Source organism: Anoplopoma fimbria, chromosome 4, assembly GCF_027596085.1.
Source record: "Anoplopoma fimbria isolate UVic2021 breed Golden Eagle Sablefish chromosome 4, Afim_UVic_2022, whole genome shotgun sequence".
NCBI classification, from domain to species: Eukaryota; Metazoa; Chordata; class Actinopteri; order Perciformes; family Anoplopomatidae; genus Anoplopoma; species Anoplopoma fimbria.
This window is the reverse complement of record NC_072452.1, coordinates 5,288,445-5,359,887: the sequence shown is the minus strand read 5'-3', so window position 1 is coordinate 5,359,887 and position 71,443 is coordinate 5,288,445. Positions and strand designations below refer to the sequence as shown.

The 71,443-nt window shown below is 41.7% G+C and overlaps 4 protein-coding genes and 1 long non-coding RNA gene across 7 annotated transcripts in view; 2 read left to right on the top strand and 3 right to left on the bottom strand.

The window, feature by feature from the left end:
• abhd18 (abhydrolase domain containing 18) overlaps positions 1–10,953 on the bottom strand; it is a 19,103-nt gene extending 8,150 nt beyond the window's left edge. The window contains exons 1-11 of the mRNA XM_054597842.1: positions 10,873–10,953; positions 8,014–8,124; positions 7,394–7,478; positions 7,086–7,186; positions 6,141–6,216; positions 5,510–5,594; positions 4,739–4,766; positions 2,953–3,091; positions 2,678–2,767; positions 1,045–1,146; positions 378–463 (exon numbers count right to left, since the gene is read on the bottom strand). Of these exons, the coding sequence (XP_054453817.1) occupies positions 378–463; positions 1,045–1,146; positions 2,678–2,767; positions 2,953–3,091; positions 4,739–4,766; positions 5,510–5,594; positions 6,141–6,216; positions 7,086–7,186; positions 7,394–7,478; positions 8,014–8,105 (884 nt within the window). The 5' untranslated portion in view covers positions 8,106–8,124; positions 10,873–10,953. The remainder of the gene's footprint in view (positions 1–377; positions 464–1,044; positions 1,147–2,677; positions 2,768–2,952; positions 3,092–4,738; positions 4,767–5,509; positions 5,595–6,140; positions 6,217–7,085; positions 7,187–7,393; positions 7,479–8,013; positions 8,125–10,872) is intronic.
• A 3,557-nt stretch (positions 10,954–14,510) lies between these two features.
• Positions 14,511–21,846, bottom strand: igbp1 (immunoglobulin (CD79A) binding protein 1). The gene is made up of 3 exons (XM_054597491.1): positions 21,329–21,846; positions 15,851–16,183; positions 14,511–15,333 (listed from the first exon to the last, which is right to left on the bottom strand). Exons 1-3 carry the CDS (start codon positions 21,839–21,841, stop codon positions 15,061–15,063), a joined length of 1,119 nt encoding a protein of 372 aa, XP_054453466.1. The 5' UTR covers positions 21,842–21,846; the 3' UTR covers positions 14,511–15,060.
• Positions 21,847–22,730: 884 nt separating this feature from the next.
• On the bottom strand, positions 22,731–31,649 carry magt1 (magnesium transporter 1). Of its 3 annotated transcripts, XR_008531180.1 has the most exons (11): positions 31,440–31,588; positions 27,954–28,123; positions 27,759–27,876; positions 27,497–27,637; positions 27,255–27,395; positions 26,364–26,453; positions 26,203–26,266; positions 25,905–25,979; positions 25,343–25,433; positions 24,975–25,245; positions 22,731–24,885 (listed from the first exon to the last, which is right to left on the bottom strand). XR_008531180.1 is itself a non-coding variant. In XM_054597629.1 (10 exons), the coding sequence occupies exons 2-10, from the start codon at positions 28,115–28,117 to the stop codon at positions 25,230–25,232; spliced, it is 900 nt and encodes a 299-aa protein (XP_054453604.1). In that variant the 5' UTR covers positions 28,118–28,123; positions 31,616–31,649; the 3' UTR covers positions 22,731–25,229. The 3 variants fall into 3 exon arrangements, 2 of the variants coding, with proteins under 2 accessions (XP_054453604.1, XP_054453603.1); XM_054597629.1 differs by lacking the exon at positions 31,440–31,588 and adding an exon at positions 31,616–31,649 and having other exon boundaries at positions 22,731–25,245; XM_054597628.1 differs by having other exon boundaries at positions 22,731–25,245.
• Positions 31,650–33,581: 1,932 nt separating this feature from the next.
• fbxo38 (F-box protein 38) lies at positions 33,582–51,553 on the top strand. Its single transcript, XM_054597699.1, has 20 exons — positions 33,582–33,684; positions 35,051–35,285; positions 35,801–35,934; positions 37,478–37,641; positions 38,484–38,649; positions 38,813–39,088; positions 40,179–40,272; positions 40,714–40,844; positions 41,095–41,265; positions 41,395–41,537; positions 42,003–42,222; positions 42,556–42,756; positions 42,908–43,063; positions 43,252–43,986; positions 45,277–45,480; positions 46,831–46,997; positions 47,870–48,015; positions 48,276–48,379; positions 49,198–49,311; positions 49,457–51,553. The coding sequence occupies exons 2-20, from the start codon at positions 35,152–35,154 to the stop codon at positions 49,633–49,635; spliced, it is 3,639 nt and encodes a 1,212-aa protein (XP_054453674.1). The 5' UTR covers positions 33,582–33,684; positions 35,051–35,151; the 3' UTR covers positions 49,636–51,553.
• A 6,818-nt stretch (positions 51,554–58,371) lies between these two features.
• On the top strand, positions 58,372–66,433 carry LOC129090402 (uncharacterized). Its single transcript, XR_008531192.1, has 3 exons — positions 58,372–58,615; positions 60,260–60,315; positions 65,407–66,433. It is a non-coding gene; the product is annotated as an uncharacterized LOC129090402 (long non-coding RNA).
• Positions 66,434–71,443: the final 5,010 nt, after the last annotated feature.

Below are 71,443 nucleotides of genomic sequence, written 5' to 3'. Positions count from 1 at the left end.
ATTGTGATAGCACAACCATTTATGAGTAAAAAATCATCTCTGCAACACATTATGACAAATGAGCAAAGATTTGGAAACCTGTAAGAAAAAAAAATATTGAGATATTTCTGGTTCAGTCCAGACACACCCTTTTTACCAGGAAGGTTTTTTTAGAAGTTATTTGTAATTAAATAACTGCAAAGACCACATTCAGCAGCTTTCAATTTACAATAACTCAAATTGATTACGGTGGTATAGTCCCCAAGCTCCTCCCACCGCTGTTCCCTGATGATAAAAATTGGTCTACTCTCGCCCCGCCCACTTCTGGGCCTCCACCAATCAACAGGCCTCGTCCAGCCTCAGCTTCCCCTCTGACTTCGGCGTTCTGACCCACTGACCCTCTGTAATCTCCGGACAGGCCCAACAGATGCTCCAAAGAGTCCACGTTCTTGGAAAAGTCTGGACCCATCTTAAAGGAATCAGCCTGATAAATGTGGACAGATACAAAGTACTTATTAATGCTCACGTGTGTTTATGCATGTGTTTGGTAAGTTCTCCAACTGAATCCTCTTTGCTGCTCTGCTTCTTGGAGAGCTTCCTCAAAGAGACAGTTGTAATTGAAGAAGCATTTATTATATCTGAAAAATCTGACAAATTTGTTTCAAATAATGACTTCAAACGTCCAATGACTCAACGGAGCTTAAAGATTTCTAACGTGGTCTGATTATTTGACCAAAAAAACCCAGTGTCATTTCACGGTGACATGAAACAAAGAAAAGCATAATAATGTGAGCATGTTATGAAGCTACAGCAAACAATTCATTTCCTTTATTTGATATTGTAAGTTTTCTAATCATAACCAATACATTTTCTGTATTTGGTGCATATAGTTTCCTAATTTATTCTAACTCATTACCATTTTTAATATCCTAATCAAACCAAAGCTGTAACCTTTTAGCCAATTGTACCACCCTGGTTGTGAAATCCAAACATTATAAACACTTAAGATATTTTCAACAGCTACGAGAGTATGAGTAAGTAATAAAAAAGTAGTAGGATACATACACCACAGTAGTCCAACAGCTTGATGATCTCTTCTTCGTACACTGAGTTAATGGCATACTGCTTCTCCAGCTCTTTCCAGTTCACTGCTTTGCTCAGCACTCCCTACGCACACACACACACACACACACACACACACACACACACACACACACACACACACACACACACACACACACACACACACACACACACACACACACACACACACACACACACACAGGTACTTAGGGCCACACTTTTGTGTTGGAGTTTTACCTTTTCTTCAGGATTCATGTTGCAGGGTGGCATTTGAACATTAGCCATTAGAGGCTGGGTTTTCTCAGGGCTCATAGTTAAGTGTGCTTACAGCTCTAGCAGTGCAAACTACTGCTAACGTGCGGACAGAGCTAACCTGATGGGGAACTGGAGGGTAGGTGCTAAGCTTCCGCAAAGACGTTGTAGATAGGGGCGGCATTATCAGCTGTAACCACCTTATATTGGAGCAGAGCAGCGGCCGTGAGCTAACCAGTGGGGCACGCTCACATGGACCAATATGCACCCAAAGCATGCTGGGCCGGTCCGGCATGTACAACGAAGATCTGACAACAGCGCACACACACACACAGAGGGAGAGACTTCATTCTCTGCTCAGGTACATATCACCACTCTAGATCTTTACATAGATAATAGTCGTTTGCTCCTATTTTAATGCTTTGAATGCCTGTACATTTAAATATTCATTGGTCTCTATAATTGTCTCCTGGCCATTAAGAGCTTCCTTCCTAAAGTGATTTCAACGTAAATGCCAATATGTATGTAAGACATATTATGGGTCTTAAGCTATGTGATCCAGTAGAGATGATGCTCAGAGTAACGCTCTTCTGAGGCAGCAATGGACCATGAATCATAACCCTCATCGCTTCATTGCTTTAGTTCCTGCCTGAGTTTATTTGTTAATGTAGATGAACTGAAGCCATGTTGAGCTCCGTCTACAGCAGCTGACTTGAGAAGATCAGGTAAGGCCAGAATTCTTCTCTTGTTGATTGACAACTGAAGACATTTATCTTTTAGCTTGTGGTACAGTCAGAGAGCTTTGTGCTTATTAAATCCACTGGACCTAAATCAAATCATTTACCAGTACGGTGCTGTAATATTACAGAGGCCAATAAATCCTCTTTTTTTGTTTTTGTTTGTTTAACTATGAATGAGATTGAACCATTCTGCATAGGTTTTTAATTAAAGCAAGTTTGATACCAAAAAATCTATTAATAGCACAAACAGCAGAATTATAATATCTCTGCATACTTTTATGTTCATGGGAATGCAGTTTTAGTAAGAATGAAAGTAGCCTCTTGGCTAAATGTTTTGTTCCTGGTCCAGTCGCACCAGAATGACATCATTGCACGTGTTATAGCCAATCTGTAGCGTAATATAGATATCATTAGAGCTGATAATATTAGACCCATTATCATTGATTAGACTGAAGTTTCTTGTTTGTACTGGTTGATTGAAGTTTAATAACACACTGGCACAGCTCATATCAACGGGTAAGGTGAGAAAAGCACTACAATGTTTGGTCATGATGTCATCTTTAGTGCGGCTCTAAAAACTCAATGCCTCCTCATTGATCTATGTCAGGTAGAAAGAGCGTTACCGTGGTGAAGACACTGGAGGCAGTGGACCAGGACAAACAGGGAATCAGAGGGATGGGCTTGGGCCAGTTGGTCACTGCCAGGGACGCCATCTGGACACAGAGACACACAAGGCTTCATGAAAAACATAATTTTGGGTTGGACTAGATATTATATTGGACCCACTTGTATTTGTATGCAGGCTTGATGTAAAATATGTCATTTAAAATGTACTTCAGAAGTGCTTCAATACAGAAAATGGCAGAAATACAGAATGTGTGCTGTTTTGGTGACTCACATATCCTCCCATGGAGATACCAGTCATTCCTAGTGGCCAGTAACCCTCTCTCTCCAGCCACCGGAGAAGCACCGTTGACTCCAGGATCAAAGCCCCTCCCATCACAAGCAGGTCGGACACATTCTTCAGACAGGAGCGCCTAGAATATTCACAAATATTCCCTGTTTTCTTTACACTGAATTCATCCCTCTGTAAAGGACAAGTCCAGTCAAAATCCATCCTAGTATCTATCTTTCATGCCCTGTAGTCTTGCCAAGTGGCTCTGAGCAGTTTGTAGTTTGATCCTTTACAGAGGGCAGAAGCTGTCCTTAGCCTGAATTCACAGCAGTTCGAACAGATTCCAACAGTCATGAGAAATAGAAAATACGTCTCAAATCATTCCTGTAGCATTATCCACTTCTCCACTTTTTCAGTTTTCCTCATCTAAATCGAGGGTTTTAGGACAGAAGGTGTCCTATGCTGTACAGATTAAGACAATTGAGGCAAAGGAGTGAGTGTGATACTGGACTTTATAAATCACACTGACTTGACCTGACTTCAATAAACTAGTTCCATTACAGCTTTAGAGCTATGAGACTAAGAGCCAATAGCAAAACACGGATGTAGTGTATTGAGCTTTGGGGGGGAGGAGATGCCAGTTTGGAACATAATGTTGAGATCAACAGTGGAGAGGTCAGTCATGCTTCAGGTGTTGTTGTATCTCTGGGATGCATTGTAACTGCTGCCAATCCAAGCGGACAACAGCTGCTGTCCTCTGAAGGAGCAGGCTACAAACTATTTAAAGCCTTCGGGGATACTCAATGGATTTTCAGTGGAGTACACCTTTAAAGTGTTGCATTGGGTCCTCAGTCCACTGTTTGACTCATTGTCTCCAAGACCATCCACATAACCCGACTAAAAGCAGGGGATCTCATTGTGTTTGTAGTTTTTACATGTGTCAGTATTACAGAGTATCCTACAACTGAAGTACTAAAAGCTGACATCAGTTTTACATTCACATTTATCATTTACATCTCTGCAGCTTTCATCACCAGCATAGACACATATACACACAATACTCAGCCCAACCTGCTACTTTCACAACAAGCCTTCAGCTCCAGTCACAGATTGAGATGAATGTGTGCTTGAGCAACACAGTGTAGTGGTGAACCCCTTTAATCAATCAGAGATCCAATATCTTTATATGTTATACTATATTCCTGCTAATCAACAAATCTTTGAACCAACAAAAAACTTAAAATAAGGTTCTTCTTCACCTGAATTTAGCACATATATTCATTCTGCCCATAAAAATCAAGTGTAATACTCTGTAGGCTTTGCGGACCGCTCACTAAACAAAACATCTGGATCGCCCCCTGCTGGCCGGCTGCTCATTTAGGAAGCACTTCATTTGATATGCAGCAGATTCATATCCTTCAATTTCTCAGACAATCATTTAATTGTCAGAGACCAAAATCATGATTATGATTTATATCATATTATATATATATATATATATATATATCTATATACAAATACTATATCTCAGTATAATTATGCAGCTCTAGTATGTAGCCATCAAATTCAAACGTAATATCATTTCTCATTTTGCTGCTCATTTTTAAAACTGAAAGCTCGCTTTTATCTACTTCACTGTGAAATTAAAACCCCAGCCAATTGCCAAATTGCTTATCAATCAATCAATCAATCAATCAATCAATCAATCAATCAATCAATCAATCAATCAATCAATCAATCAATCAATCAATCAACCAAGTGACTAATGCGTGAATGGGAGTTAACTTACAGTTGGTCTTTGGGTTTACGATAGCCATGTAAAAGGTCAGTCAAGGAATAAAACAATGTTGAAAGACAGCATACATCAGATGAAGATGTGTACAAAAGAGTATGCAGGCAACAACATATCTGTTGAACACATGGGTTCATGTGCTTTTTGTCATCATTACACATCCGTATTGTCTTCATCATTATTGTGTTTCCAAAGCATGAGCCTACCAGGTAATCAAGTTATTGGGTAAACACTGAATACACACACTTAAAGGACCGCTCCACAGACTTTACACATGAAGATCAGTTTACATGAGGAGTACTACTGTACTCAGTCTGGGGGGAAAAGTAGATTCATCTTCCCACTGTGGCTCTGTAGGAGCTTTGTCAGGTCTGAGAAATAACCCTGATGTGATTGTGATGTCATCAGGGCTATCTCAGCTTGGAATTTAACAGAAAGCCTGCGTTACAAACTGAAAGTGTGAAGGACAAGGGGCATTCAGTAGACAGGGAGGGTCTAGGGAAACGGAGGATTTAGGGACTTATTCAGTGCTGGCAGTGCTCTGACCTCTGGTCATTTCCTGACCTTGGAGCTGGCTTTGCCTGTCTGTGTGGTATGTTGGTGCCCAGCACAGAGTGCGTGGTGCACAGATGGGGGGAGGGAGTTTCACTCAAGTGGGGCCGTGCAAAGAGCGTTGTTGGTGTTTTGCTGGAAATGTTACTTTGCTGCCAGTCTGGTGTTTGTATCAACAGGAGGGAAGCAGGAGTGAAAAAGACAATAGAAGGATATAATAAGGGTTCTCCAGAAGCAGTGAAGCCATTCCGGCCTCTTTGATCATGGGCCTGGCCATCAGGGTCCTCCGCCGCCAGAAAAACTACACACACACACACACACACACACACACACACACACACACACACACACACACACACACACACACACACACACACACACACACACACACACACACACACACACACACACACACACACACACACACACACACACACACATTAGTGCTTAAGGGTCAGACAGTACAGATAAAGTGGAGCAAGTTCACATCACAACAATCTGCCCAGGGTTCTACTGCTACAAGGTAGCAGCTGATGGAGCTCTGAAACGTTTCCCATAGAAAAACAAGGATGAAGGTCACTTAGTGAACATGCACCCAGAAACAAGCTTGTTGTTAAACACTTTCTTGGTGTGGCTGTAAAAAAGCTTCACTGTTATTTAGTTTTAGATTTTAATAACGAAGTCATCATTCATATAAAAACACTTGTGAATAGAGAAGGACATCAGCAAGAGGCACAAGGACAATATCAGGAAGTCAACTGCACCACTATTGGTGGTATGGTGTCTTCTGTAGGTGGACTTTGTACATTTCGAGGTTTTGTTGAGGTTAAAAGGTTCAGAGTCTTACATGGTCTCCTGTCCCTGCCAGGTGGATGCATACCGGCCTGTTCTTCTGCCACCGCTTAGGGACTATGAACTGGAACCTGAAAACACACAAACACACACACACACACACACACACACACACACACACACACACACACACACACACACACACACACACACACACACACACACACACACACACACACACACACACACACACACACACACACACACACACACACACACACACACACACTTTGAAATCAAGTCTTGGCTTTGATAGTTTTCATTATGTCTTAGAAGATGCTTAGAGCTAGCGTTGGGAGCTTAAACCTTTCCCTCTCTAATATTTATTTTATATTGCTGTAAAAACATCTCCTTCAAACAACTGTCTTTATTCAAAGTTCCTTGCCTAACACTACATTTCCCAGGATTACTTTTGAACAAATCATGATAATGTTATAATTTAGCTTGAACACATCATAATGCAAGACAATACAACCTCCATTAACATTACCTGTCAGATTCATTATAAGCAGGACTGTGCTGGAGAGCACAATGGGAATGACTAACAATATAACAAGTGTCTGATTAAGTTAGTGTTCCAAATGTTTTTAAGGTTGTTCCTCCACGGCCTATTTTGGACTTGCAGTTTTGACAAATTGTGACTCGCACTGAAGATCTTCCACAGCGTCAACATGTGTGTGTGTGGCCGTAACGTTACTGTCTGTGCTGCTATGTTCTGATGTATAACTCTCATCTGGCAAGTGCATCAGTGAAACCAGCACCAAAATCAGAAATATGAGACTGATTGGTAGAAGCATTTCTAATAGAGAACCTTTGAAATATGCCGCTGATGTGACAGCTGAGAACTCAAAGTGGCGGGGGTCTCTCTGAATCTAAGTGGAGGACTCCTGCTCTATGCTGCACCAGCCTTAGAAGCAGAGGACCACAACGTGTTCTGTACCTGGCTTTGACAGCCTCTGGTGGCAGGATTCCAGGAACAAAGTGTTCCAGAGGAGAGATGAAGAACCCATTGTGGATGTGACAGTCAATGTGCTCCTCTGTCTGGACACAAAAAGACACACACACACACACACACAACACACACACACACACACACACACACACACACACACACACACACACACACACACACACACACACACACACACACACACACACACACACACACACACACACACACACATATCTGTGAGAATATAAAAAAACTAGTTATACTAGTGAGCAATGAAGAGAGAACGCATGGAGTACCTTGTTTATGTGCACTGGATAGTCTTTAGGAACCAGGGACCTGCACCTCTCTCTGTCTCCAATGATCTTACGGAACTCAAAGATTCTGTACAACACAAAGATGGCAGGAACATATCAGTGTAACACCAGTACAGTCTGTTCCATCACTGATTCCACAACAGCGTCAGAACTGGCTGGACTGTGTGACCTCAAATCTACATCAAGATAAATTGTGACAAAATGAAATAATTCTGCATGCAGTTTGAACTTTGCTATAGCTGCAAGGGAAATGAAATAGTCTCTTGGAAATGATATCTGACATTTATTTATGTAGAAGCAAACAGAATTTATAAAAGCATGTCATTTGGCGTTTTCACAGTCATTCCCTTGAGCTGAGACGGATTCTATACTCTGTGTGTTGACCCCTGGCCACTTGTAATGTATTAACGTATTTCCGTAGTGATACCTTTATTTTGTTTGTATCAGCCTTTTGGTTTATTTGCAATAAAGTAACTTTTTTCCCCCCCATTCTGTTTGGACTACATCTCCCAGCTGCCCAAACAACACAGACCCTCCAGGACTACTCTAATCTCCTGATATTTCTAGCGGTATAGTGTGCTCTTGTTTTTTTTCCTCCATACCTCTTGAGGTCTTCAGGCTTCCCCCATCCCCCAATGAAGAGTTTGGAGAGGAGCAGCCTTCTGTAGAATACATCCAGTCGACTCACACCCATGGACCATAACCTGCACCTACTGAGAGACAGACAGAGTGTGTTATCTTGCATAATGTAAGGAGCTGAAAGTGAGAGTGAAACACAATGACACTCCTCACGTCACCTTCAGACGCTGAGAGTGAAGTACAATGACACTCCATACGTCAACTTCAGACGCTGAGAGTGAAACACAATGACACTCCATGACACGTCACCTTCAGACGCTGAGAGTGAAACACAATGACACTCCTCACGTCACCTTCAGACGCTGAGAGTGAAACACAATGACACTCCATACGTCACCTTCAGACGCTGAGAGTGAAACACAATGACACTCCTCACGTCACCTTCAGACGCTGAGAGTGAAACACAATGACACTCCACACCTTCAGACGCTGAGAGTGAAACACAATGACACTCCACGTCACCTTCAGACGCTGAGAGTGAAACACAATGACACTCCATACGTCACCTTCAGACGCTGAGAGTGATACACAATGACACTCCACACCTTCAGACGCTGAGAGTGAAACACAATGACACTCCTCACGTCACCTTCAGACGCTGAGAGTGAAACACAATGACACTCCTCACGTCACCTTCAGACGCTGAGAGTGAAACACAATGACACTCCACGTCACCTTCAGACGCTGAGAGTGAAACACAATGACACTCCTCACGTCACCTTCAGACGCTGAGAGTGAAACACAATGACACTCCTCACGTCACCTTCAGACGCTGAGAGTGAAGTACAATGACACTCCATACGTCACCTTCAGACGCTGAGAGTGAAGTACAATGACACTCCACATCACCTTCAGACGCTGAGAGTGAAACACAATGACACTCCACACCTTCAGACGCTGAGAGTGAAACACAATGACACTCCTCACGTCACCTTCAGACGCTGAGAGTGAAACACAATGACACTCCACACCTTCAGACGCTGAGAGTGAAACACAATGACGCTCCACGTCATCTTCAGACGCTGAGAGTGAAACACAATGACACTCCATACGTCACCTTCAGACGCTGAGAGTGAAACACAATGACACTCCACACCTTCAGACGCTGAGAGTGAAACACAATGACACTCCTCACGTCACCTTCAGACGCTGAGAGTGAAACACAATGACACTCCACGTCACCTTCAGACGCTGAGAGTGAAACACAATGACACTCCATACGTCACCTTCAGACGCTGAGAGTGAAACACAATGACACTCCTCACGTCACCTTCAGACGCTGGGGGGCAGACACACTCACCACTTTCAAGAGCAGGCTTAAGACCTTCCTTTTTGATAGCGCTTATAGTTAGGGCTGGTTCAGGTTCGCCTTGGTCCAGCCCCTAGATATGCTGCTATATGCCTAGACAGCCGGGGGACTACCTAGGATACGCTGAGCTCCTCTCTCCTCTTCTCTCCCTCCTTCTTTATGTATTAATCTCCTATTTATGCACATTACTGATTTTGCTTCTTCCCCGGAGTTCTTGTGCTTTCTCGCCTCGCAGGTTCCCAGGAATCGGGGTTATATTTGGACTGTCATCGTGCCACCTACTGAGGCCCTGCTGACACCCACTACTACTACCACTATCATTATTAGTCACATTACTATTATTATTGCCTGTACTATTACGCTTATTGACTTGCTTCTACCCTGGAGTCTTTGTGCTTTCTCGCTTCGCAGGCTTCTATAAATCGTGGCTGTACCTGGACCGTGGATGTGCATCCTGCTACGGCCCTGCTGACACCGACTGCTACCACCATTATTATTATTACTAGTCACATTACTATTACTATTACCTGTACCATTAAGCATTTTAGCTTTACTTCCACCCTGAAGCCCTTTTGCTTTCTCGTTCTGCAGGTTTCCATGAATCGTTGTGGTACCTGGACCGTAGTCGTGCCTCCTGCTGTGAGCCGACTGACACCCACTGCTACTTCGATTATTATTATTAGTCACATTACTATCCCTATTTTCATGGCTATAATTCTACTGTAATAATTGCTGCTGTTATTATAAGTAGTCTTATGATATGAATCATTTATGTCATATACATTGAATGTGTTATATCTAAGAACTGTTATGCTGCTCATTCTGTACACATGACATCTATTGCATTCTGTCCATCCTGGGAGAAGGATCCCTCCTCTGTCGTTCTCCCATAGGTTTCTTCCTTTTTTCTCCCTGTTAAAGGGGTTTTTTAGGGGAGTTTTTCCTGTGCCGATGTGAGGGAAGGACAGAGGATGTCGCATGTGCACAGATTGTAAAGCCCTCTGAGGCAAATTTGTAATTTGTGATTCTGGGCTATACAAAATAAACTGAATTGAATTGAATTGAGAGTGAAGTACAATGACACTCCATACGTCACCTTCAGACGCTGAGAGTGAAACACAATGACACTCCTCACGTCACCTTCAGACGCTGAGAGTGAAGTACAATGACACTCCACGTCACCTTCAGACGCTGAGAGTGATACACAATGACACTCCATACGTCACCTTCAGACGCTGAGAGTGAAACACAATGACACTCCATACGTCACCTTCAGACGCTGAGAGTGAAACACAATGACACTCCATACGTCACCTTCAGTGTCCGGTGTCCGAAGTTGAACTTAGCTCAAAGAGCTAACGTGACTAGCCGTGTTCATTCGTGGTCACAGGCGGGATACGACAGACAGACAGACAACAGACAGACAGACAACAGACAACAGACAGACAGACAACAGACAGACAGACAACAGACAACAGACAGACAGACAACAGACCCGTCCCGGTGTTACTACCTCAGTACGGACGTGTTTTCCTCGTGTCTCTCCTCGTTCCGCTGACTGACGGAGGCCGAGAGAGTGAAGAGAAGACCTTCCGGTTACAATGCGAAACGAAACCGAGTCAAACAAACACAGAGGTTATGTATGCATCAGTTATATGTCCTTTAAACACAGAGGTTATGTATGCATCAGTTATATGTCCTTTAAACACAGAGGTTATGTATGCATCAGTTATATGTCCTTTAAACACAGAGGTTATGTATGCATCAGTTATATGTCCTTTAAACTTTAAACACAGAGGTTATGTATGCATCAGTTATATGTCCTTTAAACACAGAGGCTATGTATGCATCAGTTATATGTCCTTTAAACACAGAGGCTATGTATGCATCAGTTATATGTCCTTTAAACACAGAGGTTATGTATGCATCAGTTATATGTCCTTTAAACACAGAGGTTATGTATGCATCAGTTATATGTCCTTTAAACACAGAGGTTATGTATGCATCAGTTATATGTCCTTTAAACACAGAGGTTATGTATGCATCAGTTATATGTCCTTTAAACACAGAGGTTATGTATGCATCAGTTATATGTCCTTTAAACACAGAGGTTATGTATGCATCAGTTATATGTCCTTTAAACTTTAAACACAGAGGTTATGTATGCATCAGTTATATGTCCTTTAAACACAGAGGCTATGTATGCATCAGTTATATGTCCTTTAAACACAGAGGTTATGTATGCATCAGTTATATGTCCTTTAAACACAGAGGTTATGTATGCATCAGTTATATGTCCTTTAAACACAGAGGTTATGTATGCATCAGTTATATGTCCTTTAAACACAGAGGTTATGTATGCATCAGTTATATGTCCTTTAAACTTTAAACACAGAGGTTATGTATGCATCAGTTATATGTCCTTTAAACACAGAGGTTAATGCATCTTTAAACACAGAGGTTATGTATGCATCAGTTATATGTATATAATAATGTTTAAACACAGAGGTTATGTATGCATCAGAAATATGAACATGAAGCAGAAGGTTATGTATGCATCAGTTTACTTTCTCCTCTTCACGTTAGAATGACTCACATGAATACAGTGCATCAGTTATATATTCACATGTATATGTATATGTTATATGTATATAATAATGTGTAAATAGAAATGTGGCTGAAATATGAACATGAAGCAGAAGGGTCTGGTTACTCTCCTCTTCCGTTAGAATGACTCACATGAATACAGTGCACAGCTTCACCGTTATATGTGTATATATATATATATATTACACCGTTATAACCATGTAATACAAACAGCGGGTAAAATAAGTATTGAACACGTCACCATTTTTCTCTGTAAATATATTTCTAAAGGTGATATTGACATGAAATTTTCACCAGATGCGGTAACAACCAAAACCAAACAAATAAGTTCAGAAATTAAATTATGTGTAATAAAATGGAATGACACAGGGAAAAAGTATTGAACACTAACCCTAACCCTAACCCAGAAGTGGGCGGGGAGAGAGTAGAGTAGTATTTTTATCATCAGGGAACAGCGGTGGGAGGAGTTTGGGAACTATACCACCGTAATCAATTTGAGTTATTGTAAATTGAAAGCTGCTGAATGTGGTCTTTGCAGTTATTTAATTACAAATAACTTCTAAAAAACCCTTCCTGGTAAAAAAAGGGTGTGTCTGGACTGAACCAGAAATATCTTGATATTTTATTTCTTACAGGTTTCCAAATTTTTGCTCATTTGTCATAATGTGTTGCAGAGATGATTTTTTACTCATAAATGGTTGTGCTATCACAATCAAATCTAATTAGCATACTGTGCTGGAAGTAAACCTGCATTGTTTAGTTAAGTTTAGTTTTATATTTGTTTGTTAAACTGATTCTTTTTTAATTATTCTTAGAAGCCTTCATGATAACAACACACTGCAAGGGAAGAAAACGGATTTAGCCAAATGTTGTCGGCCATCGCTGCATAGAGAGTCCATAAGCTTCATGAAGGCAGTGATGGACGAATGCACACACATGGCCAACTTCTCTGGTAAGTTTGAATACAGACGGACGAATATGGAAATGTTTCTGATTAGTACCATGACATAAATAGGACAGACGTAAGCAAATATTAAAATACTGTTCAATGTCCTGTATGAAAAAACAGACCTTCAAATATCTCGGAACAAATTAACCAAAGAAATGTATCAATCCCCGTGGCTGTTGCCTAGCAACATCAATGTGCTGTTTTTGACTTGACCGCATGGTTTACAGTGCTTTCATTCCAGGTCTTTCTGAAGATCTGCACAAGTGGTCCTTGGCTCTTGGACAACTCTTCTGATAATTCTTTTCACTCCTCTGTCGGAAATCTTGCGAGGAGCACCTGGTCGTGGCCGGTTTATGGTGAAATTATGTTCTTTCCACTTCCGGATTATGGCCCCAACAGAGCTCACTGGAACATTCAGAAGTTTAGAAATCCTTCTGTAACCAATGCCATCAGTATGTTTTGCAACAATAAGGTTGTGAAGGTCTTGAGAGAGCTCTTTGCTTTTACCCATCATGAGATGTTTCTTGTGTGACACCTTGGTAATGAGACACCTTTTTATAGGCCATCAGTTGGGACTGAACCAGCTGATATTAAATAACACTGACAAGAGGCAGGATTGCTTTCTAATTACTGATAGATTTGAAATGGTGTCTTGGCTTTCCATGCCTTTTTCCCCGGTGTCATTCCATTTTATTACACATAACTTAATTTCTGTTTGGTTTGTATGGATGGATTACTTGGGTTGTTACCGACATCTGGTGAAAATTTCATGTCAATAGCACCTTTAGAAATATATTTATTGAGAAAAATGGTGACGTGTTCAATACTTATTTTACCCGCTGTATATATATATATATATATATATACACCGTTATATGGATATATATATATATATATATATATATTACACCGTTATATGGATATATATATATATATATATATATATTACATCATTATATGGAGTAACACTAACTGAAATATGAACATGAAGCAGAAGGGCTGGTTACTCTCCTCTTCCCTTAGAATGACTCACATGAATACAGTGCACAGCTTCACCGTTATATGGAGATAACGGTGTAATATATATATATATATATATATGTAATATATATTACACCGTTATCTGGAGTAACACTCAAACCCACGTCTGAACTAAAACCTGGGATCTACCGGCTCTGTGTCAACAGTTTGTGTCCCTTTCATTTTAGAACATATCCATATTTTCTATGTACAAAGCCAGTTCCTTAAATAAATGGTTAGATGCAAGAGAACTTGACTGGCCCACAACCCACTGCAGGTTGAAGGCAGAAGCGAAGCCAGATCTGGGTCTTTCTGGGACGGGCTGGTTGCTGTGGAGTATTTAGAAGAACTATATAAGATGGCTAATCTTCTCTCTGATGGTCTCGTTAAGTGATGTCCTATAAAGTCATCTGGACTGAATTGAGAGTTCTAAGTTCCTCTCAATAACTTTAACTAAAACAGATGGTCTTTTAGAACCACTGTTGATCTTCAGGTCATTGATTACTTAAATAGAGGAATGTTTCTGAGATCTGAAACCTGATGTGAACACATTACTACAGATGGAAAGAAACCAATTGTTTAAAAACATTTTTATTTCTTGGAGTTTTCCTTTCCTGTAAAAATATTAAATATTTTTGATGACTCTTCTTTGTTAAAATGTATCCAATCAAATAAACTTTTGGGGCAACCAGCTAATCTCACCCACCATAAAAAACCACACGTTACTGTTAGCTAGTGGCTAGTTAGAAAAGCTGTAGATACGCCACACACACAGATTTCCTTACTACATGGTTTGTTGAGTCTCTTTATTTCCCGATGACAGTTTTAGGGGAAAACACACTACAGAGCAGAAACAATGGCGTCATGGCTGGCCTCCTTCATCCAGCCATATTGAAGATTTCTATTAAGACTCACTGAAAAACATGATACCAACCCAACCTTGTAAATGACTAACAGTAACATCAGTAAATCCGCTGTAGTGTTGATGAACTCATCAGGGTTGGTTTGGCAACGCTGTGGTGTGTTTCTTGGTTTTTGGTGACCTTCTCATACCAACAGTCTTGAGGATCAGAATTGCGAGGAACGTCCGTCCACTTCCCGGACTGATCGGAATAGAAATGAAAACTAGCCCATGTTGTGGCGGTTTCCATAACCTCTGCGATGAGTGTCTTTCCAGACATCCCAGTTTCTGGCTCTCAGCAGAGACTCCTCATCATCGTTTTCGGCCTTCTTCTCTTTATCCTCTTCTTCCCTCTCCTTTGCATCAACGTCCTCATCCACGACGACCCTGCTGGGAATCCCCTGGTCAGGCATAGCTCCGCGCTTCCTGTGCTGCTCATACCAGTCGTCTACTGTCATGGTGGCGAGGCTGGGGTAACCGGCCCCGAACACTTTAGCCTGTGGATTGAACCAACACATTCTGTCAAACATTGGTGGACGGCCTGTTAAGGAAACTACAACCGGTGGAAATGTACTGTTATAATGAAACTATCCACAGAGGTCCCACTTTAGTGCTCTCTGCCCTTTAATCATCATTTCAGCTCCCTCACCTGTTTACCACCTCACCTGCTTCACCTTCCAGGTTCCTGCTTTTCTGTGATGCTGAGGAGTTGTTCTCACTTATTCAGTTTCTTTGAATAGGGTAATTGTACTCATAGTTAGATGCTTTAGGCACAATTAACTTGGCTGACTGTCAGTGATTCTTCCATCACGTCTATTGCTGCAGAGATATTTTGATTTATCAACATGACGGTATCGGTTTATACATATTTGACTGGCTGTATGATAAGTCTAGCTCTACTCTATATATTCTACTTCTGCAATCCCCATCAGCTCTTCTTGATAGTTTTGTCAGTGTTCTGCTTCACATGGCTGGTTCAGTACCGGCTGGCCCGTCTCCCATCCAAAGTCTCACCTGTACGGCGTCCTTGGTGAGAATGAAGGGCTTCATGGGAGGCCTGGCTGGCTGAGCTGGCTGATTGGCGGCGTGCTGCTTCAGACCATCCATCTTCTCCAGTATCTCCACCTCCTGGTCAATGCTCTCTATTTCCTCCAGGCACACAGTGACCCATCTCCGGACATTCAGAAGGTAGAAATCTCTGCTGACCTCGTCGTCAGCCTGTCCGCTTTCCACAGCTTCCCGTACATCTGACAGTCTGGCCTCCAGCTCCTTCCTCTGGCGGTACCGCTCGATCTTAGCTTGTCTTTGAGCTGCCATGGAAACCAGGTCTGGTGCGCAGGGTTTAGGCTGAAACAAGAGGCACCCATCACAAGTTATGGATCACATTTGTAAGGCACTGTTTTGTTAATATTTCCTTGTCACTCAAACAGCCATATCCCTTTACTTTAGTTCTGCTCTGCTCATAGTCAGCTGGGGTTTAGCTGTAAGGCTACTGTTATATGAACTGAACACTTCCTGCATGACCTTCACAATAAAAGTGTTTTAATAAGCAGACAGTGACAAAGATGAATGAAAACAAAGTCAGCACATATTCTCAAAGGTCACTTGAAGGGGGTTAAGCAAGGGTATTATGGGAAGGGGGGCTTGAGCTCAATTAAGTAGTTGTTTTTAATTTCATAATTAATGTTTAATGTATAATGTATCATTTTTAACTATTTTGCCTCTAGATTTCACCTTGGTGCCCATTACCTTTAATTATTTCAAGAATGCACAAGTAAATTGTATGTAAAATATGACTGCTGAATAAAAATATTTGAAACAAAAGATCACTTTCAAAGATGATCCAATGAAAGATTGACGTTTTGATAGGAGTTGAACAACGCAAGGGTATAATAGATTTGAATACATCTCTGACATACCGCTTTAGCAGTATCCCCGTTGACGTTTCTTTGAGTTTTTCTTTATACGATGTGAGGTAAAGCCCTCTGAGCCAAATTTGTGTTTTGTGATATTGGACTATACAAAAAAAGAGACTGATGAAGCACAGTAACGTGAGAGTGGAGAACTGGGACATATTGTTTGTCCACTTAGTTCGTTTCAGCCAACCTTCAGTCACCTGCTTAACACAGTTGCTTTCCATTACTCACATCTCAGTATACACAGAGTTGGTCATTTATGAGGTACACATGGCTAAAACTTTCATGGCCAAAATTTTTGTCAATTTGAAAGACACATTTTTAAATGAAATCTTAAATGAAATATAGATCTGGAACTTTGAAAAAGAATCTAGCAATAATCCGAGACAAACTAAGATTCAGTTTATCAGCTAACATTAAAATAAATAACTTGTTCTATGCATGAGTTGAATGTTACTTCTTCATAACATTAGCTCACATAGCATTATGTTAGCAATCCTTTTTGTTGTTATTTGCTGATATATACAAGTTATATGTGGTCCACTTAGCAAGTTGTATGTTACATATGCATGTTGAACATGTGTGTACGGCTGGTTGATTCACTTGCTTTTTACCACTCTCGTTCATTTACGACTACATACACAAGAGAGCCTCAGTGCTATGTTTTGCTTTGCTGAAAGAAGTGGCGGTGCAGTATCAAATGCACTTACGTGCATCGATGGAAATGCTGCACAAACCAGAGATGTTTTTGCCCGACCTCTTTGATGTCCACCATAGGTAGGCCAGGAGTTCAAGACTTACCCACCCAGCTTTTCTCGGGCCCTTAGAGTGCCCATCAAGAAACGTAGCATCAGCAGACTTCTCAAGCGATCAGGCCATTGACACTTTTGGCCCAATGCTGAAGCATTCAAAGATGCTGGAGGAAACCAGTATTCTCAGGCATTAGCAACAGGTGCCATCAGACCGCTCATTCTGCCAATATAGAATGTTCCTGTTTAGAGAGAATTTTCCCAGGTGACGCTGCTGCAAGACGACACAAGAAATCCCACGGGACAACGGTTCCTCTCCAGCCTCGTGGATGTGCGCTTTGGCCTTAGCAGGTATGGATGGACGTCCACTACTCTTAAACTTCCCCGGTGGTTGTTGGCTAGGTTTGATTCCTCCATGTATTAGCCAGCTGACCTGGCTTGCAGTGACCGTACATAGTTCTTCAAGTTAAGACATTCTGGAACTTCAAGAGAAGGTTAAGGTAAGGGAATATTTATGTACTGTAGCTTTGTTTGTGCATGTATGTGTGTGAGAGGTGGAGGATATGTATGGAAGACTGAAAAAAATAAGAAAAAGGACTCAACAAATAAATTAATTGGGCATTAAATGCAACAAAAAAGTATTACAACCAAATGTAGGCATTAAGTTATTTAAATGTGCCATAAGTTGATATTTCTTGTTCAGTTTGCTTCTTTATGTATTTACCTTTGTATTAATGATCCTACTTAATTATTTTTCCATTGAACTGATTAATCTTTAAATCTATTTATTTCTGTATTCTTTTTGCTTTAAATTTTTCTCTCATTATTTTCTTTTACATTTCTTAAAATATAAGTATATGTATCATTTTCTCAATGAATTAATGCCTCTGTTTAAGGTTTAATATGCTTCTTGGTTCATTTAATTCCATATTCATTTATTATGGTTCATTCTAACACACAACCTTACGCTGTGTGATAGAATGAACCATAGAAGAAGAAGAAGCAGTAGCTGTGACTCAAAGTGTAGAATCCACAACCTTACGCTGTGTGGATTCTACACTTTGAGTCACAGCTACTGCTTCTTCTTCTGTGGTTCATTCTTGTTCTATGGTTCATTCTTCTTCTTCTGTGGTTCATTCTTCTTCTGTGGTTCATTCTTCTTCCATGGTTCATCTTCTGTGGTTCATTCTTCTTCTTCTGTGGTTCATTCTTCTTCTGTGGTTCATTCTAACACACAAATAGCGACAGGGGGTTCATCCCAAGTCTCTTAAATTGCCTCCTCGATTCCCTCACTTGCGTCGTTTCCTTGCGTCTTAGTCCCGCCCACCAGGGATGCATGGAGAGATGCAAGGAAACCAATCGAGGAGAGAGGAGACGAGGAAATGTGTTTTAAGAGACATGAGACGTCCTTTCCTCTGAAGCGTCACGTGAAGTGACGTCTGTTCCTGATGACGACACCACTGAACACATGATCACTGTACTAATATTAATAAAGACACAAAGTAATCATCACTGTACTAATAATAATAATGACACAAAGTAATCATCACTGTACTAATATTAATAAAGACACAAAGTAATCATCACTGTACTAATATTAATAATGACACAAAGTAATCATCACTGTACTAATATTAATAATGACACAAAGTAATCATCACTGTATTAATATTAATAATGAAACACAGTAATCATCACTGTACTAATATTAATAATGAAACACAGTCATCATCACTGTACTAATATTAATAATGACACAAAGTAATCATCACTGTACTAATATTAATAATGACACAAAGTCATCATCACTGTACTAATATTAATAATGAAACACAGTCATCATCACTGTACTAATATTAATAATGAAACACAGTAATCATCACTGTACTAATATTAATAATGACACACAGTAATCATCACTGTACTAATATTAATAATGAAACACAGTAATCATCACTGTACTAATATTAATAATGAAACAAAGTCATCATCACTGTACTAATATTAATAATGAAACACAGTCATCATCACTGTACTAATATTAATAATGACACAAAGTCATCATCACTGTACTAATATTAATAATGAAACACAGTCATCATCACTGTACTAATATTAATAATGAAACAGTCATCATCACTGTACTAATATTAATAATGAAACACACTAATCATCACTGTACTAATATTAATAATGAAACAAAGTAATCATCACTGTACTAATATTAATAATGAAACACTAATATTAATAATGAAACACAGTTATCATCACTGTACTAATATTAATAATGAAACAAAGTCATCATCACTGCCAGAGTAGAAATGTATTTCTATCTGCAGCCCGTTACCTGTTTAACAAACTGCACTGAGTATTTATACTGTGTTCTCAGTATTTATACTGTGTTCTCAGTATTTATACTATGTTCTTAGTATTTTTTACTGTGTTTGTGTCCTGCTCATAAGGACCGATTTCTACCAGCGGAATGCGTTTGTCTTATTTATGAATTATTAACGTCTGTATGTTTTGAAATTGGGATTGTGATGTCATTATTAAATAATCCAGAATATGATTATGGTTTCTCCTAAACACTTGAATTAATTGATTAGGCTCAATGTTTCGGGGTAAATTGGAATTACATAACTCATCAACCGACACTCAGGAATTATCAGCCTCATATGAATGAATGGAAATGAAGATAAATGATGTAAAAGTGTTTCTACTGACAGACAGACAGACTCGCCAACTCTCTAACTCTCTCCAACTCTATAACTCTCTTTAACTCTCTCTAACTCTCTCTAACTCTCTTTAACTTTAATCCATTCAGTGTGTGATCTGTCTTCACTCTGGTATTAATCTCCAGTGATGATGAGTTATAATCAGATCAGAACGATCGGCTGCAGCGTCCAATCAGATAACAGATGAACGATGAGGGGGCGTGTCGGCCCTCACAACACTTCCTGGAAGGAAGCTCTCGTGCATCCTGGCTCCACAGTGATGATTACTTTGTGTCATTATTAATATCAGTACAGTGATGATGACTTTGTTTCATTATTAATATTAGTAGTGATGATTACTTTGTCATTATTAATATTAGTACAGTGATGATTACTGTGTTTCATTATTAATATTAGTACAGTGATGATTACTTTGTTTCATTATTAATATTAGTAGTGATGATTACTTTGTCATTATTAATATTAGTACAGTGATGATTACTGTGTTTCATTATTAATATCAGTACAGTGATGATTACTGTTTCATTATTAATATCAGTACAGTGATGATTACTTTGTTTCATTATTAATATTAGTACAGTGATGGTTACTGTGTTTCATTATTAATATTAGTACAGTGATGATTACTTTGTTTCATTATTAATATTAGTACAGTGATGATTACTGTGTTTCATTATTAATATCAGTACAGTGATGATTACTGTTTCATTATTAATATCAGTACAGTGATGATTACTGTTTCATTATTAATATCAGTACAGTGATCATGTGATCAGTGGTGTCGTCATCAGGAACAGCCCTCTGAGGCAAATTTGTAATTTGTGATTCTGGGCTATACAAAATAAACTGAATTGAATTGAACTTCATCACGTGACTCTTCAGAGTAAAGGACGTCTCGTCTCTTAAAACACGTCTCCTCGTGTCCTCTCTCCTCGCCTGGTTTCCTTGGTCTCTCCCTGGTGGGCGGGACTAGGACGCAAGTGAAGCAATGGAGGAGGCCATTTAAGAGACCTACATGCACCCCATTCACCTGCCAGCGACGGACTGGTTAGTCACATGACATGTGCTGACGTCACGTGTGTGGTCACTGACCTGGGCAGCGGACGCTTCCTCGGGACTTCCGGTGTCGGCCCTGTCTCGCGGCAGGTTAAAGGGTGAGACGTCGTAGTCTTTGCAGCGCTTCAGGAAGCCCATGAAGTGAGCCCGGGCCGCCCGCACCACCTGCAGCCGCCGCTCCCTGCCGGTCTGCTTCAGGCCCAGGGCCCCGAGCAGCGCGGGCAGCAGCAGGTACTTCAGGTCGGCCGTGGCCAGCTCCTCCAGGCCCTCGTTACGGCTGAACAGGTCCAGCAGGGCCAGCCGGGAGGACGCCTCCTCCAGCAGCCCGAGGCCTCGCTTCACCCGGGCCTGCAGGCCGGTGGAGGCCAGCGGCTCGTCCGTCCGCTCCACCTCCTCCAGCGTGCTCCAGCCCCGCTGCAGCAGCTCCGGCAGCCTGCACGGCTCCAGGGAGCCGCCGTCCTCTCTGTTTTCATGCTCCGCCATCTTGTCGTGGCTTCCGGGGTCCGTCTTCTTCGTGTGTTTATCGAGTAGTTCTGGCTCCAGGACCATCACTGCCCCCACAGGCCAAGCACAGAAACAACACCCACACGCCATAACTACTTACCTATGTCTAAAACCAGATCTCATCCCCACTGAGAGCACGTTAAGGCCCTTTATTATGTGAAATCATCTCAGATCACATCCCCACTGAGAGCACGTTAAGGCCCTTTATTATGAGAAATCATCATCTCAGATCACATACCCACTGAGAGCACGTTAAGGCCCTTTAATATGTGAAATCACATCCCCACTGAGAGCACGTTAAGGCCCTTTATTATGTGAAATCATCTCAGATCACATCCCCACTGAGAGCACGTTAAGGCACTTTAATATGTGAAATCATCTCAGATCACATCAAGGCCCTTCATTATGTGAAATCATCTCAGATCACATCCCCACTGAGAGCACGTTAAGGCCCTTCATTATGTGAAATCATCTCAGATCACATCCCCACTGAGAGCACGTTAAGGCCCTTTATTATGTGAAATCATCTCAGATCACATCCCCACTGAGAGCACGTTAAGGCACTTTAATATGTGAAATCATCTCAGATCACATCCCCACTGAGAGCACGTTAAGGCACTTTAATATGTGAAATCATCATCTCAGATCACATATTCTCTCCAGATACAACCCTATAAAGCAACCAGACATTCAGAGCACTTGTTTTTTTACACAACCGATTAGTATACTAATGAATGAGTTTGCACATTTCGCATGATGTATACATCCTCTGGGCTTAAGGCCATTTTTACTTCTTAATAAGGGACAACAATCATCTTTTCACAACAGGAAGTGTGAATAGTTAATGTTCCATCTGCTCCAATTCCATTTTAACACAACAGTTACAGGTGAGAAGAAAAAGAGGTTAATTATACTAAATGCATGTAAAAAATGAATTATTGGCAAGTGCCTTGATAAATCCCAAAACAACTCAAAGGGCCAGTGAGGAGCATTTTGGGGGATCTATTAGCAGAAATGGAATATAGCATTCATTACTGTTTTCAATAGTGTATATTCACCTGAAAGTAAGAATCGTTTTGCTTTTGTTAGCTTAAAATGAGTCCTTCATAGCTACATAGGGAGCGGGTCCTCCTTACAGCAGCCCAGAAGGTTCAAACCAAAAACTGTCTCTTTCACGCTTTTGAAACTGCGGAACGTGATCCACCGAATGAAAAACCGTGGTAACGCCAGTCGCTGTCTGAGTTCTGTTTCTCCAAAAGTATTGTTATGATGTAACGATGGCCTCTGAGCGAGGAGAACAGCGTTACCACGGTTCTGCACTCAGCGGCTCTCGTTAATGCAGTCTTGGAAAGGGAGGAGCGAGAGGAGGGGTCGTACAGATCCCTGCAATCTGAACCGCATCGCTAGATACCAGCAAATGCTACACACTGTCCCTTTAACTATAGAAGTGGTGCTTTGATAAAAAATACACTCTTTATTTTATAATTCTTCATTCATCAGTTTTTTCTACAAATTGCAATTTCTCATTTGGAAAATGAACTGGGCGGCTGGTAAACTTTATGAATCCCTCCACCTGAATTCCAAATAGGTTTGTACCAAATCCTGAGGGTTTCATTAAAACGACAGGAAAAAAATAAATAAACGGGGTAAGGAATAATTTCATCAGATTTGCACCCCCACGTAGTAGCCATTCATTTGAATCCTGTGACGTCTCACTCTGTTCCGTCCTACACTGACCCTCGCTGAGCCAAGTAGTTAATAATTGAACTAGTTCCAGTTCAGACTGCCCTTAAGATTTATTAAAACAATTTGACAATGAATCATTAATATTCAGTACATAAGACATGTCAACAAACCCCCCAGTGGCTCAGCAGTGTAAGGCACATAGCGCATAGAGTAGCAGAGTGGGTGAAGCTGCAGGATTTTGCCCACTGAAAATCTTTTCTTTAAGAGATTACCTCAGTTTTAATCAACACAGAAGCAGACGACTACATGATGATGGGAAAGCTCATTTTGTTGCTCACTCTTGTTTGTATAGCAAGACCATCACAAAACCAAAAAATAATTGTCATTTTCCCCCTTTTGTTAGATTTTCTTTCTCAAAAGGAGAACAAGTAGATTAACGCCTTATTTTTAAGCTAATTTTGGTTCGCAATGCATAGACAGTAAAGAGCAATGGGAGTTTCTGAGTACTAATCGTCTCATTTTTGCCTCTGGACTCACTGAACAGTTAATCAAACCATTCGCACAATAGTTGCTTTACTCCTGAATCAGAATATTCAGGCTGATTTACATCCTAAAAGGAACAGAGCACTCTGGACATAACATCAGCATGTCAGTACTGGTTTGGAGCCTGCTGATCAGATGTTCATTAGTGCATCTATGGAGTTCTCAAGTTTTTATATACTCATTGACTCTAAGCCTGTTTGATTTGCATTACTGTTTCCAAGTGGAAAATAGAACTCTATCATACATATATATTTATTTTTACACTGCAACTAGCCAATCACTGCCAAGAAATGAACAAACACAACTGTAAGTGCTTAGAAAGGGTTCTAGAAAGAATTATATATGTTGGTACTAATTAACGGTAAAATGTACAGTGGTCAATTGGTATATTTGATTATTATTTCTGGCGTCACTTAGAGTCGTTCATCCAGTGCACAGCTCAGCTGAACAAGAGTTTCCATGTGCTTGTATAATCCTGGTGAGCATACAATTCAACATAAATGGAGAATAAAGTTTCCAGTAATCAATACATATTTGATTGTGTTTAAATGGAACTCCATAATCAACAATTGCTTCTAAACACCACAGAATCTATTTTAACTATTTAGATTGGTTGAAAAATTCAACAAATGAGTGGATACTTATTTTGTGTACAATCGCAGATATTTTCCCTACATTTAATAACATATGTTGTTCTTTCATGAAAACGTCCTAGGACATTAATAGGATATTCAAAGACCCGCGTTACCCAAATGAAACCCTGGTTGACTGAAATAACTGCTTCCACTTTGCTACTCCATAAATATCATCTCCTGGTTCAAGTTCAGCCACACACAAATAAACAGAACAGTCCCCAGGGCCTGTTGAAAAGAGAAAGATACAGACTGAGATTAATGTCCAGGAGGAGCTGGACTAGAAAACTATTCCAAAGTTCTAATGTAGAAAACACCTTTTGGCACCAGACAGTTTAGAATGCACACCGGTGATGGCTCTGTTGTTGGCAAATGACTTGCTTGCTGAGTCTTTGTATAGGAAGGCACAGTGTGTATGTACGTGTGCTAACACACACACACTTTAGGCTCAACAGATTAGAAGACAAAGATAGGGAAATGTGGCGTTGCTGTGGCAGCACCCTGCTGGTTGACAGCACTGTGGGGAGCTTCCTGTTCATACTTGCTGTGAAGTTGGAGGTCACTGGTCAGCATTAACTCATCAGGAAGCTGCAGAAGAAAAGAAGAACGTTTAGCCAACAGGAGACAAGGCATTACCTTAGCTAATGGCAGCAGGTGAATCAAGATTGTGTCTCTCTATCCCTACCTGTATGGGTATCCATGGTACTTTGCTCTGAAAATGGACAGCAGCCAGCTGAAGAACAACATCACCAGACCAATACCTGCTACACACATAACTGACACACACACACACACACACACGTCAGTTTTGTATACAGTATGTTTGGCTTTTGTATACATTTGCCTTTTGTACTAAGTCCAATCTTCTCATCATTAATAGCTTGGTTTACCAAAATATCCTAAAAGTACATTGAGCAACATAAGTTTTACTTCCCAGTCATTTCCGCACATGGAGATTTGAAAAACAAAAGCCGTCTTTATGCTAACGGCGAATTGATGACAGAATGCGTCCAGTCATACATCCTTTCATGACATTTCATGAGTTTATCTTGATATTTTAACATGGAGGGACTGTCGCCTTCACCACACACGCAGGAATACATTGGTATGGTGGCCTGTTGGAGAGTTTTGACATGTCGCCTAAACTGTTCCAGTAATAATTTTGACATTTCAACATGATCTAGAGTAGCTGATGAAAATAAGAACAATCAGTGTGTGTGTGTGTGTGTGTGTGTGTGTACACATACTCTTCCTCTTTCCGATGTCAATGTCAGAGGTAGCGGCCTCACACAGTAGCACCATTCCCATGGTAACAGCAGCATCTGACAGCAGGGTCAAGGTTTGGACAACAAATGCATGTGATGGCTGGTACAAGTGTACACAACCCACTAGATTATTCTACTGTAGACTATAGATTGTGCTTTAAAATGAACAATAGAAGAGAGCTAGAGGACTGAGAACAATGTAACAAGATCAGAGCCGACACTCTGGGTCTGATCCACTAAGGATTAGTTTAGCTTGTAAAAGTGTGAGTATGCAGGATACTGAAGAGGAGCACGATGTGCGTCTCAGCCACAAACTGGGCCTGACTGCTGCCGTGGATGTAACTCTGAAAACACACACACAGTTAAATACCATTCTGATAGTAGGTGCACATATAACAATGTGAACGAGAATATAATGGGAATAATGTGTTTCTGTCTTACCACTTGACCGGTGCTGGGGTTCTTGTGTGCATAAGGTGGTCCTCTGATGTGGTTCCACATCTGGCCTGAAGTCATGATCAGGACAAAGCACTAAAAACACAAAAAAAACCAAGAAAGACATTTTTATCATCAGGGTATATTCATTTATAGAAACTGGGGGGGTTGTAACGAGATTTTTACATCCAGAAACATGACACTCTGTTGTCAGGCCACTCATCTTTTTTGTTTTAAAAATCAGGCCTTGCTGTTGTCATTGCCTTTACCCTTCTTAAACCAGCTACCCATAAGGTCAGCACTACAGACCCTGCTGTAGTAAAATTAGAAGTTCTCTAAAAGTACTCTGGCGCTTTGAAACACTACCTGTCTCGTCCACAGGGGCCACCAAAGTCAACACAAAGGGAAAGTTCATTGAAGTAGCTTTAAGTTAGAACCTTCAAATTTTCTTGGGGGATGACCCCCAAACCAAATATCTCTTGGTATCTTTTATTCACGTTAGAAAATAGGAATGTAATAATAATTTCTAATACAGGCACATGACCAGACAGACATGTGAATGAGGTGACTTACTACTGTACTGGCACTTTACTTCAGGCACTGCTTATCATCCATGTTAACACTTTCAACGGAGATACTGGAAAACTCTGCCTCTCTCTAACGCTCTGTTTGTTTGTGTCCCACAAGCATGTGTGCCTCTAGCTCTCTGGCTGAAACACTTTAAGGTCGGAGCAGTCTACTTCCCACTCTTAAAGGCATGGTGGACAATAATCTCTATGTATTCATCTGTGTGTGTGTGTGTGTGTGTGTGTGTGTGTGTGTGTGTGTGTGTGTGTGTGTGTGTGTGTGTGTGTGTGTGTGTGTGTGTGTGTGTGTGTGTGTGTTGGCTGTTGTTACCAGTGCAGAGAAGGCCCAGACATTCTTGTTAAAGAGAAACTCCAAATTGTGTCTTCTCAAATACGCCAGTCCTCCAATCACAGCCAGGAGGAAGCCCAGCAGGAGAGGCCCTGCGTAGTTGGGAGGACGAATGACACGGATCTGAAAAAAACAGACAAACACGACTATAGTCAGCAGAGGGTCCCATCATCCTAGGGTTTGAGTGTGATTGTTAGGTGATGGATCACATTATGCTACGTTACCTGCACATCAGTCCTGTCTGCCACCCATCTGGCCAGCTGCTCAGCGGCAAAGCCTCTGACCTGCAGCTCATAGGTATCAGTCTTGCGAGGTTTCCCTTTGGACGGGAAGTGGAGAAAGGTCGGAGCAGAATTCATACCCAGCTGCAACACAAACACAGAAAATACATTTACATTACATTACAGTCATTTAGCAGACGCTTTTATCCAAAGCGACTTACAATCAGTAGTATATTACATATATCATAACAAGGAGATGTCTCACCATCTGAAAGACGTCTGATCCTTCATCAAAATCGACACATGCAAAGAAGACTTTGTTGGTGAAGGCAGACGAATAACGCCAGGAGTTAGCCAGCACCTGGAACTCCTCATCAGCTTGTCTGAAAAGAAAAGACGCATTTTCAATTCCCTGTTACGAATTCAAATAACGGCAAAGCCTACTGCTCGTGCTTCTTACTTGCAGACCCCGCACTGTCTCTGTGGCTGCAGCGCCGTGAACATGATGACCACCGAGTAGTTCCTGGGAGGAGCCTTGACAAAGCGACGAAACTTATCTCCATTCATCCTGATTACTGAACGCTTGGAGGCCCACTCCATCATCTGAGTCACCTTCTCTGACATCAGAGTCTACACAGGACACAGAGAAAAAGACAGCTGCTGGTGTTAAGACGCAAAAACAGGTAGAACAGAGGAGAAAGGCTGAGTGTGAGACTAACAACCTTATACAGTACTTTGGAACGGGGTGCACATTTCATCCAACAACAAACAATATAAACTGAGCTGTGGTGTAAAATACATTCAAACCCCTATGAAATCATATTCATATCCACATAGTAAACTCATCCCGGGCATAACATTTGGAGGCGAGCTGGTTTGCAGATATAAAAATCACAGCAACAATCCATTGATTCACATAAGTGGCATTAGATTCAAATAAGTTATTAAGGACATGTGCATGGGGAGTAATAAATAATAAAGTCTGGCAACCTGTGTGTAAAACACGGTCAGGCCTGATCATCTTTGCAACAAGACCTCCTGTAAAGCTGACACAATGAAAGTCATGTGGACACGCTGTTATACCAAGTAGTAGTTTGCCTCTCTAAATCATGTGATGATCCTCACAATCTGGAAAATATGAATGACTGCTGGTAAGAGTAATGGTGTTTAAGTCGTATTCCTGATGTAGACTGGCCTTGTTTTCTATTGGATGCCTTGCTCTGAAAAAGTTTCCCTTCCTGAATATTCAAACATTGGGGTCGGGTTCCCAGTGTTATATTCCATGCAGTTGATGACTAACTTTTATAAATGTGACTTATATTTACTTCACTTATGTAATAAAAACAGTTAAATGCAACAAACTTATTGAGAAGAAAAAACGAGAGCATGTTAGTGGAGCTCTAGTAGCGATAAACGCTTGAAGGTGTATACAAAGAGGGCTCACCTGTGTACTATGTGCTCTGTTGGACGTTAGCTACGCTACAAAGAGGGCTCACCTGTGTACTATGTGATCTGTTGGACGTTAGCTAAGCTACAAAGAGGGCTCACCTGTGTACCATGTGCTCTGTTGGACGTTAGCTACGCTACAAAGAGGGCTCACCTGTGTACTATGTGATCTGTTGGACGTTAGCTAAGCTACAAAGAGGGCTCACCTGTGTACCATGTGCTCTGTTGGACCTTAGCTACGCTACAAAGAGGGCTCACCTGTGTACCGTACTATGTGTGCTCTGTTGGACGTTAGCTAAGCTACAAAGAGGGCTCACCTGTGTACTATGTGATCTGTTGGACGTTAGCTAAGCTACAAAGAGGGCTCACCTGTGTACCATGTGCTCTGTTGGACCTTAGCTAAGCTACAAAGAGGGCTCACCTGTGTACTATGTGCTCTGTTGGACCTTAGCCATGTTAGCTACGCTACAAAGAGGGCTCACCTGTGTACTATGTGCTCTGTTACGTTATGCTACAAAGAGTGCTCACCTGTATGTGGTTGGCTGTTAGCTAAGCTACAAAGAGGGCTCACCTGTGTACTAAGCTAGCTAAACAAAGAGGGCTCACCTGTGTACTATGTGCTCTGTTGTTGGACCTGTGTTAGCTAGCTACAAAGAGGGCTCACCTGTGTACCATGTGCTCTGTTGGACGTTAGCTAAGCTACAAAGAGGGCTCACCTGTGTACCATGTGCTCTGTTGGACGTTAGCTAAGCTACAAAGAGGGCTCACCTGTGTACTATGTGCTCTGTTGGAAAGCTACAAAGAGGGCTCACCTGTGTACTATGTTGGACGTTAGCTGTTACAAAGAGGGCTCACCTGTGTTATGTGCTCTGTTGGACGTTAGCTAAGCTACAAAGAGGGCTCACCTGTGTACTATGTGCTCTGTTGGACGTTAGCTAAGCTACAAAGAGGGCTCACCTGTGTACTATGTGCTCTGTTGGACCTTAGCTAAGCTACAAAGAGGGCTCACCTGTGTACTATGCTCTGTTGCTCTGTTGGACCTGTGTAGCTGGACCTTAGCTAATACAAAGAGGGCTCACCTGTGTACTATGTGCTCTGTTGGACGTTAGCTAAGCTACAAAGAGGGCTCACCTGTGTACTATGTTGTTATCTAAGCTACAAAGAGGGCTTGTACTATGACTCTGTTGTTAGCTAAGCTACAAAGAGGGCTCACCTGTGTACTATGTGCTCTGTTGGACGTTAGCTAAGCTACAAAGAGGGCTCACCTGTGTACTATGTGCTCTGTTGGACCTTAGCTAGCTACAAAGAGGGCTCACCTGTGTACTATGTGCTCTGTTGCTAAGCTACAAAGAGGGCTCACCTGTGCTCTGTTGGACGCTAATACAAAGAGGGCTCACCTGTGTACCATGTGCTCTGTTGGACGTTAGCTACGCTACAAAGAGGGCTCACCTGTGTACTATGTTGGACGTTAGCTAAGCTACAAAGAGGGCTCACCTGTGTACTATGTGCTCTGTTGGACCTTAGAAGCTACAAAGAGGGCTCAGCTATGTGCTCTAAGCTACACTACAAAGAGGGCTCACCTGTGTACTATGTGCTCTGTTGGACGTTAGCTAAGCTACAAAGAGGGCTCACCTGTGTACTATGTGCTCTGTTGGACCTTAGCTAAGCTACAAAGAGGGCTCACCTGTGTACTATGTGCTCTGTTGGACGTTAGCTACGCTACAAAGAGGGCTCACCTGTGTACTATGTTGGACGTTAGCTAAGCTACAAAGAGGGCTCACCTGTGTACTATGTTGGACGTTAGCTAAGCTACAAAGAGGGCTCACCTGTGTACTATGTGCTCTGTTGGACGTTAGCTACACTACAAAGAGGGCTCACCTGTGTACTATGTGCTCTGTTGGACGTTAGCTAAGCTACAAAGAGGGCTCACCTGTGTACTATGTGCTCTGTTGGACCTTAGCTAAGCTATAAAGAGGGCTCACCTGTGTACTATGTGCTCTGTTGGACGTTAGCTACACTACAAAGAGGGCTCACCTGTGTACCATGTGCTCTGTTGGACCTTAGCTACGCTAACGCTACGTGAAGGGGTCTCTCTGGTCCCCTCTCTGTCTCAGACTCGTGGTCTAAGGGGACCCGGTCCAACAGGTCTACATCAGTACCATCACCTTGGTAGCGTAAGTGAGGGCAGAATGTCGTGAGTAGAAAACGCATGAACTACTTTACGTTAGTGCCGTAGGACCACACGTTATCGTTAGCTCCCTTCTGGTTCGCTGTTAGCTTAGCTGTTAGCTCGGCTGTTAGCTCCCTTCTGGTTCGCTGTTAGCTCGGCTGTTAGCTGTTAGCTTAGCTGTTAGCTCGGCTGTTAGCTCAGCTGTTAGCTCCCTTCTGGTTCGCTGTTAGCTCGGCTGTTAGCTTAGCTGTTAGCTCGGCTGTTAGCTTAGCATTAAGGTGGCTCGGACCACAGACCGCTGTGGAGGCAGCTCCTCTTCTACCTCTTTACCTCTTTCTTCTTCTGGCAGTCCGCGGGGCCACAGCAGAGAACACAGAGCAGGACCAGCGAGGACAAGAGCCGACCAGACATGCTGCACACCGCTATACACTTATATATGCACACCGCTACACACATACACTTATATATACACATATACACATTCACTTATATACAAATACACACACCTCCTGTCAGCTTCCTATTGGTCACCTTTCAGCCAATCACAGTCCATTGTGACTCCCCTTCCTTATGCTTTTTTTGCTTTCAACTTTATTGAGAACATTTAGCACACCGACTATTTCACTATATAGTGAACTGTTATGTTTTCATTATATAGTGAACTATTATGTTTACATTATATAGTGAACTATTATGTTTACATTATATAGTGAACTGTTATGTTTTCATTATATAGTGAACTATTATGTTTTCATTATATAGTGAACTGTTATGTTTTCATTATATAGTGAACTGTTATGTTTTCATTATATAGTGAACTATTATGTTTTCATTATATAGTGAACTATTATGTTTTCATTATATAGTGAACTATTATGTTTACATTATATAGTGAACTATTATGTTTTCATTATATAGTGAACTGTTATGTTTACATTATATAGTGAACTATTATGTTTTCATTATATAGTGAACTATTATGTTTTCATTATATAGTGAACTGTTATGTTTACATTATATAGTGAACTATTATGTTTTCATTATATAGTGAACTATTATGTTTTCATTATATAGTGAACTATTATGTTTACATTATATAGTGAACTATTATGTTTTCATTATATAGTGAACTATTATGTTTACATTATATAGTGAACTATTGTGTTTACACTATATAGTGAACTATTATGTTTTCATTATATAGTGAACTATTATGTTTACATTATATAGTGAACTATTATGTTTACACTATATAGTGAACTGTTATGTTTTCATTATGGGAAGGGAAAGAAAAATCTTTTGGGGTCAGCTAGATTACTTGGAGTAAATTTGAACAATCATGTTGTTAAGAGGTGGGAAGAAATTACACATATTAGCTTTAGCAGGGCAGTACCTGCGTACAATCTTAAACGGACACTCTGTCCTTTTCTTCTTCTTCTTTGAGATTTTATAGCAGTTTGCATTACTGCTTTCTTCTGGATTAATTGGTCCAGTTGCTCTCATAAAACCAACCAACCATTTCCTTCTCCATGTCTCCACACCCGGCTCTCCTTCTAAACTAGCCTACAGTAAGCTCTGTTAGCGGTTCTTGTGTAATCATCACTTGTTTCTCTTCTGTTTATTTTCTGCATATTGCATGCTCCACTCTCTTTTTATCATTACACAGTTCACAGTGATGTGTTAGATCTTGTCTTGGGATGGAAAGCATATACTGTTTAGGTTGCTACGTCTAATTCCCAGTCTGTTTGATGTTACTTGGTCTTTCCTCTTTATCCCAAGTACTGTTGCCAATATTCATTTATTTTTCTCCTTAAAATAAAATAAGACAAGACAGCGGAGAATGACTGAGTGTTTCTTTTCTTTTTCTACTGGTACGTCATATGTTGGAAAGACAAGTATTGTTTGCTGAACCTAGAAGTACTATTAAATGCAAAAACATGAATTATCCAGTCACAGCCCATTTTGTTGAATCATCCTATTTTCTCTCTAAAATGTATTGGGATTGAGAAGGTTGTCCATATTTTCCGCTCAGATTATTGCAATCATTTCTAGTTTTCAGTGGATAGAACAAGTTCCGCCACATTCAGTTGTCACTTGCTCTGCTGCAGCCTAAGGGTTTGGCATGAACATAACGTTTAGAGAAGATCTCCTGGTAGAAATACACATCAGTTCTGAAGAGGACACAGTCTGGATGTACAGTAGGATCTGCCGGTCCCTGCTCATAGAGCTTTAATAAGGGTTAATAAGGGTTTTATAAAGGAAACGAGCAGGCAGATGAGTGAGCAGAGAAGGATCCTAGGACTTGTTCATGAAGGGATTCAAGCTTCAGGCTGGGGACATTGGTCATGAATCCAGACCTCCGACACAGCAGGGGGCGCCATGCACCTTCTACGTGGGTTTACGGTCCGCCAGCACCGCCAATTATCACAACGAAGAAGAAGAGAAGCAGCAGAAGAAGAAGAAGAAGCAGCAGCAGAAGAAGAAGAAGTGCTGGAGCGCAACTCTTTATCAGATGTGCTGGAGTCACAGGATGGCTGCAGAGCGACGCCACAGCGGCTCTGACCACAACATGCCGGTAGGTTGACGCCATTGAGACGCCTCAGGGTCGCTGCTGCTCACCCTGCTCACCCTGCTCACTCTGCTCACTCTGTGGACAGAGCTGCAGCTATGCTAACGGGGAGCTAGCTCAACAAAGAGCAGGTTAAACTTTAGAGCACGAACCCGTCAAACCAGAGTGACAGGACGGCTCCTTCAAGACCCCCTGCAGGTACGAGCACGTCCACGTCCACGAGCGCGTCCACGAGCCACGTGCTCGTGACCAGAGGAGTGGCCGCCGGTCAGCTGGCTGACAGCCATGTTTAATGTTTATGTTTATGTTTATAATGTTTATGTTTATTATGTTTAATGTTTATAATGTTTAATGTTTATGCTTATAATGTTTATAATGTTTATAATGTTTATGCTTATAATGTTTATGTTTATAATGTTTGTTTATAATGTTTAATGTTTATGCTTATAATGTTTATAATGTTTATGTTTATGCTTATAATGTTTATGTTTAATGTTTATGTTTATGTTTTATGTTTAATGTTTATGTTTTATGTTTATAATGTTTATGTTTATAATGTTTATGTTTAATGTTTATGTTTATAATGTTTATGTTTAATGTTTATGTTTATAATGTTTATAATGTTTATGTTTATAATGTTTAATGTTTATGTTTATAATGTTTATGTTTATAATGTTTATGTTTATGTTTATAATGTTTATGTTTATAATGTTTATGTTTATAATGTTTGTTTATGTTTAATGTTTATGTTTATTATGTTTATAATGTTTATGTTTATTATGTTTATAATGTTTATGTTTATATGTTTATGTTTATGTTTAATGTTTATGTTTATGTTTATAATGTTTGTTTATAATGTTTATGTTTATATATTTAATGTTTTAATGTTTATTATAATGGTTTAATGTTTATAATGTTTATATATGGTTTAATGTTGTTTATATATAATGGTTTAATTAATTTTATAATGTTTATATATGGTTTAATGTTGTTTATATATAATGGTTTAATGTTGTTTATATATAATTTTATAATGTTTATATATAATGGTTTAATGTTTATATATAATGGTTTAATGTTGTTTATATATAATGTTATAATGTTTATATAATGGTTTAATGTTTATGTTTATAATGTTTATGTTTTTATATAATGGTATAATGTTTATGTTTTTATTGGTATAATGTTTATGTTTTTAGTGGTATAATGTTGTTTATGTTTTTAGTGGTATAATGTTGTTTATATTTTGAGATGTCTTTCATGATGGCGAGGAGCATTGACACATGATGAAATAAGGGAAATCTGAAGCCTGTCTCGCTATCCTCTTCCCCCACTCCCATTAACTTGTCTTTCTCTGTGATGTTGTCTCCAGAATTAAGGTTCATGCCTGGAAAATAGAGCCTCCTGCAGGAAGGAGGAAGTGTGTGTGTGTGTGCGTGTGCGCGTCTAAGCCTGGGCAGTGACACACACGTGATGGGTCCGAGGAGGAAGGCCTCTAAACTCCAGCCTGTAGTGGGCAGCAGTGGAGGGGAGCTGGTGCTGAGACCTAGTGAGCCCAAAGACTACATCAATGAGCTGTCCCATGAAGTCCTCTGTCACATATTCAGGTACACTGCCCTCCACCTACACTTCATACTTTACTTCTGATTCTGGGGCCGGGTGAGGTTCTACAGTATGTGTTTTTTAATGTAATTTATCCTGCATGATCATTATTATGAGTAGTATGTCAGCACCATGGGTGAGACGAGTAAGAAAACAGGTGATAGGGGACAGTCCTTTTTTTTTTTTTGGGGGGAATATGATTGTGTAATATACCTGAAAAGTCAAGGTACTTCATCACATGATCCTAAAATCTAAGAAGAATCCAACACTGCTTACAGCAGTCCTGCAGTCCTGCTTAACGTTGCCACAGTAGTGTCATACACCCAGAGATATTAGACGGGCAGCTACTAAAGCATAAACAGTATTATAACCTCCCTGACAGTTGACAAACGTGTATCATCTCAGGGTGTATATGTAACGTCAAATGATCCAACCCTTAAGTTGACTACAGAGTGACACCTTAACATAGGACTAAGGTGTAGAAAGGTTTCAAAGGTCTGAACATTGTTTTGTTTTGTAGGTACCTCCCCATGAAGGACATCATGTGTATGGAGTGTCTGTCCAGAAAGCTTCGGGAAGCAGTGACTCTGTACCTGCGAGTGGTCAAGGTAGTGGATCTGTGTGCTGGTCGCTGGTGGGAGTATATGCCTTCAGGTGAGAGCACAACCACTGCGTCCATAACAAACAAATAACTAGCAGCATGTTCGGGTGGAGGGGAAGTATTAAAAGGTGTTTTTTAGCCTGTGGTGAAAGATGGGCGGGGACTCTGCTGTTCTGACTACAGGGGGGGGGGGCTGTTTATGAATGTTTGCAGATTCATATATTTATTACAAAATATAAATCAACTAATAAACTAGTTTTTCGTCGCTGCAAAGATGATCTTTTCATGACACTAGGCGGTCTATGCTGAAGAAAAGTGAAAATATTTTTTAAATTGGTGCCTCATGACCAGAGAAAAAGGACTGTGGTATTCTCTTCCACTCCAAAGGTAGAAAACCTACAACACTCAGCAATGCACTGAGTTTGTTGCTGCAAGTGCCACTCCAAGGCCACTCCTCCACAACAGTTCCCCCGGCTTGCTCCTAATGGAAATGCTTCAGAGAATATTTGCTGTAAATATTTGTGTGGGGTGTTTTCTGTTTACCGGTTTGTCGGAGTAGGTGTTGTTTGTCGGCAGAAGGCGTGTTATTAGCAAGTTGCATTGTAACAGGGTGCAAGGCAACAAAGTAGAAACTACATGGTTGTGGAGTGAGTTATTATCGGTTGCCAGAAAAGAATGGCGAGCTTTGTGGCTGTGAATTATCCAAAATACGGAGAGAACAAAGCTCTGAAAAGTCTGCAATACCTCAGAGTTTGCAGTCTCCATTTCAAGATGGAGGATTACAAACACAAAGTTTTGGAGCATGTAAAGGGACATTTTTTTTTAACAAACTGCTCTTCTCTCAGTATATTGCCTAATCATTTAGTGTAATCAATAAGCTCCACCTATACCAGCTGCAACAGTAATGTGATGAACACATGAATGCATCAATAGTTATAATCCAATTTTATAAAGGCCTACCGAAAATATATTATTTGAAATGGGCCATGCAACATAAAGAGTATCCGTTTACTTTACGCATACTTTAAATATATTTTGATACTAATACTTTTTTTTTAATTTTTTTTTTTTATTGAAGGTTTGCCTTGTAACAGAGTACTTTACACTGTGCTCTTGTAAATAATTGAATCATAAACACATTGTTGTATAAATATGATTCCCACATGGGCTCAATCGGACATTGCAAAGACTTTGTACCAGACAGCTTGCTGGGTAAAGTCTGTTTAATGTCCGGTCCAAATGATTTGAGCATCTGCGTTCTCACATACTGCTCCTCCAAGTAATGTCTAGATAGGTTCAGAGTTGCAGTGCATGTGTGAGAGGAGCTTTGGAGAGGATGAACACGGGGTGTGGAGCAGCTTTCTGGTCTAGCTGCAGTGATCTAGTGACAGATTGTGATGATGAGTTGATGTAGTAGAGCAGGGGGTGACAGTGTTGTACTGATTGGTGTATTTACTGCTTGTGTACATCAGCAGCTTATTTCAGAGGCGTTTTTGATTCTTGAGCGCAGAGCTGAGACCTTTTGTGCCCTCTGTGAAAAGCACCACACATATTGAGGAAAGAGTCTGATTGAGTTAACTGTGTTTTCTGTGTTAGGCTTTACAGACAGCAGCTTTCTGCTCCTTTTGAAGAAGATGCCAGATTTGGAGCAGCTGTACGGCCTCCACCCTCGATACCTGGACAGGAGACGAGTCCGAGGCTACGAGTCCTTCAGCATACCCGGAGCCCTGGAGGCACTACAAGCCTGTCCCAATATACTGGTCAGTATGTGGTGTGAGAACGATATCCTACTGCAGCAAGGTGCACTTATACATCACAGAGAGACAAGGGCATGTGGGTTTCTTTATTACAAAGCTGCAGTTTTACTACCAAGTAGGTTTACACATAAAGGACATTTCTCTTGGTGATTTGGTGCAAAATAATAAACGCAAAAGTGATGAGACATAAAATAAAAATAAAAATCTAAGGAATGCATTAAAATAGGTTTGTTTCTTTTTGTGGAAGGGCCATAAAATATTGTGCCTGAATGGGCAAAATATTGGCCAGGAGCCGAAAAAAAGAGTTTAAGTGTACAGTACATACAGAATATGTGCCTGTGGAATGATAGTAAAACTGTGCGTTGAAGTAACTCATTACTTCAGATGTGGATCAGGATAAGAGGCAGTGTCAACGGCTCCCCTGCCTTATTGATTAGACCGGCTGCAGTCAAGAAGAAACGGATAATGTGTTGTGAGATTTTGGTCCTGATGGACTTCAGCCTACTGCCAGAGGGGACTGATTCATAAGTTTGTGTTCAGGGTGGGAGGGGTCGTCCACAATCCACAATCCCTTCAAAAACTTTCACTCAAAATGAGAATACTAATGTAAAATATGATCATTACCTCTAAAAAAAAAAAAGCAAATGTATTTAGCTATTACAATATCGTTCAAAAATGATCGCAATAAGATTTTTTTCAAAATTACATTTTACTGCGCCTTTACATCTTAACACACACTATTGACTTAGGAAAACTGCAAGATAGGGTTGAAGGAAAAACGCCGGTTAGTTGACGTTGTATTAGGATTTATTTTAGTCAAATAACCTTAGTTGACCTTCTTTCAGGGGGTGGAGACATCTCATCTGGAGCTGGTGGAAGCCATATGGAACTATATGCCCCAGGTTCATATACTGGGAAAGTTCCGTAACCGTAACGGAGCTTTTCCAATTCCTGCTGAGAACAAACTGACCATCCCCATCACCGCTAAGATCCAGACACTACATCTAGTGGGTGAGTAGGATCACAGCAGATGAGCAACCCTCAGTACTGGGTGTAAAGCAGCTTCATCCTGTTAGTGCATGGCTGATGAGTGCTCCTTTTGGAGGCCCTGCTGTGTCTCCTCTAGTTTGTAGAGCTGTATTGGTGTACATGACGTGGTGTTTGTTTCTTACAGGTGTGAATGTCCCAGAGATCCCCTGTTTGCCCATGCTTCGCCACCTTTATCTGAAGTGGGTCCGTTTCACCAAACCGCAGCCGTTCAAGGACTTTCTGTGTGTGAGCCTGAGAACTTTCGTCATGCGGAACTGTGCAGGACCAACCAACTCCCTCAAATATGTTCCCCTGGTTACTGGGTTAGCATCAGCCCGGAACCTGGAGCAGCTGGAGTTGGTGAGAGTTCCCTTCCTGGGAGGGCTGATCCAACACGTGGTGGAGGACAGTTGGAGGTCAGGTGAGGAGAGCATGTGTTTGTAATCAGCCCTAAGTGTAATATGTGTTGTTCCTGTTCCCATTAGTAATGTGACGGACCATAGTAGATCTGTGATCCGTACGGACCCCCTAAGGTTCGCCCGCATGTGAACCGCAGAATAATTACACAGTTTAACCATCAGAGTGTGATATTTAGTTTAACTTCCGATGGCCACTGGTAAAAATATAGGATCAGGTTTTTCTTCTAAAACAACAACAAAAGTGATCTGTATATGCCAATATGGCTAATAAGCGATCAGGGTTAGGGTTATCTGCGGCAAAACCAACATTTTTTCTGCTGAACCTACCTGTGATTCAAAACATACAATCCAAACCGGGAGTTTTGTGCATCCCTAGTTCCCATGGTAGTTTATGAGACGACTGAAAGGATGTTAACACACTGCATGTGAACTTCCACATTGCTTTCATCTCTGTGGCAAAGTATTCTAATTGAACAAAGTATTCTAATTGTCCTTTTTAAGACATGTTTGTGCCCAATTTTTATTCCCTTTTTCCTGGCTCACCATGCTTTCTTTTTGCCCGTTATCAGATCGTTATTCAGAATGACAATCATCTCCAACTGTCATTTGTAATTTGTCATGACAGATGATTTGGAATCTCATAGGCCGTAGTTACACACTGCATAAGTGTGTCTATACTTGACACTTCATTCACTTCATCTGATGAATAGTGATCGGAAATATTTTCTTGTGGATCCTTGGTCTTAGCAGTCCTGTTTGTCCAATACCGCTGTAACTGCTCTGAAGTTTGTTCAGTGGTATCGGCCAATTAATCATCTCCCAACTTTTTCCTGCTCCAACAATCATTATTATAAACACCTTTTAAAAATTCTGCTACCGGTAGACCTCCAGTAAATTTGATAGGCAAAAACAATCACGGCCCATCAATTGACAACTGGCCAGTTTTGATTAGTGCATCACAAGATCCCCTTGTCTCCTCATCTCTAGATGCCAATTGTGATTTCATATTCCTAGCTAAAAAGCCCACACCTTTAATAAAGTGTTAATAGGTTTTTGTTTGTCCTCTGTGATACCGTTTGTGTGTACCTCCAGGAGGATTTCGGAATCTCCACACCATTGTGTTTGGAGCCTGTAAGAACGCTCTGGAAGTGGACTTGGGCTACCTCATCATCACCGCTGCTCGCAGGTGCACAGCCAGTCATCAATTCCTGAAACTAACTGAGGGGAAAACACGGGTCCATGTTTAAAGCAAAATGCAAAGGGGTTCATCTTGTGGGCAAATGTTGGAGACACTGTTCAGTCACTGAACAGTGTCAAGAGTAAACATGTAGTAAGTAAGAATGATACTTACAGTATGTGAGCTTGTTAAGGCCTCATAGGCAGTATTGTGTCAACAATATATGTGGGCAGTATGCTAATATATAATATATATATATACCATCACAGCATTATCTTGCTCTCCGTATACTATAACATTTATTCTTGTAAAGAAACATTATTGATAGAAAACTCACCCAGGTTGTTGTTGTTAACTTCACTTAACAGCAGAAGATGTTGCAGACTTGTTTAAAGTGCTTACTAGGACCAACTTAAATACTTACTTCCATGATGTCTGTGTGTTTGACAGGCTTCATGAGCTGCGCATCCAGCCTTCACTGACTAAAGATGGAGTCTTCTCAGCTCTCAAAATGGCTGAACTAGAGTTTCCTCAGTTTGAGACACTTCATCTGGGATACGTGGACGAGTTCCTGCTGCAATGTTAGTTCCTTCTTTCAAATATGACCACCAGGCTCGGAGAACACCGGGCATTTGTCCTTTCCGGACAGAAATGAGCAATTCTCCTGTGCTTGATCTACTTTTTTGGTACCAGCCATGACAGTGTGGGGCTGGTATCGTATTCACAGTCTTACCAGGCTCTCCCACATGTGTCGACTTGAATTGAACAAGGTAAAAATAAGTTTGGTTTACAGGTGTGTTCAATATATCGTCTTGTGTTTGATAAATGCAGGTAAGCTGAGTCATTCGGAGCTGGTGAAGTACGGTCTGGCTGATGTCATTGAGAACCCCGGCATCATCACCGATATCGGCATAAAGATGGTGAACGAGGTGTTCACTAATATTAAATACTTGCTCATCTACAACTGTCCTCACCTGCATAACCCTCACCACTGGATCACAGGTAAAACACACTCACCACACACGCATGGCCTGAATATTAATGTCCATACGTCACTTTCTCTGTATGATGATTATAAGGATGCTTGATAAACAAGCAGTCATGTTCTTTCTGTTTTGTTTCTGTCCTCAGATCAGTCCAGATGGAGTCGCCTCGTTGATCTCACCCTGGTGCGCTGTCATGCTATCAAACTGGAATCCTTCTCCCAGTTCATAGAGTTACTGCCCAGTCTGGAGTTTATCTGTCTGGACCAGATGTTCAGAGAACCACCCAAGGTATTAAGACACTCACAGCCACGTGAACCTTCACATGTATTTATCTCACATATGCTGACAGGAGTTTAGCCCACATCCTACATCCAACTAAACTCCAGAATTCAAGTTTCTAGGATAAATGAAATGCTCACTCGCACTTCAGCTCATAAACTTCGTCTTTACCTGCCGCCATTTTCTCGTGAGTGCACATGTGCAACTTTCAACAGAGCTGAGAAGGAAACGAGATGGCTAACTCCTTAGCTACTGCTATCATCAGCCCCAGAAAAACGCATTCATTGAGACTCGTATGCATTATGCTTGATGAGATGTTATCAGCAGTTGTAGTGCCCACTTAATATCTGCAGAACCATAGGTGAGTTAATGTCAGTTATATAGGGAGAAACACTGAATTTTATACTTAAAAACAGGGGAATTGAATTGTTGAACTTAATAAAGTTAGTGTGTGTGTGTGTGTCTGTGTCACAGGGCTGTGCCAGGGTGGGCCTGAGTGCAGGAACTGGTATTGGCGTGTCCTCGGCACTGGTCAGCAACCAGAACTCCAACAATGACAATGACAACAACAACAACAACCACCACCACCACAACAATGAGGCCAACCTGCCTGCTGCTCCTCCACCTGTCGTCAACAACAACAACAACATCAACATCAACAACAACAACCAAAGACGGCAGCAGCAGAACAATGGCAAGTCCCACCTGCATTCTAAGTCAGCAGAGTGTCGGCAATCACCACACAGCAGCTCGTCAACATCATATTGTCCATAGAAACACAGCAGGGGGAAATATTGTAGTTTTGCAAAAGGAGGCACACCTGAATCCTGTCTGGGATTATTGTCCTTTCATCATAAGGTTGGCAGTTTGACCCCGGGCTCCTCCTGTCTGCATGTCGAGAACCTGAACCCTGAACCCCAGGTTGCTCCCATGGCCCATCACATCAGCACTCTGTTGAATAATTAAGATGGGTAAATGCAGAGGTTTAATGCTTTGATAAAATTGAAGTTTAAGTTTGTTTTCACAGCACCAGTGGAGGTCAATGGGATGGATGATGAGGAGGAAGAGGGGGAAGAGGAGGTGATGCTGGAAGAGGAGAACATGGACGCTGGGCCTCGATTAGAGCTGAAAGGAGCAGAAGGGGAGGTGAGAGTTGAGGAGGCTGATGTGGCTCTGGGTCCAAGCGGTCCAGCTGGAGCACCACAACATCCTGATGAGGAGCAAGCAGGTTAGGAGATGCTCTGGTTTTTTTTTGATAAGCAGAGTTTGTTCAAGACAAAAAAAATATGTTTGTTCTCCTAAACTCCCCATTTTATAAATAACAAAGCTTTCCTGATTTATTTTTGATATCTGCTGATACCCACCCCCTCATTCTCCAGGTCCCAGTGGTTTAGTCCAGCAGTGCAGACCAGCTGGTGCCACGGTTCCAAAGCCCCCGCTGGTCATCTCAGACTCGGACAGTGAGGAAGAGGAGGGCCTTGTTTCAAGGCTAATGCCAGCTTCCTGTCTACAGCAGCCGGCTTCCTGTACAGAAGGTGTCAGCACAACACAGAACACACCCAGCAGTCAGTCACAATATGTCTCATTTGGGTTGTGGGTGCACTGTAGTCAGAACCACAACAGCTACCGTATGAGGGTCTATGTGAGAGTAAACCGTCTCACCTTGAAAAGCACAAGAGCTCGTTTCACCCCACCAGTGTAACATAAATGTGTGTGTTTCCAGGTAAAGGGAAGACTCCTCTGAGGCGGAGCAACAATGTGACTGTATCGGTGGCGGTCTCGGTGGATCAGACAAAGACTCGGGTGTTGGAAAGCAGCTGTGAGAAGAGCTGTCAGGTGACCAGCGAACAGATCAAGGCCGACATGAAGGCTGCTGCTGATACCAGCAGGAGGACTAGCGTTAAAGGACTTGCCACTGAGGCAGTGGAGACCGCTGCAAGGCCTGGGGCTGACAGTGGGCCAGTACGGGGCACTGGGAGTGCTGGGGCAGCAGCAAGGACCGGGGTGAGGCCAGTGGCCGGATCGGTGGACAGGGTTGGACCTGGAGCTGCCACATCCAGGCAGGTGGGTGGATGTGGGAGGCTTGTGGTGGGGACCACCCACAGAGCAACCACTACCACTGACAGAGCCACAGGAACTGGCAGGACTAATGACTGCACAGAGGGCCCCTCTTGTACACAGACTGGGGAAAGTTCCACAAGAGAGACCGGGATGAGGCAGAGTTCTGGTCCTGCCTGTGCAGACAGTCCGGAGCCCAGAGGTGCTGCTGTAAACCATGCTTCCAGGAGAACAGCACTACTGACTGGACAGGGAGAGAGACAACCTGCTCCAGCTGGATCGGCCTCCGCCACGTTTTCAGGTTCACAGCAGGGTCAGGCCATAGACGAGTTTGTTCCCAGACGGCCTTTGACCCGATCCTGCACTCGTACGTGCTCTGTGTCCCTGATATCTGAGACAGGTAAGACCAGAACACATTTAGTACGTGTCCACTAACCAGCACTTAAGGGGACGGAAACCTTTTTTACGTTGAACAAGCTCGGGCCTGTGGTTTCATGTTAGTGCACATCGAGTTCAGTGAAGTGGTAGTTCTGCAGTCAGTCATTTCATGTTCCCCCTCTAAAGACAAATCCTATAACTGACACATACCCTTTAAGGATCTCTGACCTACTGGGACGTTGATGTTTAGATCAGATCGAGCATGGAAAAGTAAAAAGAAATGGGGACTAGACAAAAAATAAGAAACCAATGACAAAGATCAGTGAACCCTAATATTCACTAGCATAACCAAGAAGTACCACTGTGACATAAAAACTAAATGTAACAAATAAATACATAGATTGACATATACTGAATTGTAATTTATTAAAATAATGATATCCAATAACATATTTGCCCGTTGTCACCGATACCCAATCCAGCTCTGTTAGTCAGTATTGATATTAGTATCGGTGCATCCCTCATGGGTTAGTCCGCCCTACCCACTACAATAAGATACCAGTCACTAGTCAGGGTATACAAAATAGACAGGTTTGGAAATAAACACATGACAAAAACCACATTTGTGTAAAATGTGTCTTTTGAAAGATAAGTCCATTAGCAGGTACAGATGCTGCAACCATTTTTTGAATCGGTGTCCTGTGTTTTACATGATATAATTCAGAATTAGGTTTAAAGTGTTATTTCAGCAGGTTAAACTGTGACCATGGCAGTGCCAATGCTCTGTTATGCAAATAAGTCATAAATGTGTAGGAACAACAATTCCACTGTGTATATCAGCACAGTTGAGCCTAAATGATTTGAATATCTCTAAAATAAAAATCTCTATTTATTATTTAGTCATGTAAACAAATGAAATGTGAGTTTTATTGCTTTAAAGTCATATTTTGGTTCTACCTTGAGCCAGTAGTTGCTTTAAAGGAAACTCCACTGAATTTAGTGTTTGCGAGTTCTGCTGCATATGTGGAAAAACATGGTATAAAGCCTTTAGTGTCTCCAGAGGGAGCTCTCTGAAGTGTTATCAATTAAGAGTGTGAGATTAAAACTAATCATCTCATTATTTTTTTTATAGTTTTACTGTCCGTTGTGAGTCTGAATGTTGATGGAGGGCAATGCTAAAGTGATCTTATGTACTTTTAACTAGGTTGCCTTCAGCTGTTATAAAACAGTTAACCTACATTTGGCAGTTAAAGACAGTGTTGCTTACTTTTCTATTGTTGAAGGTGATATTTTTGCTGGCTATGTTGTTAAGATCTTTCCAAAGCCAGGCCTCGAGTAGCAGTGAGGAGGAAACGAATGGCTGACAAATCAACCAGCACCTCAGACCCAGTCACTGAGGACGACCACGTGCAGATTTTGTCTCTGAAGAGTAAGAACCTGGTGGGCATCACTCTGACCAACTGTGGGATCACCGACCTGGTCCTCAAAGACTGCCCCAAGATGATGTTCATTCATGGTAACAGACCGACAAGGACACTCGTATATGAGGACTCGTGTAGATGTTTTTCTCACTTTTGTTTCTGCCTTAGAAAGATGAACTAACAATCTTAAACGTAAACCTTTTTGGAGGAAATGGTCCTTTTTTTCTTCTTTTTTTTTCTCATGATTATTTTCCAGAAATTACTTTTTTTTTTTTTTTTTTTTTTTAAGTGCTTCACCAACTGTCCAAAGTAACTCTACGTCTCACATTCAGATGTTTTGTATCTACTCAGTCCTTTTTATATAGAGCTGCATTTAAAGTGGCAATCTACAACTTTTCAACATAGTGTTTTCAAGTGGCAAAGATGACTGCATTGCTCTCCATTTCCCTCACTGCCTACTACTAGCGACACATTTAGCAACTTGTAAAGACCATCAAGAAAGAAAAAGAAATGTATTCAAGTACAATATATTGAAAATAATTTCCAATGCTAGTAATAATCTCAGTCCAGGGCTCTACTGCCAACAGCAGCAGGTCTCTCCCTCTTCTTCTGGCAGTCTCTCCCTGGCTGCAACCAACATGACTCCTGAGCTAAATGCAAATGAGCTCTGGCAGACAGAACTGCATAGTTAAAGCAAGGCTTACAGGGAACCCATCTAAATGCTAATGATTTCATTATTCTATAACCACTATATTGTGCAATCAACACTTACTTCGTAAGGTAAAGCAAAAAAAGTGTCTATGGCCAGTTTAATGGTATACTTTGGGACCTTCTTGTCAACAGCCAATGACGGATGTTCTGTCTGCTAGCTACACCATCTTTTATGATGCAGTGTAATTTTAGGAAAAACACCAATAGAATTCCAACTATTACCAAATTGAGTACACATGTCCAGTTTGTCATCTACTGTTGAACCTTTTAGCTCCGGTGTCTTTGCTTTCGAGCTAAGTGGGGGGGCTTGGGTCCTGGTGAACTTGCTTTTAATTCTAGTGATGCTATTGGTTACCAAAAACGTTCATATTCCAGGAGCCATAAATGTTTTTAGTGTAATGGATGCACTCACTGATGACTGACTGACTCAGTGCCATTGGCATTCTAAAACAACCTCTTTGTTAGAGGATGTTCGGTATAAGTTGTTTAATTGACCTTTTTAGTAAGGCCACAATTACTAATAGAAATGACACTCACACTGATATAAATGAGCTAAATATGGGGAGAGTGTGTGTTTATGGCTCTCCTTCAATCCAGGGTTTGGTGTGACAGCGGTATCCCTCTGATTAGATGGAGTTTAGAACTAATATCAAACCTCATGTTGAGTTCTAATAACAGAAGTCAGAAAGCCTTCAGTCACAAAGTCTCTCGTTGTGTCCTCCCTGTCTCTGCAGCCACCAGATGTCGAGTGTTGAAGCAGCTGCGAGTAGAAAGTGCACCCATAGTGAACAGGTTTGATTATGCTCAGTGTAAGAAGCTGGACATGGAACAGGTCCTGGATCAGATACTGAGGATGCCTCCTGAGAGGAACCGCATCATCTACATGCGCCCTATGCACCAGGTTGGTAACCTGCTATGTCATCTACTAACCATGGATGTATTAAGAGAGCTGGATACAACAGCAGCACAGAGTTTGTTGCACTGGCTCAGCTCAGTTATTACACTTTCTGTTGTGAATTTGTGAACCAGGAGGGTTTTATATCAGTAAAGTCATTTTAGTGTGTGTGACATTATCCCTATGGGAAGTCTATAGACAGAATGGGGTAAATTGTTATGGGCGTAAGTAGACCTGAAGCGAGGAATCTTTGGCTTTTCAAGTGACTGGTTGCCATCCGGTTCCTATAATACATCCATGGTACTAATCTCCAACGTACTCCAGACATGACAGTATCTACTGTTTAACAGGCATGAGGACCCTCAGACCGCAATGTATGTATCCCAATACAGCCCTTACATTATATTGTGACACTAAATATGACAAACACGGTTTCAGCATTTGATTGAATTCAATTTGAATCCGTCATGATTTATATTTGTATCGCAGGAAAAAACTGTTGCTATGCTGATGTATTTTGAAAATGTAGCTTGTTCCATAATCCGATACTGCCCCGTCAATAGATTCATAAATGTACATTTGAATGCCGCTAAGGCCCGTTAAAATGTCTGCATTTGACTCGTAGTAAAGAAGTCCTCCTGCAAAGATCATTTCTCATTATTGTTTATTTTGAAACAAGTCAACAACATTCCGGCTCATTTTTAAGTTTTCAAGCAGTCGGACAATTTTAGCTGCTTTAGTTTGTAGATCAATTTCATGCAGGAAATTTAATACAACACCTCTAACATGCATAGCAAAGGTGGGCAACACATCCCATAATGTTGACATTGTTCTGCTTCTACCTTTCTACATCTCTTAACTTCTCTGTCTCTCCTCAGATCGACTCTGTGGCGTTGGAGCGTCAGCTCTTCCAGGGGCCCTATCCCTACCACATCGCCATTATGCACGAGTTCAGCAACCCACCAAATATACGCAACAAGGTTCGCATTCGCAGCTGGATGGACACCATAGCCAACATCAGCCAGTGAGTAATACCTCTGATAATAGAAATCAGTCAGAAATACATCTCTTTCTGATCTTAATCCTTTAAATTTGAAAACATTCTTTCCTGCATGTTAACCGTACTGAGAGGGTGAACATGGTTAGATTAACCAGAATGACCAACCATCCAGGAGACGGGAGCACCCATCCCCTCCATAAGACATCTTCAAAATAAGGCACTATAGTTAACCAAACTAATGTAAAGCAATGTTAAACTGATCTCTGTATGTCTTTGTCTCTTAGAGAGTTGATCAAGTACGAGTTCTTCCCAGAGGCCACCAGGACAGAAGAGGATGTGAAGAAGTATCCCACATACCCCTGGGGCCGGGACATCTATACTCTGGAGGGTAACACAGTCACATCTGCATTAAACCTCCAGGATTTCTAGTTGTCCACTGAAGATGGTCCTTTGTAGCCAGTAGCACATTTAGATCATGTGTGGAGCCCTCTTTAAGGAGCAGGACACTGTAACAGTGATTCTTATTTCTATTGTTTTGTTTTGTATTACAGTTGTTAGAATGAGCTTGAAAGATGTGACTTTATTGATTTATGTGGTTGCAAATCCTTTGCAGCCAATGACCTGCTGAAGCCTCATCAGGCTGTTATGCACTCATCTTCACTTCCTGTATGTTCAGAACCTTAAGGAAAAGAATTCAGCTCACCAAAAGCATGATGGCTGGTCTTTCCAACAATCAGCTACTCTGTTTAGAACAAAATAAACCCTTATCTCACAGAGATAGATGTGATCATATACTACCTCTACATTCTCTCTCTCTCTCTCTCTCTCTCTCTCTCTGCTCTCTCTGCTCTCTCTCTCTCTCTCTCTCTGCTCTCTCTCTCTCTCTCTCTCTCTCTCACTGCTCACTGAGACCGTTAAATTTGCAAAATAAAATGAAACCATCGTCCAAAAAATCTCCTAAAACAATTGATAATGTACTCAGTCTGTCTGCAATAACCTATAGACTAGTCCAGTCAGCCAACCTTAAGTCCTACTGTGTTCACCCGACATGAACACACCGTGCTGGAGGCATCCTCTGGAACAGAAAGAGGATGAAGGAGAATGTATGGTTTCTCTCCAAACAAAACAAGTTGAATGGATGTGTTGTTCAGAGTCCTCAATCCTTCCTCCTTAAAGGTAACTGTCTTCTGTGATGTAACTGTTCAGGACTGGTGGATGGTGCTCCCTACAGCATGATCACAGACTTCCCCTGGCTGAGGACTCTGAGAGCCGCTGACCCCAACAGCTACGCCCGCTACGACTTTGAAGACGACGAAAGCAGTGAGTGCAGTCAATACATCTAGCCGTCCTATCAGAGGAAACTCACTAAATGTCCTCAATTCTCATTCCACTTCTACTAAGAATCTTGTACACTAGATCATACAAGCACTTGAACTGTCCTCTCCTCTCTTGTGTCGTGTGAAAGCCACCATCTACGCTCCCAGACGCAAAGGCCAGCTGTCAGCCGACATCTGCATGGAGACCATCGGGGAGGAGATCTCAGAGCGCCGGCAGAGCAAAAGGGGAGTGTTCCAGAGGGTGGTGGTGCTCTTCCTCCATCACTGTGATACGCCAGGAGAACCGGTGGATGATGACTACATCTAGACAGAAGACGGGTCCCAACAGATGCCGGTCTGGCAGCGCAGCCTGAGCTCCTGACTGACAACACTTTTCTTTGGAAAAGACACCTAGAGATGTAAAGTCTGTTCGGACGAGGTTTACGGCACATTTCTGCCGCTGATTTTCTTAATATTTGAGCAAAATCTTGTCATGGATGACCGCCCTAGAAGCGTACACTCTGGAATAATGTATCTCTGATGTAGTCCTGTAAGGCCAGTGTTGACAGCATAACCCCAGGCGTCTGCACAGCTGCTTGTCTATCATGCAGAGCAGGGTTATGCCCTCGGTCTGATCTTTCCCCCGTCCACTGCCACAGTCTGCCTACCTCTGCACCACACATGTGACCGATCACCGACAGAAATGGCCTTAGACAGAAATGTCCAAGAAGATATTCTTTTTAAATCAGTTTTAAGTTTTTTGTTTTTTTTCCTTTATCATGTAGAAAGGGACATGGAGTTGGTGTCTCTCGATGGTGTGTGGACAGTGTGTGTCATTTGCATTTTACAGCAAGCACTAGATGGAAAACAGGCCGACGTGTTCAGTCCACGTGAAGCTGAAGAAATGGAGCAGTTATTGATTAATATTGCTGCGGTTGATTCTCGTTCTATCAGTCCTCTTTGAATGACGGGTCTGTTGGATTCACCAGACCAATCACAACACTTCCATGCAAATGGAACGCGTCCTGCATGTCTTTGTCATGTTGAGACGCTGTGGTTACCGCTGACTATGCAGCATTAAAACAACGGCTGCAAAACTCTTGGAGTTCGGCTTTGTTGAAGTCTGTCAGTTCTGACCTTTCCAAAGAACGAACAAAAATGATTTTGATTCGATCAATAAGCCCGGTGTCCGAAAATCAGAGAAGGAATACATCTGAACCTTTTTTGTGTTTAAAAATTAAATTAAATAAAAAAAAAAAAAAAGGTATTGACCATGTGGGAAATCAGATTATTTAGTTCTGAAATACTTTTGAATTTTGAGGGAGAGGGGAGGAATTCTGAGAATAAAGGCAGAATTCTGACTGCTGATATTTAGACCTTTTTCATTGGACTTCTGACTCTGTTCTCAGAGTTGTGGGTTTATTCTCATTTTTCTTATTCCCATCTCCCTACAGGGATGGAAAAAGAGGGATGGGTCAGTGTGTCATACATGTATTCATACAGTTTGTATCACTATGACACAGCTGATGACTATCTGACAGACATTTCTCACACTGGAGAAATTGGAACAATACTGCAAACAAAGAGATAACAATTATTCACCCAACAAACTGTTGTGCAATACCCAAAGTTGGAAACTGACTTAACAAAGATGTTTAAATGTAGTTGGAGTGTGAGTTTAAGAGCTCGTGCTTCGCTGCTTCTGAGTCTTTGCTTATCAAGTCTGTGTGAGATCACACTGCTAGATGAACCTACTGCATTATGTCAGGTGGTGCCACTCCTAGTTCTATCCCAGTATTGTTGGAAAAGAAGCTGAATCATGAACCGAAACATCAAACTGTTTCTGCTTTTTATTTTCAGAATTGATTTCATTGCCAAGGATATTTTTTTTCCTCTAGCCTTCTCTTAAGGATTTCATTGGTCATGTCTATGGACAGCTCTGCCCTGTACTGTAGAGCATTGAACAGGACAGACTGTCCAGGTTCAGGATGTATCAGGTATTCCTCAAATGTGTTTTAAGGGTTTGGGTTCAGAAAGATGAGCAACTTCATCATGAGCTGACTGTGAATGTTCACTATCAAAGGAACAGGAAATTCTTTTTGCAGGTTGAATGGAGAGTAGGATGCGAGTTCAGCCTTCTGTTTGTGAATAGACTGTACAGATGTCATGGAGGACAGTACGCTTCCATGGTGTTTATATGTTTATAATGAAAGAACAAGACTATTTCACATTGAAAATAAAATGACCAAAACTAACTCTTGTCGTCTTTGTTGTTACATGTAATCTGATGAGTCACAATTTATCCAAGTAAATAAGTTCATTAAAAGAGAAAATACTTCTTGTATATTATGTATGTTTCCCTTAATTTTGAATAAGTTGCTTCCAGATGAAAAACATTTTCTTTATTTTTTTTCTATACTTGCATTCATCTGATCAAACTAAGAAAAACTTTTGATTTGAGTATTTTCAACTTTGGCGCCCCCAAGTGTTGGTATGAAAACCGTCTGAGGCATTCATTCCAAGCCTCAGGTTGGGCTTCGTTTGTAACATGGAGACTGGACTTATAAAGACATGGACGAAGTGTTCTGTGGCTCGGACATAGAGAAGATAATCTGAGATTATTGAAATCTACTGCTTCTGATTAGTTATTTTGAAAATAAAACTTAATCTGACAGATGCATTAGTGAATCAATTAGATTTGATGTATACCACGCAGGCCATTTCCTTGTTGTATATTGGTTGTTATCAATGTATTATAATATTATATAGATATATTTTACAAGTCTTCACAGAGAAATGGGGGATGATTTTCAAAATAAAGTGTTTGAATGTCAAACTGCTGAAACCCCTGTGTTTGAACTTGCTGTGAGCCTACTGTCATGCTGAAGGTTCCGGAGCGGAGCTGACAGAAAGCAGACACAGCTGGAGGTCTACCTGTACACATGCTGCTAAATCTGGACTCACTAATCTCTGCTCTTCCTGCTTTGACAAGTTGTAGTGGAGTAGAGAAGATGGAGTCACACTCTCTGTCTCTGTGTGTCTCACACACACACACACACACACACACACACACACACACACACACACACACACACGGTTCTCTGAATCCAACTCCTCATGCTGCTGTCAGTCAATGTAAACAGAGTGAAGCTGCCCACAGCCTCCTGCTGTTCCTGTGACTTCCTGTGACACTGAACAGCTTCAGTTCGGTCCTCACACTGTTTCTACACAACATGGGCTCTCATCTCATATTTAGAATGTACTGGTATTATTCTTATTCTTGCCTTCTCTCTTTGCATTATGTTCTGCTGAAGACAGGAACATCAATGTGTTTGAATATGGTTCCTTCATGTGGGAGTCGGAATAGCTTTCTTATAAAATATAATTTTTTTGACATGAGGACAGAGGATCCATAGTGGCTTTAAATGTCTCAAATTTGCAATAAATGATGACATATATACTCACTCTCTATCTTACAGGTTCTCTCTGTTACTTGAGATGGTGTTAATCTGCTTTAACAGACTTCTGTAAGAAATCAATCAGTCAAACTTCTATACAGCACAAGCGAAACATTAAAATGCAACTCCAAGTGCTGAACATAAAGAGTTAAAGGTAACAGGTTTAATGAAAAAAAACATTTAAATGAAAATGGACGTTTCAAAGAGTAACATAAAGTATAATATCATTAAAAACTTTAAGGGTATTTTCCTTCACAGATATGCCCACTCTCTGCTCCCCTCAGGTCCTCTAACAGGTCGATCCGTTGGCTGGGGCAATAGAGGCTCTAGGAACAACTAAGAGACACAACCAGAGGACTCGACGGATCTAGTGGGTGAATATCTTAAAACAATGTCAGTCAAGTAGTCTGGAGCGAGACCATTAGTGATATTTAAACCAAGAAATTAATCAAATAATAATTGAAATAAATGCTAAACAGATGACAGGTAAATGGTAAATGGACTGTACTTGTATAGCGCTTTTCTAGTCTTCCGACCACTCAAAGCGCTTTTACATTACTAATCATTCACCCATTCACACCCATTCATACACTGATGACAGGAGCTACCATGCAAGGTGCCACCTGCCCATCAGGGTCTCTCTAATCATTCACACCCATTCATACACCGATGGCACAGCCTTCGGGAGCAACTCAGGGTTAAGTGTCTTGCCCAAGGACACATCGACATGGACTGCCGGAGCCAGGGATCGAACCGCCGATCCTCTGATTGGAGGACGACCCTGCTCTCCACTGAGCCACAGCCGCCCCCAGGTAGACACTGTCGCGATTCTTAATCAGGCGTGATGTGTGCTCTTCTTCTTGATCAAAAGCTTTTTGGGGCCCTGAAGGTTACATTTAGAGTCCATGATGACTCTGAGTTTTTGGGCCCCGCTGCTCGATACTGAGTTCCTTCAGTTTAGAGGCCGGTCTCTCTCTGAGCCTCTGTACCTCAGTTTGGTCCTGGTTTACCATGTGGTTAACTGGTATCTGAATACATCTAGGTGAAGGTACTAATAAGGTTGATACTTGGCCTTTTGCAATGCGCAATTACAACCAAATATAAATGATGTGGGCATATAACTCCAAGTGATCCTGTTCATAACTCACTGACCATTTAAAGCTCGGCTTGCTTATCTTGAGAAACTAGCAGGACTACGCTTTAAAAGGTATCCAACCTAAAAAACCCAGCCCAGTGTTGGCAACTCCTTTCCACTGAAAGTATGAATTTATTGATGCAGATTTGGATCCACTCGTGAAATACCGATGTCAGGGTGGATAGAATGTCACTTTCACCCAGGAGACCGCTGTTTGTACCCGGCTGAAACCAAGTCAGCGTTAACTATTTTGACCCTTCTTTTGCTACATAATTTACGTACAGAACTAATGCCAAATAGGCCTACTTAAGTAATGTAAAAAGCATACTTTTCTCATGTAACTAACGTGCTTATTTAAATCCAATCCTCCATTTTTCAAAGTCTAACCAAATACTTTTGTTGCCTAAATCCAAAAATGTATTAAACCTACTTGGAAGTTTATTTTGAAAGACACTGGATGCGTGTGAAAAGCAGAGACTGTACTTTTCCTGTGAACGAAGAAGTTTATTTCTTCATAGCTGGCGCTAGAGGGGTTCCCAGAGCAACATAGTTTGAAGCATAGGGCCACGCCGGGATTTGACGAGTTAGCAGCGAGAATGTGTTGTGCCGTGGATGTTCTGGTCCAGTCCTCCATCTCAGGCTGCATCCACATTCCACCATCTTTGCGAGGGCTGGCCGATCTGAAAAGCACACTAACTAGCTGAGGGTGTGTATGTGCTGAAGGTGGCTGGAAGCAGCACAGAGCCACAGGGGAAGCTCAGTCTGGAAGCCTCAGTTCGGGGCCAAAAGGTCACACTTTCTACATACAGTTTGTTTTTTCTCTCCAGAAATAAATCAGCAAGTGTTGTATTTTGTTTCCAATCGCTCCTACATTTCATTAGTGTCAGTCTTTTACTTTGCATGTTACAGATCAGTAGATGTTTGTACAGATTAGTGGACAGGACTGCTCTCCATATGAGGGAAAAGACTGCAAACACTCTGGGAGATTTATATAACATTTACTTCTGATGTGGACTCATTGTATCTAGTAAAGGGTAATGTAAGTGTGTGTGTGTGTGTGTGTGTGTGTGTGTGTGTGTGTGTGTGTGTGTGTGTGTGTGTGTGTGTGTGTGTGTGTGTGTGTGCGTGTGCGTGTGTATGTGTATGTGTATGTGTGTGTGTGGGTGTCCATGCTTGGTTGCCATCACTAATAGCCCGGTCTTGTCTGCTGCTGTAAACAGTGAACCATCTCCAAACATTACCTTATTAAGACACAAGAGACAGAGAGAAGAGTTCATACCTGCCCCCCCCCCCCCCCCCCCCCTCCCCCCTCACACACACACATATAGCAGTGTAGTGACACAATTGCTTGAAAAGATCAGATTAAAATGGATTGTACTGATGAGCACAATATGTCCAAATATTCCAACTAAACGTTATAGTTTAAAAACACTGACAGCGAGAACCGCTTGCATCTAGATCAGAAACAATGCCCTTCAGAGTGAGCTAGAGACACACAGTAGGTTCCCAAAGTTTTATATCATTGTCCAACCTCGACTCTTTAGCAGAGCCCTGCCCTCTGGCTTATAGCGGAGCAGAAATTCAGCATTATATCTGGGAGCTGAACTGTGAAGTCATCAGTAAAATCTTCAGTTAAATTCTAAATCGTACTGGTAACCACTTAAAACAGGGCTGATGAGATGTTCTGTTAACATTAGGAAAGAGTTTGGACCACCAAAACAAATGATTCCTGATTTTTTTTCATTTAGCTGAAGAAAACGTTGGGTAGCTGATAAAAAATAGTCTTTTTTTATGGGACATAAATGTGTGTGGGATGTAACAATGGTACTGAATATTGTGCTTTTGTATGTCCCAGTGGCAGAATGTATACAGAGAACAACAGGGGGCCAAGGATGGAGCCTTGGGAAACACCACAGTCACATGGGCCACCGAGGAGAGGAGGCATCACTGACCGCTACTAAAAGATTCTGTTTGATGAAAAGGATTTGAACTAGTCTTGCCCAGTGTCCCTGATGCCAACACACTTTTCAAGGCGATCCAACAGAATAGAACGATCAACTATGGAAATGCTCAAGAAGAATTCAAATCAAACATATTCAGGATCAGCTGAGAGTAAACAATTGTTTGTTTCCTTAAGGAGGGGAGTTTTGGTGCTGTGAGGAAAACAGTTTGAAATGAATCAAAGATGTTGTGATTGTTCACTTTAACTCTACAACTCCTCCAAAACGTTCAATAAAAGCAGAAATGGGTCTAAATTATATTTTAATCTAGAGGGTCAAGACTAGGTTTCTTGAGAAGTGGATGCACTAATGAGTGCTTCATGCAGGAGGGAACACAAACAGTGGACAGAGAGCTACTTACAATGGACAGAATAGTGGGACAACACTGTCCTCGCAGCTGATCCTGGACAACATCACTGTCTCCCAGAGGACATGGTGGTGAAGATACTGGTAACATATGAGCTACTAGACATGGTGAGCATGGTGACGGCCTTCAGATGGCCACTCTTAACACTTTCACATTTATTTTTACTATTGTTAATCTCTGATTCATGACTAGAACAAGTTGACACACTGCTGAGCTGCATCTCAATTTAACTTTCAGGTAACAGCTTTCCAAAGATGAACTTGCATGTGGCATCTACTGTTAATCTTTTATCTCTTTCTGAGATCCCATTTTCTTTTCATTTCTCTGGTATTAATGTGCTACACCTGCTAGTTGGTTTGACTCGCCGGATTTCTACAGGTTTTACAACTTTATATGTATTATTGAAGTTATTTAGTAAATCATCTGCAGACATTTTAGTTTTTTGGTTAATGCTGTGTGTAGATGCCGTGGTGACGGCCTTATGAAAGCTGTCAGCAGAGTTGGTATTGAAGAAACACAAGAAGAAATATAAGTAGTGGGAGTAGGAGGTAAAAGGGCCTTAAAAATGATTTAGCCTGGTGGACAGAAACACATAAACTAACCTCATGGAGATCAACGCTTCCAGAGGATAGAACAATGTCCAGGGTGTGTCCCTTCAAGTGAGTGGGACCCTCAAATGACTTGAAACATTTCAAACTGTCTACATGTTAAAATCACCTAAAACAGGAGTCTACCAAAGCAAGTTGTAATGAAAGCCAAAAGATCATAGAACTCTAGAATAAAACTAGTATAATATTATATTTGGGGCGTCTGTAGATCGGGTACCGATGTTGTCCGTGTTTACGCTCCATCCTCTGGTTTCAGTTGTGGTTCTAAAAACCAAGATGGCAACGGCCAGAACGCAAAACTCGAGTCTTCAAAACCATGGATGTATAAAGAGAACTGGAACAGAGTCAGAGGCGGTGGGAGAAAGTATCTCTGGGCACATAAAGCGAAAAACATTTGACTTCCAAATATAGAATTCATACGACCATACCTGGATCTTTGGCATTATGGGGCCCAAAGAGCATGGACACCAATGTTTTCTTTAGCCCCGCCTCCCAGCGTCTCGCGTCCTCCTCAGGCTCATTCACATGAACGGAGGAAGGACAATCACTCCAGATTCAGATAGGAGTGCATTTCACAACTTTTAGCACTTAATGATTTAAATAAGGGCTATTCATGTGTCTGCTCTGGGAAGGGACAGGGCTGGAGAAGGCACGGGGAGAACATGTACACTCCAAAAGTTACAGCCAAGAGCCAATAGCACTAACCACTGAACCAGTCTCACCCTCAGCAGTGTTATCATACGCAAATATGTCTGTCTGTGTGTGTCTCTCCCTCTCTCTCTGTCTCTCTCTCTCTCCGTCTCTCTCTCTCTGTCTCTCTCTCTGTCTCTCTCTCTCTGTATTTCAGCGCTGTAATAAGTTCCACATGGTGTTTCAGTTTGCTGTCCAGTCCAGTCAGCTGCCTGATGCAGAAAAGGCCCAAATTTAGAAGAAATATGAAAATTTTCAGACGCTTTTTTTCATTCACTGAGGAAAATACCCCCCCCCCCCCACACACACACACACACACACACACACACACACACACAACACATACTCCTCCTCTTTTCCATTTCTCTGTTCACCCTTTCTTCCCTTCTACTCTTTTTTCCTCATCTCTCCTTTCCATTCCTTCCCTCCTCTCCTTCTCTGCCTCCTCCCCTTCCCTCTCCCCATCCCCTTTGTTTCTCAGCTTCTGCCTCCTTCTACTTCGCCTCCTCCCCCCTTAGTCCCCCCTTCTCTCCCTCTTTCACTCCCTCTCTTTTCTCATTCCCTTCAGCTCTCTGTTTATCCCTCAGTCTCTCCAGTCCCCCCATCTTTCCCAGACAGACTCTACAGGTCACTTGTTGAGGCTTCTTGGTTCGTCTGACATCAGCCAATCAGTCATGTTTAGAGGGGGCATTCCCTGGTGTAAGTCCCGCCCCTTCATTGACCATACAAGGTAACAGTGGAATGCATGGCTTGGCAGTCCATCTGCTTCATAAGAGAGACACACACAGAGAGCAGAGGGTGTCCCACACTGATGAGCAACCCTATTTCAGTGTGATTTGAACTTGGGCTTAGTGTGAAACTACTGAAGCTTTAGAGGGATGTGGTGGACAATCCTGCTCTTAGACTCACCACTAATGCATCGCAGCTTTATAGCAGACAGACAAGTGAAAGAAAAGCCTTTTGAAGTTGAACCTGCCAGTGGAGAGGACAAGCCTCAAGAAGCCTCATCAGGCCAGCTGCTGCAGAAGACAGCTCCCAGCTCAGAATAAGGTATGATCTTATTCATTTGAATTGTGATGTCATCATGCTTGGATGTTGTCAAAGTAAGTTTTTTGTAAATTTATTAGAAACGTCTGCATGGCATTCAAACGCCGATTAGGTCTCTGTTTCACAGCAGTGAGGCGGATGTCTACTGAAGGAGCTCCACACTGTGTCATTGGGCCCGTGCTACAAAAGTTACCTTCACGAGTGAAACAGTAAAATAATTTGATACCAGCCTCAGGGACACGTCCACTGATGGCTGGATTATAGGTTGGCTCACAATGTGACCTCTGCTACAACTCAGGTGTATAACACAGCATGAGATAATGCATAGGAGCCCTGTCCAAGGCCGACGTGAGCGCACATGTGAGTTCACGAGCTGTCTCAGCGTCTGATTCTTTTCGTGGAAACAGGATTCAGCAGACATGCCTCCAAACTGACATCAGTCTGGCATAGACTGCACCCAAGTTTTTAGTAAACCCACCTCACACAGTGTGACGTGCAGCAAACACGAAAGCTTGCTGTCATCACACCGTGTGTTTGGGCCTCAAACAGTGACTAACTGCAAAACGAAAAGTAATGTGGAGGGTCAGAAAAATTCATTCAAAAGTCCAAAACACCATAGTGTACTTTTAATAAATGCAAAGTTCATGTGACCGAGAGTGAATCTGGTCTACAGTGCTCTGCTCATTCTGTGAGGTAAAGAGAAGAACTGGACCGGACTGTAACTGAACCAGCATGGAATGGACCTACATTACTAGCTTTACAGGGCAAACACACATAGAACCACATACACACTACCTTTCAGAGTCAGAGGTTATTTTGATTGGGGTATGGACTTAACAAAAGGGTTGCAAGATAAATTCAACTGGCCATAAGGAGATTAACACGATAGGGAAGTATAAAAAAGGAGAATTTCTGCCTATCAAAATGTACTTCTGTTTCAGAATTTGTTATAAATCTTGAATTTTTGGTGTCAATAATCACATTTTCCAGACAGATACAGTACCAGTCAAAAGTGTGGACACACCTTCTCATTCAACTACTTTGAAGAATCTAAAATATAAAACATATTCTGGTTTGTTGAGCATTTGTTTGTTTACCACATAATTCCATATGTGTTCCTTCATAGTTTGGATGTCTTCAATATTAATCTACAATGTAGAAAAAAATACTAATAAAATAAAGAAAAACCATTGAATGAGAAGGTGTGTCCAAACTTTTGACTGGTACTGTAATATTCTCAAAGGAGCAAAAATCCCTCTCTGGTTGAACTGATCGTGAAGAGTGGATACATGTAACCTGAGACAAGGTGTCACAGAAGACAGTAGACATGGCTTTGTTTCGGGGTGTCACCGGTCCAACAGGTTGGCCACTGATGTAGAATCTCCAAATTCAGCTCACTAGGAGGGAGGGGACTTTGTAAAGAAAAGTGTGCTGGCCTTAAATGTGAAAGAAACACAGCCACCTCTACAGTGTTGCTGATCTCACACAGGGTGTCATGTCACACAGTAGACCTGCATCAATGAATGGGACCAAGGTCACGACCTGGACAACATCTTTATAAGCAGTAGGTGTTAGAGGAAGAGGGAACTACTGCTCGTCATATACACACAAACATGTACAAATAATGTCTCGTGTCTGTTTCCTCAGGACGCTGCTGTGTGTCTTCAGATGATGGAGGAGGACATCAGGAGACAACACACCAGGTAGGAGCACCACTAACACTAACACACACACACACACACACACACACACACACACACACACACACACATTTTTCTTCTGTTGTGTACATCATGGCTCTAAACCAGCTGAAACCAACCACTGATGAAACTGTGTCTGTTAGTAGCTGCTGGTACAATGAGGCAGTCACATGTTATGCTCTTGAATCCTAATTTCCTGTCATTTCTGTAGCTTTAACGTGAGGTCTTGGCTGCTGGCCAGTGAGTCTGAGGGGTTGAGGTTAATGTTAATGTAACAAAGTGTCTTATAGGCGTCCCCGTTCCCAGATCCAGCTTCTAAAAGATGTGTTGTCAAGCCCCATGTCCTGCTGAGGACGGGAACGGACATGAGAAAAGTGTGAGGAGGGAGGAGAGAGGAGGAAATGCTGTATTTATTTACACAGCGGTCAAAAGTCTTGGGGGCACTGGGTTAGGAGGACTTTCACATAACCCCTTACACACACACACACACACACACACACACACACACACACACACACACACACACTAACGCCAGACCCCCTCTGGGACCAACAGACCGTGATTCCCAGGGTCAATTTCACATGGGAAAAGGGGGAGAGGGGGAGGGAGGGGGGAGGGGGGGGAGGGGGAGAGGAGAGGCGTATGGAAGGTGAGAGAAGTGTAGGGAAGGAGAGGTTGTAACAAAAAGAGAGAGAACGGCACACTTCCATTTGAATAGATGAGTGGATCCTCACCATGCAGGAGCAATGCACCTTCTGAATCTTTGTTCTTCTCCATCTGAAGGACTCTAGTCTGACTGTCTGTTGGATGTTAACTGATATCTGTAATGACTGATCAAGCCCCCCCCCCAGGGTCAACATGACAAAAGCTTTCCCTATAGACAGAAGTGACATGCTGGATTCACACACTACCATCTCATATGAGTCAACATCACCTGATATTTAAATTGCTTCCTCATTGACAGCTCAGCCGACATGTCACCTGTTTTAAACCTTTACTCCTGGCCTGTGGTTTCACTGCTTGCATACAAACCTGTTCACAGTGTCTGACCCTGCAGCGTTCAGCCTTAACTCTCTTCAGCTTAGTCTTATCTAATTATCCTCTTAAATTCAAACAAATACAGGACTTTCACCCAGGAGACCCACTGTTTGTGTTCTGTGTGAAACCAAAAGTCCACGCTGACTTATTTTGACGTTATGTTAACGTTGAATGTTACTATGTGGCTAAAATAGCCAAAACATTTTGACCACACGTTACCAAGCTGTTTATTGGCCTTTTTGCTTTGTTTTCGTTACAATTTACAACGATACGGGTTTAAAGCCATAAACCAGGAGAAAATACATTTCCCCCTTAATGTAACTGAGAACATGTTTAGTTGAATGGGAACGTAATGTCTTAGGAGGGAGGGTTGTTTGATCAGGGTTCAGGTTTAGACCGGAGTACAGTTCAGCATTGCCATTTTTGGTAATTGATTTTAAGTCCCACTTTTACGTCACTTTAATATGTACGTGGTCCGTTCTGTCTGATGGACTCTGACATCGTGTTTGGCTCTTCAATCAGTGGAGTACTTACAGCTCACTCTTTTTCACTCTCTTAGTGACTCTACTCATCTGTGAGATTTTCCTAAAGCTTTAAAATAAAAATGTTTTCACATTACACAGGAGTCACTCAGCTGTGTGTGTGTGTGTGTGTGTGTGTGTGTGTGTGTGTGTGTGTGTGTGTGTGTGTGTGTGTGTGTGTGTGTGTGTGTGTGTGTGTGTGTGACAGTCAGAGTAAATGGAGAAAGGGCTTCCTGTGTGTGATTTACAGAGCCAGGGGGAAAGAGAAAGAAGACCATATTAGGCAATGTTTGGCTCAACAGGAGAGATTGGCTTTGACTGTTATCACAGCCTGTCTAAACACACACACACACACACACACACACACACACACACACACACACACACACACACACACACACACACACACACACACACACACACACACACACACACATGTAGTTCCCGCTCAGGACTGGTGGCCTGCAGTCAGACTGTGACTGTCTGGACTGTAAACCGTCCTCCATCACAGAGACGTCACATTCTGATTCAAATGATTCAAATCAGCTTTATTGCTATGACATTAAATTAAACATGTGGACATTTTGTGTTTTTAGTTTAGTATTTAGTTTTTTATAGGGAGTTATTATAGAGTAATACTGAGCCAATCAGGCAGTATTGATACAGTGGCTGTGCTGATGCTTTATCTGCCTCCTGTTCTCTCTGGAAACAGTTGTGTGGTGAAATCCTCCTTTAGTTGTGAGAGAAAATTAAAAGACGAAGTCTGGCCAGAGCTCAGGGAGAAGCACACGTCTCAGGACTTTACTGTTTAACAGCATAACTTAGTTCAGCCCATCCTTTACAGTAATAACCATGCTCAGTTGATTTCTACTTTTAATTGGCCATGATCAGAATAATGAGAAATGGAGATGAAGGGAATTTCTTTTCTGGTACTTCATGCATAAAATAAAACTATTGTTGGGTTAGTTATGTGCCAGATTGCGTTACACACCAGCCCAGAGCAGTACATTGTTGTCTGTCCCAGATCATACAGGAGCACATGGCCAGTAACACATTGACAAGACAGAAAAGGAGAGAAGACAAAGAGACTAATGCACACCAAAAAAAATTAAATAAGCGTAATAGTTGCTCACAGCATTATGAAGGAATTGTAGCTGGCTTATTGTATGCTTTGGTAGAGCAGAAAGAAGACCAATATATCTTGCTTCTTTTCTTACAATGAGTCCTAAAGCATTCATTTTGGCAGCTCGTTTCTCTCTCTGAGCCTTTGACACATTATAAGTAAACATTATTAGTACTTCTGTTTTGTCCTGGTTGAGCTGTCAAAAGAAATCTGTCATCCAGACCTTTATATCTAAAACACAGTTAAGATTTGAATCGATTTGGTACATAGTAACACATTGTCAGTAACCCATAAAGGAGACGTCAATTAAATGTAATTCTCGAAATAAGAATCCATTACAGATGTTCCTTGTCTATCCAACCATCTCTCACAGCAAAGAATGGACCTTTAAATGAGTCATTGTTCTGTTTTAGCCGCAGTCACTTCATATTGTGTTTTATCATTACCTTTATATTACAAACAGCTGCCATAAAGTTCAGACCCCTAACAGCAGCCAACCAGCTGCTCTTAAATGATACATCCCTGGAAAGGGATTCCAGGGCCCCCCTTTGCTCTGGAGCCCAGAATGAACCAGGAACATGTCTCTGGCCACCAGCAGAAAGGGGTTTAATGTGAACGTTTCCCTCACTGAGGACTCTGAACAGATTTACAAAAGAGTGTTCCAAAGCACAAGAATGACAGCAAGTATCTCTACTGGTTCTTCTAGACCCAGTGTACAGTGCATGGACTGGTTTCTGGTTTCAGATGGGCATGGATGTTGTAATAAGTTACCCATGGTTTAGGATAAATAAAGTTCTCTGTGAAATGCTGTAATTTCCAAGCTCAAAGCTCATCTGGAGTTTAACAGAAATCACCAGGATTCGTCCCCAGTCTGTCCAGAAAAGACTACACCACAGCTCATGACGTGAACATGTCACATTAGGGAGTAGGAACAAATAACAGAGCCCCGTCTCAACGAGTGATTCAAAATAATTCAATATTTTGACAGATACAGGTTTTTTGCTTGTTTACCAAGAATGAGATGAGAGGGTCTATCCAGAGCCTGAGAGGCTTCGCCAGCTAGACCCACCATGTCCCTCTACGAGATACAACGAGGTGTTGGTAGGTGTGTGCTCAACACATACACATGAGGGTGGCATCTCATTAACCGTACACCTCAAAATGTTGAACTATTCCTTTAAGAATATAGACTGGACTCTGGTTTAATCTCAACCCCCTTTTTGGTACTGAAGAAAACCCATTACTGAAACTCACTCTACTGATGGAGGTACGGGCGGATTCTCTTCACAATCACATCTTCACACCTCCACACACTCCATAACTTATTTTGTATGTCGTAATTGAATACAATTCTATCATGCAAACAAACATCTTTGCATTTAAAACCTCTACTCACAGCTTCTTACGTTACAAACCCTCATCAGAACCAGTTTAAACTGACACCAGAATGCATACTGAACAGTTACACACAACAAAGTGTATTTGATGATGATGATGATGATGATGATGATCACACACACAGTCAGGCTGGGAGAGGGCAGATGTGTGTGTGTGTGTGTGTGTGTGTGTGTGTGTGTGTGTGTGTGTGTGTGTGTGTGTGTGTGTGTGTGTGTGTGTGTGTGTGTGTGTGTGTGTGTGTGTGTGTGTGTGTGTGTGTGTGTGTGAGAGAGAGAGAGATAGAGGGAGTGCAGGTCTTTCTTCTTAATATGGACTTGTTGGGTCCAGGCAGAGGGAGAAGGACGGAGTGAGATAAAGGCCTCCTCTCCCTCCGCTGCCTTTTAAGTGAGTCTCTCCCCGCTGTGACTAGAAAAGGGAATGAATGTAGCCAGCTGGAGGAAGAAGGAGGGGGAGGGGGTCGGAGGGGGAGGGGGTCGGGGGGGGACTATCAGTGGGAGCGATCACAGACTGGGAGAGGGAATGTTTATCCAAAGCAGCAATCCCATTTTCCACGATCCCCAAAATAAAAAAGGCTGGCTCGCTCCTTATATGGGCAGACTGGGAGTTTCCAGAGCAGAGTCCCAGCATTCTTGGAAAACTCCCAGCTGTTCTCTCTCTCCCTCTGTCTTCATATGTCTCTCTATCTTTCTCTCTCTCTCCCTCTGTCTTCATATGTCTCTCTATCTCTCTCTCTCTCTCCCTCTGTCTTTATATGTCTCTCTATCTTTCTCTCTCCCTCTGTCTTCATATGTCTCTCTATCTTTCTCTCTCTCTGTCTCTCTCTCTGTCTCTCTTTCTCTCTCTCTCTGTGTCTCTTTCCTGTTTCTCTCTCTCTCTCTCTCTCCTCTGTCTTTGTACGTCTCTCTCTCTCTTTGATGTACTCTGTGATATAGCCGATATCTGTTGGAGTATCAGTGGTTGTACTCAGAGGAACCTCAGAGCCATGAGTTTATTGACACATATATCTTCTACCAGGTGTTGCTGTTGAGATAATGGAGGTCAAAGATGGAGATCCAACAGCCGGCACTTTGGGTAAGAGAGAACAACTCTAAGACTCTACACGGTGTTGAATGATTTGCACTTCAGCTTTTGTTGGTTTCAAAAAATAAAAGTGCCCCATAAGGATTGAATATAGTGTGTACATTTGATATGAATCCAGAACAGTTCCCACAGAGGCTTGTTATCTTTCAGAACAACATCTCATCGACTGAGATCACAGGAAGCTATTTCCAACACTGCCTCCTCTCACACTTTGAAGTCCACAGCTTTAGCTGTTTCCCAGACTCGTGCCATAATTCAGGGCAACATAGTTACAGATTAAACAAAACCGACAAACCATCATCAAATGTGTTAGTCCTGTTTAGTTCCACCACAAGCCTGCAGCTTCTCTGGAATATGTTCTTTCTTTAAAAACATATTCCATCATCTGGTGTGTTATGTTTTTTAATTTCATACATATTCACTGTGAAACTGGATTCATAAAGTTTCATCATTCATTTGGATCAGTAAAACAAATCCCTCCATGCCATGCTGTCACTGTGAGTGTGAGTGTGAGTGTGAATGGGTTTTTTCTGTTAAGGTATAAACACGTCATATAAGTGGAGTCCATTTAGCTTCATGGTTAAAGGAAACCAACATAAACTGAACACCAGAACACCTCCTGTGTCAGCATCAAACATTCTGTACTGTTACCACTTTGTAGTGAGGCTCATTGAAGCTGTTGTAATGTCTGTGTGTTATATTACAGATGTCAGACCAGCATGCAGAGAGGTGAGTATCACACACACATCCTCATGTTAAAAACGTTATATGGGGGAGCACGAGTGTGTGTGTGTGTGTGTGTGTGTGTGTGTGTGTGTGTGTGTGTGTGTGTGTGTGTGTGTGTGTGTGTGTGTGTGTGTGTGTGTGTGTGTGTGTGTGTGTGTGTGTGTGTGTGTGTGTGAGTAACGTGTGTGGAATGTCAGAGGAGCAGCAGCATGACAGGAAGTTCATATTATGTAGGTCTTCTGGGGGTTAAAACCATTTCCTGTTTACCCCTCCCCAACAAAAATGTTTGTGCTGTGCAATCCATCTCTTTTCTCACACACACACACACACACACACACACACACACACACACACACACACACACACACACACACACACACACACACACACACACACACACACACACACACACACACACAGCTATTAACACCCTGTTAATGTCTCACACTGTTTTCACTGATCTATCTTCTCTGTTAGTAGAAACTATCTCGTTTCAAAGAGCTCATGTTGCTACTCTGTGTCTTTGCTGCTGTTAAACTGCTAGAAATGAATGTTGAGTCTGACAAGTCTATTCTATCATCTGATTGGCTGAGCAGGTTTTTATTCAGCTTCACAACATTGATTTCATGTTTCCTCCTCTATGTTTAAGCTTGTGTTCTTCATTACTTTGTGCCTGTGGGGTTGAGACTTTAAACAGCTAAATCAATAACTTTTGTAAAATAATTCTTAGTCAGTTTGTATGATGTGCATGCTGTGACGTCATCCCTGTGGCCCATGGTGCAGTGCTGCATCTCTGGTCAGTTGGTAGTCTGAGATGAAGCACTGTAGCTCGGGACAGAGGACAGGAATACCAGTGTGAGCGTATCCACAGACAGGTCCCAGTGTCCAGGTCCACCGGGCTCAGGTCTGCTTCAGACCGGGACAGTGATATGAGACAGGAAGATACTCTTAGTCTGAGACACTGGGGATCAGTGTCAGATTAGTTTACTCAATTTTAGTCGAGTTGTGTCTGTTAATATTCATTTATTTAGAGGACAGAACAAGAGTTGTAGAATTCCTAACAAAATGAGGATCGGAAATTGAAGTGCTTTATACTGTTAAGAATGTTTTATTGTGATATTTTTAGAATCATTTTGTGAATGATTTGTGGGAATGCTTTATGTGTCATTCATTTCTAATAAGAAAAGACCATCACATTCAACATTAGACTAGTGATGGGATCACCAGCCCAGGACCTGGAAATTCAAATGGATGGATGTTTACAGAGTAAAGTTTGATTTCTGAGTATAAAATACAGATGAGATATCCCAGATCTTGAGCTGATCTTTCACATCACTGGACACTAGTGTTTCCTTTGACCCCGCCTACCAGCCCTCGCTCCAGCCTCGGTCTCCGGCTCATTCACATGAAAGGAGGAAGGAAAGGGACTCTACTGTGAGGTTGATCTACCTAAAAAAAGTCTCTTTTCCATTGTAAGTCTAAGTGGAAAGCCCTTTTGGGTCCAATGGCATCACATGACGGACCCTCAAGTTGTTATTAAAGCTCTGTTTCAAAGCCCAGCGCTCCTCATGTGGGCTCAGTAAAGTCCTCCTCACATCCTACCCCCCAACTTCCAGTGCCATTACTCGGACCACATCCATCTTTGATAGATGAAGTTAGACCTGTGCATTAGATTATGTGAAACCTGTGTGCCAAAAAAGATTTAGGTGTTTAAACATGGCACCATCAGGAAAGGGAAAGAAATATACAGACGTGACGGTTTCAGATTTCTAATATTTATCCACATGTGAAGGCAGGAGAGCACAGCTGGACTCCTGCACTGTGTTGCCGTGGTGATGGATGATCACACAAGAAAAGGAAGGTCAATGATCTCCTCTCTCCTGGGGTCCAGTTTTCCCAGGAATCCCTTGACCTATCAGAAAGGGGGATTCCTGGAAATACTGTTCTTGGGGGCGGGGCTTATCAGCTATACCATGTACAGCATGTTATACCGTAAATATGTGTGTTGTGTGTAATAATGTTAATATTGAATTAGATGTGACTGTATTTAGTGTGTCCATATGTCACTTCCTGTTCATGAGAGCTGAGTTGAACCAATCTCCTGCTCTTCTCTGATGACGGCTCATGGTTGAATAAACATTGAAAACAAAGAAGTATTTGTATGTATTGTCATTTATTGTGCATGAATACTGCAGTTTGGGATTAGAGCGGGGTAAATGACTGACAGGAAGAGTAGCTCAGATCCTTCACTTACCACAATGTAAGAAGAATCCGTTACAGTAAGCATGTCCTGCTTTCAAATCCTACTGAAGAAGTACTATCAGCTAAATGTACCTAAAGCGTCAAAGTAAAAGTATGCAGAAAGATGATTCTATGTGACACTGTTAGATCGTTTTTACTGAGCGTCAATGTTGGAGCATCATGTTACTGTTGAAGCTGCAACTGAACCAACTGACTGTATATAAAGTAGTTTATATACATTCAGTTGGTTCAGTTGGTTCAGTCCATTAGTCCAATAGTCCAGTTTAGTCCAAAACAAACAAACAAAACAGTGAAGTAAATACATACAATAACAGAACTGAACTTTATTCAACTGTAATAAATGTGCATCCAACATCAGGCCGCAACAAAACAACAAGGGAGCATCAAAAGGGCTAAAATCATTTTACAAAGTAAAGGATATGAAAATAAAACCGATAACATCATCAAAAGGAAAAATCACAAAAGAAGCATATGAGAGAGACACACAGTTGTATATAATACTGTGTTTGTCACCAGAGCATGAGCAACTGTGGTTTTGTAAAGAATGTCTTCCATCATACATAAAAGAAATGAAAAGACAACAGAAAGAAAAAAGAGGGCAAACAATGTTAACAAATATGTATTGCCCTGTATAAACTGTATTTCACTATCATCACTTGAAGGTTGTGAACAACGTAGGAGTAAATAAGAGGTAAGATGAGTGAATGAATGAATGAGTATAATATATATGAGTATAATAAAACATCTACGGAGAGGCTGACTGGACGTTTCTGTGAAATGAATTTCTTTGACACGCTGTGAAACGCCAGCTTCTCCTCCTCATACAGCCAATTATTAGACTGACACAGAGGAGCCTTCAGCTTCTATTGAAGAATTTGATGAATATGTTTGTATGCTCAAATATACTGTATATACCAAAACATAAGTGACTGGTTATGAGGTGGATTCATGCAGATGTAGTGGATGTAATCACAGACTGGTCCTTCTAGAGGAGCTCCTAGAACACATTCAGTAGATATGGAGAGGATGTCTCTGTGAGATCAGTCAGTTATGTCACCAAACAGAGAAGCTGTGGATGAAGCAGGAGAGGACAAGGTGGAGCTCTGCTACTTGATCAGGTTTTGGGATGATTCCGGGCCATGTTGTTGCATTAGGCCTTGGCCCTGTATTATGCCAGTTGTCTCCTTCAGTGAGGGTCTTGTGTTGCAAGTAGACACACAATCCCCATTAACAGTGGGGATGCTTTGTATTAGCATGACGAGCTAACCGTCAGTAATGGATACAATAAAGCTCAAATATAGATCCAGATTCAGTTCTGAAATTTGTAGGACGCGTTGGTCCAGTCGGGTCCAGTCATGAGGGTCTTATGGTTAGACCTGTGCAGAACTGGAAGTGTTTAAATTGACATTTGCAGAGGTCATCAACCACTGCAGCTCACTATGACCCAGTGAGGTTTGTAAGTCCATAAACCTGATTATCAGTAAGCCGCAAACACAACCATTCAAATCTTTTTCTTTTAAATTCAGCCAAAATGTATCTAAGCATACGCATACATTAATGTGAGATCAGATATCAAGGCCCTCTCTTCAATGTTCAAAGTCAGAAAATCACAACTCCTTGAAAACTGACAGACTTGGACTCTGAGCAATGAGAGAAAGTGTGGAGACAACAGAACGACTGTCCACAGAGAGCTGGAGACAGAAGGAACATCTACAGCAGAGACCAGAGACCCCACCTGAAGGTAGTATCTGGTTAGTGTGCACCACCTCCCACTACCTATTCACTTCGCTGTCAACACACACTGAATCCCTTCTTACGGCCAGTAAAACAAAACTTTTTTTCATGATAGTTATTGGTATTAATTTAATCATTATTGCTATATATATTTAGACATTCTCATCCAGACTGTGGTTACCGTCTCCCTACACACTGTTCTAAGATCTTACTGGAGCACCGTTAGATACAGTTAGGGGCTGCCACAACAAAATCACATGATGATGATTGTGATGTGTGACCACAAGGTGGTGCAGTTGTAGCGTGAAGCAGCACACAGGCCTTCCTCCTCCTCCTCAAGGAACTCCACTTCAGACCTGAAGAACGTGTGTTTACTGGACGTTCGGAGTCATCGCCCGATGACCGTGTCCCACGCTCTCACGTCATGAGCAGACTGGTTTTCTTACAGCAGTGAACGTACACAGAGCTCCTCCCATGGTGCTGCCTGAGGTATGAGACACGGGACAACAGGAACATGGCTGTCACAGACACACACACACACACACACATACACTTTTACTGTGTGTCTGAACTGTGTGCTTGCTGGTGTTTGGCCATGTGGACATAATGATAGTAACAAATGAGCTCTCTATGGACCTGGTTTACACATGTTTGTTGAGGGTGATTGGATTTAAGACACAGTCCTAGACACTAATATGTCAGTCAGATGGTTTGATCCTGAAGAGTTCAAAATGTTGATTTTCAGAATTTGGAACAGTTACTTAAAACAAATCTATTCATTGTAATATCTATACGATACTACCAGCTTCACAGTCAGGGTGAGGAAGAGGAACAGGAAGACGTGACCGCTCAGAGGAACCGGCTCTGAGTGCAAGCTGTACACTAAAGGAGAAATGCACCAAAGGAATGGGAGAGGCCATTGCGTAAGAAGGAGAGAAACAAGATGAGGCAGGATGATGGTATTGGCAGGAGAGCTCCACACACACTAATAGACACACAGACACACACACACACACACACACACACACACACACACACACACACACACACACACACACACACACACACACACACACACACACACACAGACAGGTAGAATATCTCCTGTTACGGTAGCACACCAATGTTCTCTACTGTGGGCACAGGCCGTGTCCTCACAGTAGCAGGAGGAGCCGTTGTACTACTCCGGAACAATGCTGTATGTGCAGTAGAGTTACAATAGGAACCTTCTGTAGAATACACATTGACG

What these genes read in the sequence shown, in the direction of transcription:
- igbp1 (XM_054597491.1), bottom strand. Translation starts at nt 21,841, where the DNA reads ATGGTCCTGGAGCCAGAACTACTCGATAAACACACGAAGAAGACGGAC. An exon ending in AGGAAGCGTCCGCTGCCCAG is followed by an intron (nt 16,184 to 21,328) that starts GTCAGTGACCAC and finishes CTCTTGTTTCAG; the next exon opens with CCTAAACCCTGCGCACCAGA. An exon ending in TCACCAAGGACGCCGTACAG is followed by an intron (nt 15,334 to 15,850) that starts GTGAGACTTTGG and finishes TTCAATCCACAG; the next exon opens with GCTAAAGTGTTCGGGGCCGG.
- magt1 (XM_054597628.1), bottom strand. Translation starts at nt 31,583, where the DNA reads ATGTGTATATATAAGTGTATGTGTGTAGCGGTGTGCATATATAAGTGT. An exon ending in GATCAGACGTCTTTCAGATG is followed by an intron (nt 27,638 to 27,758) that starts GTGAGACATCTC and finishes TTTGTGTTGCAG; the next exon opens with CTGGGTATGAATTCTGCTCC. An exon ending in ACCCCAGCACCGGTCAAGTG is followed by an intron (nt 26,267 to 26,363) that starts GTAAGACAGAAA and finishes GTGTGTTTTCAG; the next exon opens with AGTTACATCCACGGCAGCAG.
- fbxo38 (XM_054597699.1), top strand. Translation starts at nt 35,152, where the DNA reads ATGGGTCCGAGGAGGAAGGCCTCTAAACTCCAGCCTGTAGTGGGCAGC. An exon ending in AAGCCTGTCCCAATATACTG is followed by an intron (nt 37,642 to 38,483) that starts GTCAGTATGTGG and finishes ACCTTCTTTCAG; the next exon opens with GGGGTGGAGACATCTCATCT. An exon ending in CCAGACACTACATCTAGTGG is followed by an intron (nt 38,650 to 38,812) that starts GTGAGTAGGATC and finishes TGTTTCTTACAG; the next exon opens with GTGTGAATGTCCCAGAGATC.